At 45.1% G+C, this 64,913-nt stretch overlaps 1 protein-coding gene across 1 annotated transcript; it reads left to right on the top strand.

The window, feature by feature from the left end:
• The first annotated feature begins 14,962 nt into the window (after positions 1–14,962).
• On the top strand, positions 14,963–64,701 carry zeb1b (zinc finger E-box binding homeobox 1b). The gene is made up of 8 exons (XM_006804501.2): positions 14,963–15,119; positions 49,481–49,636; positions 55,017–55,178; positions 56,085–56,287; positions 56,545–56,650; positions 57,120–58,822; positions 60,096–60,276; positions 60,954–64,701. The coding sequence occupies exons 1-8, from the start codon at positions 15,062–15,064 to the stop codon at positions 61,691–61,693; spliced, it is 3,309 nt and encodes a 1,102-aa protein (XP_006804564.2). The 5' UTR covers positions 14,963–15,061; the 3' UTR covers positions 61,694–64,701.
• Positions 64,702–64,913: the final 212 nt, after the last annotated feature.

Raw genomic sequence — 64,913 nt, 5'->3', positions numbered from 1 at the left:
TGGATAGACCACAACATAATGTCCCACAGATGTTCCATTGGATTTAGGTCAGGCAAGCATGGGAGCCAGTCAATGGTGTCAATTCCTTTATCCTCCAGGAACTGCCTGCATACTCTCACCATATGAGGTGTTCCACCATTGTCATGCACCAGGAGAAACCCAGGACTACTTGCACAAGCGCACGGTCTCACAATGGGTCCAAGAATCTCATCCTGATACTTAATGGCAGTCAGGGTGCCATTGCCTAGCCTGTAGAGGTCTGCATGTGCCTCCATTCCTGACCCACCACCAATCTGGTCGAGCTGAACAATGTTAGATGCAGCATAACATTCTCTACAACTTCTCCAGACCCTTCTACATCTGTCACATGTGCTCAGGGTGAACCTGCTCTCATCTGTGAAAAGCACAGGGCACCAGTGGTGGAAATGCCAATTCTGGTATTCTATGGAAAATGTCTGTTGGGCTCCATGGTGCCAGGGAGTGAGCACAAGGCCCAATAAAGGACGTTGGGCCTCAGGTCACCCTCATGAAGTCTGTTTCTAGTTGTTTGGTCAGAGATTGATACTCTGATACTGGTCCTGCTGATGGGTTAAGGACCCTCTCCAGCTCAGTGAATAACTGTCCATCTCCTAGAATCTCCTCCATGTTCTTGAGAGTGTGGGAGACACAGCAAACCTCACGGCAATGACACATATTGATGTACCATCCTGGTTGAGTTGGACTACCTGTGTAACCTCTGTAGGGTGCAGGTTTCCTGCATGCTACCAGTAGTGACACTGACCCTCGCTGAGCATAAAACTAGTAAAAACACAGTCATAAGGAGTGGCCTCCACCTTAAAACCCTTCCTGTGTTGGGGTAAGCTTATTGCTGCTTCTCTAATGCAGCTGTTGTTAATTTCATTATAACACCAAAGCAGCTGAAACTGATCAACAACCCCCTCCGCTACTTAACTGATCACATCAATATCCCACAAGTTTAACTTACTTGATGCTGTCCTCTGATTAAAACGTCTTCCTTTAATTATTATTATTATTTGAATAGTGTAGATAGACTCAGTTCTTAGTGTAGTGTTCTCTATATAAATGTATTTGATCCTTCAATAATAGAGGATGGGATAACAAGTACACTCAGAGCAGTTAGTCTTAATGATAGCAATACTTCTGCATTATCTAGTTCGTGTTTGTTGATGCTTCGGGCTCCTTTAAGAATTCTAATGAAGTCCATATTAATTGCTGCATTACATTACTGGATGAGTCAGTTATGACACTTATGCATAACCAAAAACATACACATTCAGACATACATGTAAATTGATGCGCACACGGACACACACACACACACACACTGCCTTTCTGCTGGTGTTTCACACTGCATTCTTGGTGCAATGAAGCATGCTGTTGTTAGTTTTGCAATTTGAGTCACCTGGGGCTACACATGTCCCATTCTGTTAACCGCTGTCAAAGGCCGCAGTGTATAGTCTGTGGCAGGTGGCGATGCTGTCTGCTTGTGCATGCTTGTGTGTGTGGATGACAGACAGAAAAAGAAGCATTCGGTTACATGTTACTTCAGATTTCTCCATCTTTTTTTCTTTCTTTTTTGTGTGTCTCTGTTCTTCTCCTGCACACACATGCATGCTCAGACACACACAGCTTTGAGAACAAAGGCATGTAATCAGGAACTTCAGTACAGGTGTTGTCACTGCTGCTTTTACTGAAAGCCTCTGTTTCATGCTGATAGTGCTCGGCGAGTGATATCAATATTTCTCATCTCCCAAAACAGGATATGAAAGAGAGCTGCCTTTTTCGATGAAACACAAAGGTACCACTCTCGAGCATTTGTGTCTCATAACTGTAACGCTTGATGAAATCATCAGGTATCACTGTGAAACGTATGATTAAACATCCAAAATTACATTCTGTGGCTACATCTTTCCCTCTTGGCTGTGCATAGGAGTTGCTGAAGCTTTTATTTTTAACAACACATAGAGGTCTTAACTATGGAAAAAAGTAGTTGTGGCATCCCTACTTTGTGATCAATACAAGGATCTTTAGCTGAGGGCCAAATAGAATTAAGAATTGCTTTAGGATAATGACAGTATCGACCAGCGCTCAGCAAAGCGTTTCAAGTCATGGCAGGTTAATTCCCTTCTATGAAGGTGTATGGGGAGCCAGTCAGAGGCAGGTTTGGTGGTCAAAGTAATCCTCTCTAGCGTGGTGCTGCTTCTATAGGTCTATGTGCAGCCACTACCCGCGCTAAAAACCACTGCAAAATGATTTATGACATATTCTTTGGAAGCTGAGACCTTTCAGAACCTCTGTGCCATCACAAAAGTGAAGAAATTCTGGCAAACTCTGACATAGACCGCACTAGTAAAATTTAACCACTGCAAGGTTATGGAATAATTTATCCTCTTCTTTGGCATGCGCGCACATACCTGCGAAACCAAAAGTCCTGAGGCGACTCATGGATGACATGTCATGAATTACAGGTCAGAGTGAGTTATAGCCAGATCCGCCTACAAAACATTAAGGCTGACATTGTAATATAACATAATAACACAATTGCAGATGAGAAAAATGGTTCAGCAACATTCGTAGGAAAGAATGAGCTCTTTACTTGAGCTTAAAGAACTGAGTACAAGAACTCAAACTAAGAAAAAAGAGCAGTAGAAGGCCCCCACCTCCTTTTCCAGCTGATATATTTTTCAGCGAGGTACTCTGAGCATTCCTTGTTGCATATTCCCTCTATGGATAAAAGTATTTTACCTTGCTCATTATGTGAGACGTTGAGGTGTTTTGATGTTTGGAGATGAAAATGCTTTGAGATGAAATATTCATTTTTTTTTTTAGTTGGCTTAATTATGTATGTGTCCACTGTCAAGTTGGAAACTGCTGCTCCTATGAGGGATGTTTCAAGCGTACCTTTTTGCCATTGGCACAGAATACATTACCTCCTTATTACAGGGACTGCCTGGCATACACTCATATGCAACCTTATGGAAATATTAAATGAAGAGGCTGCACACCTCAATGGACACACTGAATAAGCATGAGCATCTCTCGGTCGTGACTCATAATGCGAAGATTGGGCTGATTGTTGCTTTTGGCTCACCCATTGCGTCATCCATTGTTTTACCAAGGCTTACAGTGAAAAAGTAAACCTGAGCTCCTTGGTCCTTTATTTCAATTAACCCTTTCCGTTCAATAAATAATGGCTTCTGTTTTAACTCATAAACCAGTGGTGGTGGTGGTGCCTTAGGTGCAATATGGCTGCATTGAAGTCACATCCAATTGCGTGTGGCCAAGCTAGGGGGAATTTCCCAAGAAGCCACATCAAAAGGAACAAGCCAGCTTTTGAGGAAATGCTCAAAATGGAAAGTAGATGAGAAGATCAATACCACACTTATGTCAGTACAGTGAAGCTATATTTAGTAGCCTCTTAGCTTAGCACAAACATTTGAAAAAGGCGAAACCATCTAAAGCCATAACCCATACAAATATAAGAATGTACAGTTGGCAGAGTTTATCAGACAAGTCTTCAGTTATTGAGATGCAGATGTGCTGATGGGCAGATTTTGTTTCCCTGGAGATAGCATCGCTGTTTTCCTGTAATGTTATGCTAAACCCCATGCTAGTGCTAAACCCTAGCTTATGTTAGCTGCACTATCACGGCATTTAGCTATTGAACAAGGAATATTATAACAAAGATTACTATTTTCAGCTCTTCATTTTTGTTCTGGGAGTCATGTATAGTAGTTTTGCATGAGCTGTTGTTAAAAAAAAAAGTAAATATCTTAAGTTGACCCTTTCGCAGCCTCCTAACCCTAGAATGCTAACATCAGGTGATTTTCACCCATGCAATTGTAGTCACAAACACGTTTCCAGTTCTATCATTTTTTATTAGAAACTTTAGAACTATTAGAAACGTTTTCACTAATTTTAGAACCTTTTCATGATACCTTTTTTTTGTGTTATTAAAATAAACAAACAGAAAACTTCAATTTGCCATGTAGTGTTGCACTTAAATATATTTTGATGGAAAGTATGTTTTATCTTATATTAAATATATTACGTTGACTAAAATAAACCCAAGATTAAGGATAGTGTTAGAAAAATGCACATTAGTAGCCTATACTGTGTTGCAGACACAGACAACTGGAGACATCATGGCATAAGCATTCCTGTTAGGCTTCTTAGGAGTTGGCTAATAGACTGTTACTCAAATGATTTGTATGTTTCTGTAATCTTTCATCCAGCAATATGTGCAAACAAATATTTTTTTGATTAAATGTATCACACAGATACATTTGCTGTAATGGTTCAGTGTTATGCTCCATTGATTTCTTTACATTTTAGAGAAATCCAATGTGCCAGCTCAGATTTGGGATAATATCACAAATTTAGTTTAGTGGACTTAGTAACTTTTAATTTTAAACAGAGTTTGTTTTTTGTTTTTTGTTTGTTTGTTTTTTTTACCAGTGGCATAATTTGGTGATGGTGACTGTCAGTGATGAAGCTATGCCCATCTCTCCAAATCCTCTCCAACCTTCATCCAGAGTCTGCTGTGATCAAGTGGACTCTGGAACAAAAATATGTACTTTTACTTGCTGTTAAAACTCACTGGTTGGCCGTGAAGTTACTAATTCATATAGTACCTTTTACACAGTGGCAAGTTATACCTAATTTACAGGTCTCCTGTATTTGGCAGCTTGGTATTCAACATTCTTTATCCAGTATGTCCAAACCATTTCAGCCTTACCTCTACAATTTTGTCTCCAAACTGCTCAACCTGATCTTCTGATATGCTCACTTCTTCCATCAACTCCATCCTGAATTCTTTGCATTTAATCCATTTAATCCTGGCCTCTGCCTTCACTTGCTTCTTCATATTCTTGATTTCCAAAGCCAGACTAGAGACAAACATCTAATGCACCATGATGGACTAGTTTGAATCTACCTCAGATGCTCCTGGCCTCACCTCCCTTCCACATGATCACCTACATACACAATAAATCTACCTTCCTTCTCTCCAACATATCAGCCAGATTGCTCCATTTGCCAGTCACAGTCCCTCCATTTTTTGTCCCTAATTTCACCTCCACATTCCCTTCCTTTCTTTCTCCTTCACTGTCTCCTCACTCCTTCCCTGTCTCCTGCTCCCTTGTCTTCAACCAAAGTAGCACAGTTGCCACTGTTGTTAAACCAGGCCCGACCGCTCCTCTGTGGAAATCTCATTCTTTACGATCCACATGCATGATTTTATGCCAGATGCACTTCCTTCCAGGCTTGGGACCAAAACTGGGAGTACAGACGCTTGCCCCCCCCCCCCCCCCCCCCCCCATGGCTGGTTTGTGGGTGTCCTTGCATTTGTGGCTATTTAAAGTTTCCAACAGCCTAACTTCTGCCTGGCTTTGTTGCTCCTCTCCCTTCCAAAGCACTGAAGTCAAGACTCTTTGGCTCCTTTCAAAGCTGTAAACCATGAAAATGAAACACTAGTCTATCTGACTTTCAGTTTTGTCCAGATGTCGCTTTGAGTACAGATGTGTAATGTTCTCCACGTGTTTCTAATATGGAGTTTCACTGCACACTTGGCTTACACCTTCGGGGTGAATACTCAAGAGGTGATTGAGGTGAAGAGATTGGTTCAACTACATGAATCTACTGTATATAAATTACCACTCTTGTCAGTACACCTTAAAGGACCAGTAAGCTAAATTAGGGATTTGGTATTAAGTTCTACACGTGGTATCGTCATATAATCTTCCCCAGCAAAAAACACACAGTTTATTTAGGCCAACAAAATGAGCATTACACTATATTCTAAACAGTATACTGTCTTTTCAAGTACTGCCAGCAAAGGCTTAGAATAAATCAGTGTTTAACCAAATCTTGCAATGCGTCATTGATAATTTCCATAACTATAAGAATCCTACTGTATTTCTTAAAATCTTTCCCCATCAAAAACAGCACCCACTGGTGAGTGAGTTTCCTCGTCCTCAACACCCCATTACGACACGAAACGCGCTCTATCTCTGTACATGTTTATTTCCAAAGCCTCGCTGGTTGTTATGTTATTATTACAGTCATTTCCTGTGCTGGAATTTCATTTTGGGGCTCCCCTTTTGCTCTTAAAACTTACTAGCAGCCCGTCACCCTTTCAGCACCTCTGGCTGGCTCTTGTAAAGGTGTGGGTGGCCGTGCTTGGACCCTGAAGTGGTCGCACGGACGCTGAGCTGTGAAATTACATTAAGCCGCCAGGCTAAGGCCCATGGCAATCCTCCCTTAATGAAAACTGTTTCGCAGCGCAGGCTGCTCGGAGCACCGGAGACAATCTGTTTGACAAGCGGGGTTTAATATGGAGAGGTTGAGTAAAGGGACACCATAGTAATTGCTGGCATTTTGGATGTTCATTTATAGTGCTCCGCCGCTATTCATGTGCACAGAAAAATGTTCTGATGTTCTGTGAGTGTGTGTGGGAAAGGAGTAGGTGTGCGGTATTCATATTCATCCAGTGAAAACATCAGTGGCCTATCACAGATTGAAACATAAGCACATACACAAACATAAACCACCCACACGCTATTTACTCATAGAGCCTCACCATTGTACCTGTAACTGCATACTCGCAGATGTGTTTCCTTGTAATGGAACTGTGACATATAGATTCATATCATCAGTTGGGGGAATGACGTGTAGAAGTGGGTATTAAAAGGTCACACAATCAGCGAAAAGTACACCGTTATATTATGGGAGCCACCGCATTTAATTTTAGTAACATGAAGAGGAAACTCAGGAGAAAATGTTCTAAATAAAAACATTTGCTAAAAGAGATGTTCGCCTTTTTGCTAACAGAAGTGGTTGAAATGAAAAGCTTTTGACATGCCGTACAATTTGCACCTAATTTTAAACTACCAAACAATGCAGAGTGGAGCAGCATTACTTCTTTTGTGTGTAGATTACCAAAAAGATAAAGGTAAACAAACTTCAGGGACAGCAGCATGAAGGAGATGAGACTCGGAGCCAAATGACTCATTTGCAACTTTCACTTCAGCTCAGACGTTGAGAGGACACTAAACTAAGTTTAACGATAAGTTATAAGTTATCCTATTAGTTTTTACATTTTACAGCTGTTTTTTTTTCTACAGCGGGACATCCCCCCAAAACAACTGCAGAGTCATAATGATCATTTTAAACATTATATCATACACCGATCAGGCGTAACATTATGAGCCCTGACAGATGAAGTCAGTAACACTGATTTTCCCTTTATCATGGCACCTGTTAGTGGGTGGGATTGATTATGTAGCATTTTGTCCTCAGAACAAGAAATAGAGTTTGACACAGGCCAAATTGTGATGGTTAGATGACTGGATCACAGCATCTCTGAAACTGCATCTTTGTGGGTTGTTAGAATAAACGTGTTAGAATAAAATGAACATCAGTTTATTATGTATCGGGCTGGAAAGCTGCAAATCAGTCAGGGTCCACTGGTCACTAGCAGTGGACATGTCAGCATCAGAACTGGACCACGGAGCAATTCAATTCAATTCAGTTATATTTATACAGCGCTAAATCACAACAATAGTCGCCTCAAGACGATTTATATTGTAAGGTAGACCCTACAATAATACATACAGAAAAAAACCCAACAATGATATGACCCCTATGAGCAAGCACTTTGGCGAAAGTGGGAAGGAAAAACTCCCCTTTAACAGGAAGAAACGTCCGACAGAACCAGGCTCAGGGAGGGGCGGGGCCATCTGCTGCGACTGGTTGGGGTGAGAGAAGGAAGACAGAATGAAAGACATGCTGTGGAAGAGAGCCAGAGATTAATAGTGGCTGTGGAAGAAGGTGGGCTGGTCTGATGAATCGCATTTTCTTTTACATTACCTGGATGCTGTGAAAGGATGTACTATGGGAAGATAACCAGCCAGCGGCAGCAGTGTGATGCTTTTGGGCAATGTTCTCCTGGGAAGCCCTGGGTCCTGCCATCAATGTGGATGCTCTTTTGACACCTACCTAAGCATTGTTGCAGACCATGTACACCGTTTCATGGAAACAGTACTCCCTGATGGCTGTGGCCTGTTTCAGCAGGATAATTCATCTTGACACAAATCAAAAATGGTTTGGGAATAGTTGAAGGAGCACAAAAGAACGAGCTTGAGATGTTGGCTTGGCCCCCGAATTCGCCAGATAGGCAGGTGTTCATATTGTTACGCCAGATTATTGCAGGTCTGCAAAGCGCTGTGGGGCACCTGTGGTTCACTTTGGAGGTGCAAACATAGAGAGACTGAGTAGAAAGAAGTTCCAGTGTAATAAAATTCCATAATGTCTCCAGCTTTCAGTTACCTCTACTCTAACAGACATGTTCTGAAAGCTTGGCCACATAAAATAGAAGTTACCACCAGTGATAGATCAAGTAGACATGAATGGAAAAAATTAGAAAAACTGGCAAACCAAATTTATCTTTGCCGTATCACCCAGTTAATAACATCTTCTTTTCACTGCAGTGCACCTCATTTCACATTTGTTCCTGCACCACAGATTGCCTTTGAACTGTGAGAGAAGATGCCTTCAAAAAATAACACCTTGATGGACCAAGTTTGACGTCTTCCCAGAGAACTCAAACGCCGTTCCAGCCGCAAGGACAAATGAACAGTAAAATGCAACAGGAGTTCCAATAAATACAGTATAAATTTAAACTGGGCTTTCCACAGTGTGGCTGTCTCCTCTTGACAGTCACAGGAGGAGGGGGAAGACTGAAGCAAGCATGTCTGGAGCAAGGAGGTGTGCGTTCATGTGTGTGCACGTGCACGTGCGGGGATAAGTTCACACACACATCTTCCTAGCCAAAACAAGTATATTTCTTGGCCTGGTGTCTAGACAGGCAGCGTTACTTTTACCCACGGGTCAAAAGCTCTCTGCCCCGTGGCCACCCACCCCTGTGTAATCATGGGAGCAAAGGGAGTTTGTGTCTGTGAGGGGTCTTAACTCCTGCTGCATGCTAATCCTGCGTGAGTTATTATCTAATGGTGATACTTGAGAAAGAAAGAAAATACAATAAAGGGACTTTTTATTGCTCACACTTCCCTCCAGTTGTGTCTCAGGTAAGAAAGGTACACGTATTAATTTAACGAGAAACAAAAACCTGCTTATTTGCCATGATGAGAGCTACTCGACCTCTGAAAACACGTGTATGATGTTATTTGTGGCTCTGAAAGGAAAGTTGAGATGTGTCTCACATGAACTCTGGAGAGTATCAGGAGTTGTCCGCTCTCACATGTAGCAGGCAACGGGAGAAGACTTCCAAACGCTGGAAATATATGTGCTATTCACACACGGATGGAATCGGACAATATGCAGACTTTGTATGGCATCAAGGGTCAGGACGATTTTTAGCACAGGGAGGAATGCAAAGAAATGGAAATAAAGTAGCTGCGACCAGAAGCTATGAAGCAACACTAATGGGTTAGCAAGCTACATTGTGTCAGACCTAGCACTCTCTTTTAGCCTGCCTAATATCGTAGTATTAGTCAGTATGCCTGATAAGCATGATCAGATTATAATTCTAAGGTTCTAATTCTTTTTTATTTAGAAAATCCTGTAGGTGCATAAATGCAACTTTTGACGCCTTCCCTTACTAATAACGCTGAACAAAGCTCAGCTGTAAAGTCACATGGTCACCGGAGTTTGGAAATGCCATATCTAGAGATACAATGGTTCAGGAATGGTTCTAGGAGCATAACAATGAGTTTGAGGTGTTGACTTGGCATCCAAAATTCTCCAGATCAGACCAACACAGCAGAATACACAGACCCATCATCGGAGGACCGAGCAGTGAGTGTGATAATATGAGGCTACATAAGAGGAAAAGTTGTTGGGCACATGACATTTATAGATGGCTTGTAGTTATACCAAAATACAGGCTGACAAGCTGCTTTCCAGTCTCCTGAAGTCTGGCAGAAAATTAACATTTCAGTGTGATAATGGTCCAAACCAACACTGCCAAAATCACACAAGTCTTTTTAGAGATGATAAAAACTAGGACCAAGTCACTTGGCTTAAATCCAAGAAGAAAACCTTCAGGGTAGCAGAGTAGAGCAACACAACCCTTTCAGCAAAGAACAGCAGAGAAATGGCTTTCTAAAGATGGAGTCTGACATCAGAAATAAAGGTGACACACAACTCGTATGACATTTAGGTGACATTGCACTCCAGTGTACTGACATTTATTTTACACAGATTAAACAGCCTTTTGTAGTCTGTCAGAGCTGCTTTTAGCCACTATATACACTGGTGTGTTCAAACTTTATCAGTTCACCACTATTAACTGCCTGCTATTTACAGTTGTAGTGTGTAGTTTATGTCACAGCAGATGAATGCATTTAGTTTGGCATCTAGGATCAAACTCATCATTCAGGTGGATGCTGGGCTGGTGGATCTTCTGCAGCTCCTTAAAGAGGTGTGTTTGGTATATGCTGTGATGAGTGTTTGGCAAAAAATCCTCTTTATCAAAGTACATTTTCAGACTGGAGCTGTACATCAGTATTCACAGGGTAAGCACCATGACAGTAGAAAGTAGGTGGAGAAAGTGTAATCATATTCTTTGGGGGGGTCTGACAGCTGTTCTTGCTCCGTCCTCCTCACCTTTCTCTCAACTCAAACATCTGAGGCGTGGCTCACTCCAGCAAGCATGTCAGCTACTTCCTGTCTTGAGGGGGGAACAAAATAAAAAAAAATCCATGGAAGGAGACGGAAGCGAGCTGAGAATACTGTGCCCGAGATTGACATCTAGCCCTCAAAACACTGCATTGTTGTCTCTGAGAGCCTGACAGCTTGCATTGAGCCGCCGCTGAATACTTCAGCCCATATTTGTTTTAGGAGTTTCCCCACGGGGGCCGACTTGACCTCAGAAGAGAGACATGAGAAAATTCTCAGGCTCTGTTGATTCACGACGAGCCAGATTGTTAAAAGCAGCAGCTTTTATAAATCAACAAACTCTGCTCACTCGTGCAGTGCTTACTCACGAGGATGTGTGGCACTGAAATGGATCTGTTCTCATCTCCACAGTATCGCTTTGCACTGAAGGCTCAACCTCAGGACTTAAACTGTGTGCATATGTGTGCGTGTCTGTCAGCCCTGGCTGTAGCTGAGCAGAATGGCTGTGATAGTGTTTTGTTGCGGGGGGGGGGGGGGGGGGGTCTGAGAGGGGGAGGGGGGACCTCACATTTAGGCTGGCGTCTCTTGGGAGAGATTAAGCAGTTTAGTCTCTGCTGCGTCTCTCTCTATCACTGCCTCCAGCCTGTCCCCTGTATTCGGAGCGAGGCAGGCTGCGCATTTTCTGTCGTCCTTTTGTTTTGTTTTTGTTTGTGGCAGTTTCTGTTCCTCTCTTTCGCTCTCATTTCCTCTGCTCCTTCTCTTGCTTGTTCTCCTTCCCTCTATTCTGCCTGCTCGTGACGCTCTTTCGCTTTCCTTCAGACTCTTTCTCTATTTTATAACCTCCCCCCCTCCCCTTTTATGTTTTTCACCCTTTCGACCTCTGGACATCCAGCTGATACTCTTAGCTGACAGCCCAGATGGCACACACACACACACCAAACCACCCCCAAAACACAAACTGAATACTGTCAGCCCCTCACTCACCGATAGGCTGCTTCAGCTGGGCCATCCTGCTGAGCTGATCCCCCTTGTCCTGTGTGGAGTACTGTGGAGTTCAACCACTACTCACATTAATCTCCTAAACGATCCTGGACCTAAGAGGATCAATACTCATTTTCAGGGAGCAGCATGATCCCTTAATGTAGTGGAGGATGGCTGCTTATCCCTCCCGCCCCCCCTTCATTCACCCCCTCCCCTCCTCTATTTTAATTCCCCATTGGATGAGCAAGAGTCAGCCTTTCATTTCATTTCATGGGCCACTTTATTCAAGGCAAGATCGTGCTTTTATTGCTGTTGTCATTTCTCAGGTGACTGGCACCTGTATGTCCTGGTCATAGAGGGGATAAAAACGGCCTCCATCTTCATTAGGGTTTCACTCTGAGGAGCTTGTTTTTATGACATTCGATCTGTCTCTTGTAATAGACTCTCTTCCCTCCCCAACATTCATCCCAATCACGGTGGGGTCACACAGGGTGCCTACGTATAACTGAGAGCGTGCGTTTCCCATTTGCAGTGCAAACTTTTCAGAGGTTTGCAAGAGCAAATAAATCGCTCTGGTTTTACTCCACTTACTTTGAAACACATCAGAAGCGTCTTCGGTCTATTTCGTATTAGCGGTCCTCGTGTAATTGTTATTCTTTGTTTTCCACAGACGTTGAGAAAAAGAAAAAAATGACTTCATGCTATAATAGCGGCGTGATCCAAGGAAAATGGGAAAGATCTGACTTTCCACTGGATAACAAGCATCCTATTTTTCCAGACTGTGTGCAGCTCCGACCGCATGCTTAGCTTAGTGTCTCATCATTGATCTTTGCTGATGCAGACTGTTTCTGGGGCCTTTTTCATCAGGAGAGGTAGCCACAGTGCAATGAAAGGCAGGCTGCCTATTGGTGGAAGAGGCCACCTAGAGCAAGTTTGTAGGTGTTGTTTATGCTAAAGCTATTACTCTGCGTCTGGGCAGCCTGCCCCGAGAGCTGGACCGCTCTGCTGCTACTGAATTATTCACCTCAGAGGTCTGCCATCCCGTGTATACAAGCTGTCACATGTAGCTGAGTGATAAGCTGATTGTCCTGCAATGTGGGGTTTGTTACTCTGTGTGTGTAAATACTGTATGGGCAGATTTATATGTTGAAATGTTGTGTGTGGTTAAATGATGATATCTGCAAAGTCTAATTCAAATATATCTCTGAGACTTCTGCTTGCTTCTTGAAGCACTAGCAGCTCAAAATTGTTGCATCCTCCTTAAAACAGTCTGCCTTGACAATGCGGGATACCCCAAACTGATGCAAAACCGGGGTTATGCAGTCAGTATGGACTGAAAGATGATAACATCTCAGATACAAGAAGTCCAGGCGTGAGAAGCCAATTACAGCCCACTTTGATCCTGAGTGGCCCCGACCACTAAAATTATTGCCGAAAAATGTGTTTTTATTTTTAAATCCCTTCTTGTTTTTGCTGTTAACATGTTAATGTACATTGCACTTAATCATGTTTTATAAAACAACTATCTAGAACTTAAAAGCTTACTAGGAGAAACCCTTGAAGCTGTTTTCTGAACTGCCATATTTCAGGGCTGCTGAGGTGTCAAAGCTCATCAATAAGGGTGAAGGGGAGGTCATCAAATGTCATCTTTATGGGGAAAAGAGTTAAGAAAAGCGCTAGAAAGACTGTTAAGCTGATGATTAGGATATCCAGCTCTGTTGATATCTCTCTCAAGATGTGATCCATTCTCTCTGCTGAAAAATCAAGTGAAAAAAAAGTATGCCATCTTATTTTTTGCAATTTTTACTCTGCAAAGCTGTTGACTTGTTCTGGCCCCTGGGCCCTACATTTGACACTTCTGGCTTGTAGTCATCTGCTTCAAGAATAGCCACGACTAACACACTGCTGCAAGTCATGGGACCGCGAGCATCATATAAACTTCATCTTTCCCCATCACTACAAGCATCCAGAGGAATTCACCTCAAACATGTGATCCTGGATATTTCTCTTCTGTTTACACAGTGTGGTTCGCCCTGTGTGTGTGTGTGTGCATGTGTGGTTGAGTGTGTGTGTGTGTGTGTGTGTGCCCGTATGTGTGTGAAGGTTTTAGGTCTGATTGGATACAGTCTGAACCTGCTGATTGTGCTGGCATGTCTGTGTCCTCTTCATCACCGCCGTAGAGGGTTCGGCTCAGGAGAACAGCAGGGTCTTTCTTTAGGTGGAGGATTGAATCAGTGATGACAGTCTCATGACTGCTTCCTCTTTCTGACACACAAACACACACAAGCCCTGTCTGCTGTTTTTTGCAACCCTACTGTGCTCACACACAGGAAAACATACATTCAAACAGAAGAGGTCAGGCTCAGGTATGAAAAAAAATGAAAATGATTAAAGATAGCAAACTTCCTTTAAAAATGCACCTGAGGAGTCTCCTGTGGAAGCCATGCTTCTTTTAAATCTTCATTAAAGTTTGCAGTCTCCTCTATCCGTGGCTACTTACCTAATTTACAAAACCCATCAGTGGGAGGGTAAGGGGGGTGGGGGCTGATCATCCTAAAATCTGGTTGGAAGGAGATTTGGGAATGGCAGTGACTGAGCAGTAGTGCTGGGAAGCCATAAAAAGGGAGCACAACTTGTGCCAAACGTGGCCTTTTTCATTTCAAGTGTTCACCTTCATTTTTCAGGGCCAAATTCTCTGAAAGGTTCCAAGAACAAAGATCCAGCATGTGACAGATACAAACCGGCTCCAGGCTGTTTTGCATTCTTCCTTGTAGTGCACTAATCTGCTTACCTACTGGAGTTCAGTCTTCATATGTACACTCATACCTGTACAATCACACACACTCCCAAACTTATCCAAAACGGATTAAATAACTACTCATTTTTTTATTATTTACATCTCTGTCATGTATTTTTTTATTTGTTCGTTTTGTTTTTGTTTTTGACATCTGTTCCATGTGCTTTAAAAGTCAACAAAACATTCAAATAATAATAATAATAATAATAATAATAATAATAATAATAATAATAATAATAATAATAATAATTTGGAGAAAAAATATATTAGAACTAACTTCCAATTTGCGTTGTGGTCATAAAAATAAAATGTGGTGGAAATACCTTTCAGTATCATCAAAGAAAAATACACAGAAAAATATTTATGCTGTTTAAAAACACGCCACATTCGTGACAGCGGAGCAGGTACGGACTCCACGCAGCTTTCGCTCTCACTCCCAGCACTCCGCGTGAAGGATACTGGCAGCGTGGGTCGATGAGGTGCGGGAAGGTGATGCCGTAAAGAGTGTCGTAAACCAGGTGCGGAGAAGGGGAGGTGAAGGGAAGCCAGGAGGAGGAGGGGGGGAGAGAGGGGGGTGAGAGAGGAGGTGACTCTCCGGCAGCATTTAGACACAACGAAAGGATCATGGCGGATGGCCCCAGGTGTAAGCGCAGAAAGCAGCCGAACCCGAAAAGGACCAACGGTGAGTAAAACTACTTCCGACTCGGAGCTTTGCTTTCAGAGATACGGTGTGAACGCCGTCCTGTCTCCCAGTAATTTTGCCGAAAAGTTTCGTGGCCCAGAAGTCCGGTTTTTACTCACCGAAAGTGCTGGGAAGTAGCAAGTGAGCGCTGTATTACAGCCCTATGTGGTGTACCGTTATACCTGGGTCGCGGCTCTCCCACCGCCTAGCGGCTCTCTGCGCCGGAGACCGTTATACGCACCTCAGTCCGTTATGAGTGGAAAAGCTTTTGTTTCCACTTTAAACTGCTTTATTTGTTTAAACACACTTTGTCCGTCTCTACAGGCTGACAATCCATTGATTTAGTCCCATTCTGTCGAGTTATTGAGCCCACCACTAAACTCGGACCTGTTTCTGAGGGGAAGCGGTCTACCTGATTCCTGTTGCGGACCTCGACGGACACATTGTGTTTTTACATATGGATAAAAGAAATCATTAAGCAGAACTGTGTTTTGGTTTGGTTTGTTTTTCCTCGACAATGTTGATAATTATCTGTATTATCTGTGCGCGTGTGAAGCAGAGGGGACACAACTGTTTGTTCTTTCTTTCGCGCACAGGCAGCAGGTAGCGACAGGACACTGTTGCTGCCCTACGAGGGCTGACAAAACGAATTTTCCCCCATTTAACCCGACCTGTCCTGTTATCCAGACACTTAAGTGTGAATGTAAACACAGTTTTCAAGCTTTAAAGCCGAGAAGCGCTGAAACTGTATCGGTGTATTGGAGCTCGCTTTGAACACTTGCCTTTCCTCTAACTTAACTGTTTCGTTTCGATGCCGCACACGCCGTGAACATTAAATATGACTTGTCAGAGGGGGTTTGACAGTGAAGCAGTGGCAGAAAGCTTGGGAGAAACATGGATGGGGTAGCCGGAGGTTCCGGAGAACGAGGAGTATCTCACGCGCTGTTTGTGTGAGCAGGGCGAGCGCAGCCCATATAAGGACAGCGGATCCTCTCCTGTCGCGCATTGGGAATCCTGATTGTTGTAGGACGGTGGTCGCGAGCGAACCTCTTTACTTTTCTGTCTTTACTCACTTCATTACAGCTTGTAGCCCGCAGCAACATTTGAAATGGTTACATTGTTTAATGTTTTAACATGCCGACGTGCGAAGCAAGACGGTTTTTTTTGTTATTTAAGGGTGGTGTGAAAATACTGGTGAACCGTTACAAAGTCGCATGTGCAGCTCTACTTTGTTCAAATATCTGTCTCCTCGTTGTGTGACGTGCATAAATGGACTTTTGCGAGTATATAACGTCTGTTTTTTCCTGCTTCGCTCTTTCTATTTACGTGCTGGACTGTGGTGAAATCGTCGTTTCCGGTGCTCGGACTACTTTTTTTTCTTCTTTTTTGATTGAGAAAACAAGTTGTTCCGTCGTGGATCTGACAGCGTGTGGCGTCCATATCAAGTAGTCTCGGTCCTGCGTTAGCCTGTGTACCACCCAGTGTAGCTCACGGGAACTGAGGTGATACGCGAATATCGCTTTTATTTTTGCTTAGTAAGATGCGATGGCTCCTGCGCTGCTGAAAACGAGTTAGTGGGTGGGAAAATGCAAGCAAATTGTGCCGTGTGGATTTTCTGTTGATGTCTGATCAATTTAGGAGAAGAGTATAAAACAAAAAGAGAAACAAAAACTTTGAGCCGGTGCTATTTATGTTCTCCATTGTGATTTTGTTCTCTTTTCATAAGGGTGTGTTTGCATTTCATTCCTGGAGCAGTGTCCAACGTGCGGACACACCTCAGATAACGGTCCTGCTGTCAAAGTGTGGGTATTTCTATTACCCCTGGGAGGAAGGGAGCTTTTAAATGACTTCTCATGTGCTTTCCTTTGTTGCTCTTTCTCCTTTCTTTAAGTTAACGGGCCTGTATTAATCATTTCTCACTGATGACACGGCCCTATTGATATTTAAAGTCAAACAGATGTGCTCCTTGTTTCCTTGCCTCATTTGCATTTCCTTCAAAGGGGATGTTGAGGCCTGTGTTTTTAAAGCCCTTGCTTCCTACCACCACCTGACAAGGCAGGTGATCTGTCACATAAATGCACCTCTCAGCTGAAGGGGATTCCTCAGAGAAGTTAGATGAAGCTTCTTCTTTTTTTTGGTTTGTTTTTGTTATGCTCATTTGATGTCTCTCCCTAATTATAAGACCCTGTTGCTTTTTTAATGAATGAAGCCCTTGAGTTTTGCCCGGCTTGTTATAGTCCGAGACTTTGCCAGCAGAGAGGGAGCCGAGATCAAGGTGAGCCCCATTCCCTGTTGTAAACAGAGAGGTGTTAACAGCCTGCAGGACAACAGGTGTTTGCAATCGGCGGGATACTACAGCTTCCTTTGTCGCTTCTCCCCCCCTGCCCCCCCTCAGGAATAGCGGCGGTAATTTAAAACAGCAATTTGGGAATAGAGGAATGCGGACGGTATTAACATTCTTTGCAAAAATAAACAGGGTCGTTGTGGGGGGCGGGGGGGCGGGGGGTGCTGTGAAGGAGCTTGTGCACAGGTAGCTTAGATTTCTGTTTATTCGATGATATGACGCAGACCTTTTTCCTCATCTCCTCGCGTGTCTCCCGCCCTGCATCACTCCCTCTTTTGCTCCCTCTCCGTCATCCTTTTTCTCTCTTTCACACACACACACTTGCACCACCTTGATGAATCATCCGTCAAATAAGGCAAATGAGGTTGCGGGCTCGGCACTTGGCAACAGCTCATGTAATGTTGAAGAGTATGTTTATTGGCCTGGTAAAACTATACTTAAACTATACTTGGTGCCCTGGACTCGCTCGCCCTGTCTAGAGACCACTGAATACAACCACATGCTGTAAGTTTGTGGAAGAACAATAAAAAAAAAGAGAAAGAAACATAACAAAACAATAGTTTAGCTGCAGCTTGTGCTGTTTGTGTGAAACAAGTGATGTTTGGGCCCGTAGCGGAGGCTTCGGGAGGAGGTGGGGATTGGCTGCCACTTGTGCATCTTAAAAGCCATCTGTTTACATTTAAAAGGTCCACCCCTGTTGTGGGAAGAGTTTAGCAGAGGAGGAAATTTTTCATTTATCTCGCTGCTTTTCACCAACTTCCCCGGCAGCTTCATTTGAAAGTGCCAAGTAAGAAGAAACCCCCCCAATCCCCCCAAAACCCCTCAGCTCCTCCTCCTCCTCCCTTCTCTCTCCGCTCTCAGTCTGTCCCCTCTCACTCCTTGTTCCAGATCTAGAGCTCGTCCTTTATTTCACATTTGGGCAGGGAAGTTTTGGGGGATTGGACAGGGGGGCGGGTTAGGACACAGTAGCCAGGGGTGCTGTTGATTGCCCCCTGACCTAGGCACCCATGCGTGCTTAGAGTATGACTTCACTTTCCCCCCTCTGTGCCATTGTGAAGCTTCCAGCATGTCCAATTGTGTTTGTGTTTAAGTCTGTTCAATGACAGGGGGAAGAGGGGGAGAAGGAGGATGGTGGGGATGGTGAGGGGTCCTAGAGCACTTTTTTTTTCTCTGCTCCTCCTTTCTCTCCCCCCATAACCCCCCCCCCCCCCCCCATTCCTCTCTGACCCCCTCTAAATTGCAAGCTCCGTGTTCCCAGTGGAGTCGAAAGGGGATGGGAGGTGGAGCAGCGAAAGATTTATACAACAGGTGACAAGTGAGGGAACGATGCTGGCAAGATATAAAGAATGATGCATAGGCAGCCAGCTCCCAGACCTCTGAAGTTGTTGCACAACTTGTTTTAAACATCAGCAAAAAAAATTAAAAATAACACAATGCAGGTAGAAATCGCCTACATAAAAACTTTTTGCTTTTTAGCTAAACTTCACATTCTTCGTGTTGGAAATAAGCTTGAGATCATCTGACCGTTCGGTGGAATTAAAACGATGTGATGTACGACCACACTCCCACCTCTGTTAAGGCGGCTTAATGATTAGCTACTCCCATGGAGGCTGAGAGCATTAGCCTATAAAAAGGTGCTCTCCCTTCATAAAGAAGGAGTTTTAAACCCAGAGTCAGTTTCAGTAACCCCCTTAACTGTGCTTGGATGTGCTTTATTGGGGGGGTTTGTGTGGCTGAATGCTTAACTGAACCATTGTGTGTCACGGCTTTAGTGAGAAAGCCTGAGGAGAAAGAGCCTGGTTACCTTTGGAGTTTGCCTGCTCTACCTCATACACTTTCAGTGGCAGAAGAAAAGGGCCATTCAGCAGGCCCCGGGATGGGGAGGGAGAGCCCTTTTCACACTGGGCTTGTGGGAAACTTCTCCTCCATACTGTGCATGCCATTTGCATATGACCCATTCTTTTCCCAAAGGTCCCTGTGAGGGAGGAATCCGTGGAACGTTTGCAGAATTCATCAAATCCCTCTCTCACGTGGCCCTCAGGGCCCCTCGAGAGGCTGGCATCGAAGCGCTCTGTTTGACATTTTTTGTCTCGGAAATGTAGCTTGTGGCTGCGTCACGCTCACTCGCCTTAATGCTAACAGCAACGCATCCCCGTGGCATTTCTGTGCCATGTATGTTTTAAAGTGTGCTCGCCCATTCTGCTGATTTGAATGTCAGGGTGAATTGAAGGCTTAATTTGGCACAGCAGGCAGGAGTTTCCCCAAATCCCCAGCATGGGCCATGATGTGCATGACAGCCTCCGAGGCTCCCTAACTGTTGATGATGCAGCCGTATGCACAACGGCAGTCGTTGCCACTCGAAGGACAAAAATATCCTGGAGTTGCTGACTTAGGGTGTTTGGGGCGGGGGGTCCGGATAATGGGGGTAAGCGGTGGGAGCTTGTAGCGACGCGTCAGCTCGGTGAACTGGACAAAACCACAACTGCCGCGCCCCTCCCGCCCATCCAGAATCATCCTGGGTTACTTCACTCCAGGTCATGTTGGTAGTGTAGTAACAGCATCCACGCTTCTCTTGTTGTTGAGCAAGGTGTGTGTCTCTGATTGCCTTGACCCTAGCCACAGATACTGCTACAGAAAGCGGTGTAGGCTGGTATTTGATGCAGTGCAGGGAGGAGAGCTCACTTAAGTGTATCATGTAAGCTAACTGAGCAGAAAAGCCTCCTTTGCCCTCCTCTCCTGACTCCAAAGCAGTGAGTCATGGGCAGAAAGGTGTACTTGCAACCTTTTGAACTCTCCCAGTCTTTCTTCTTTCCCTCGCTCCTTCCACACAGGTGTGGGTGTGATGGACAGTGATCCTGAGTAGTGTGTATACTTGTGGGAGAGATTACCTCTAAATTGCCATCCTGCCGGAGGTAAACGTTGCGTACACCCTGTCCGTTGCTGTCTGTTGATGTGTGTTTTTAATCATGTTTTTGGGTCTGTCTACAGACCCCTCCTCACATCATCACCGCCGCTACCTCCTTCTCTCCCATCCCACCCATCCCCCCCTCCCTCCCTGGGGTCCTCAGTGGAGCGGTTAATGAAAAAGACTGGACTGACACAATAGGCAGAAGGCGCACCCGGTGAGGGGCTTTTACACCAGCTTGTGTTTGCGGCAAAAGCTCATCAGGGCGAACCTCTGCTGACCACCTTTCTGTCGTGTTTTTGAGACATAGATGTTGGACATCTTATCCTTTTTTATTGTGCCCGACCTTGTTACGGTCCCAGAGCGTCTCTGTCTAGAGGGATGAAATTAGATGACATCAGTTGAAAAGTAATCCACTGCCATGTGTTGTGCTCTGAACACAACCCAGCGGCTGGCTTTTTGCCAGCCCCTTATGATGACCATATTGATTTTCCTCTCCATAGCACACAGAACTGATAATGGCACTCCTGAGGGGGGGTACACATTCATATTCACATTTGATTCCAGTTGCCCAGTCTGGTTGCGATGTCCCGAGGGACACGGTGGCTAACAAATCGACTGCTCCTGTGCCTTCCCAAGCCTGTGCAACAAGGTAGCTAAAGCAGGGCTAGCCTTGCAATTGCTTCAGCGAGAAACGACAAAAAAAAATCTTAGTCACCCTGTTTGTTAGTCAGAGAAGAGAAGGCCGGCCGCTATGCTGAATGTCAACATGGATAAACATCCTCACAGGATTAATGAGAGAAGAATGGGCAGTCTGAAAACAGAGGGAGGGCAGAATAGCGGAGGCATGGAGATTCCTCATTGCCCCATTTAACCCTTGAGCGTTTTGTTGAGGTCCTCACTGTCCAACAACTGCGAGCTGACTTACCGTTACAAGAAGGAAGCTACAGTATCGGACAAAGAATCAAGTGATAGTTTGTCTGTGCAACAGCAAACGCATTACAACAAAGACACATAAAAGTACTTTCTGTTAGTGTTTTCTGCAAGTCTTATAAGACAGGAGGCTCAAAATCTGTTTCGCTGAGAGCCATATCATAGTCATGCACTATATTATATATGTATAATATGTTGACATGCTTTCATTTAATCAGTAATTAATGTCTCATATAGAATTTTCACATAGAGTTTGCACAACGCTTCAACAAGCCCATGATGAAAAGTTTAGTCTCCTTTACAGGGTTTAGTCAAGCAGCCAACTCACAGCAATCTGTTTCACGAGCCTGAATCTCACAGCTGCTGGCAGTGTGGAGCATTTAATAAAACCAAATACATCCTGATGTAAAAGCACAGTAAGGACTCTGTAATTTTGTTTTTGCACAGAAATCTGCAAGTCTCACCTCACAGGCCTAAAAAAAATCAGTTTTACTTCTAACATATTGCTTAGCCGTGAAACTGGCTACATGTAAGCATGAACCTTACCTTTACAGCTCCAGCACTTTGAGACCATCCTCAGTTATGGTGAGCTGTGGCTGGATGTCTTTATTTAGTGACTCTGCTGCTGCTCGGTGGATGCAAACATAATAACGATAATGCAAATGAAATGAAAAACTTGTTGTAGGTGGATTTACACTCACTCTGTGTTCGCCAGTCACTCAGAATTATCACCTTTTGTTTTTGTTTCATTCTCTGTGAGCTAGCTTGTTAGCGCACAGGTGCTGTAGAGGGGGGGCGCCACGTCCACAAAACCGATTAGGAACTTCATAAACTCTTTATATGACATATCTTCTTCTAAAGAAAAGGACAAAGTGTTTTTTGGGTCTCTTACTAGAAATGGAACAAAGCCAGTGACCTTTGACCTATCTCAGCCCACCTGTGCTGACTCAGCTCACTGCTGCCAGCATTCAGGTGTTTACAGTGAAAACATACTTTGACCTCCCTGTGTGCGTTTCATGTATATGTGTGTGGCTCTAATGGATAATGAAAGGAGTGAATACCTCTGGATATCCACAGCCAGCCTGTCTGTGTTCCTCCTCGTTGCTGACGGCGCCCTCCCCTCTGTCATTACAGCGGCACCAAAAGTCAGTGAAGCATGGCCTTTAATTGATCCCGTTTGGAGCTGTAAAACATTATTAATTAGTGCTTGTTCATCACTCGTTGGTGTGTTCCTACAGCTCATCGTTAGCTGTCGGTGCTCTTAAACGTCAACAAACTTTCTGTAACTCCCCGCGTCCTCCTCTATGTATTCTTTTCGTTTCTGTCTCTCATTCCTCTCTAGCAGCTGCCTTGGCTCAGACTCTCCAGCACCAGCAGGTGCTGTAGGCATACAGCACTCATAAATAACACCTGACAAAAGTATGAGAGAGCCAGAGCCACGGGCAAAGCGAGGGAGGGAGACTGAGATTGAAAGTTTCCTCTGGCAGGAGGAAAGAGGGTGTGGCTCACGGTCAAACGCTGGCCTCCTCAAGAAGGACATGATCAGAATAGAGAGAGAAAATGTGGGAGAGGCAGAAAAAAGAACTGGAACGGAAGCTTTTTTTTTCCTCTGTGTGGATATGTGAATGTGTTGCCTATTCTTCTGAAGTTTGCACTCCTGCTCAATGCCAACTTTTCAATAAACCCCTTTCATGCAAATTTCTAGTAAATGGACCCTTTTAAACACAAGGCCAGCTCTAAAGTGACTGGTTAAGGGACTTGAATTTGAAGGAAGGCAGCGTTGTCTTTTCTGTAATTGGGTTGTAAGAGCTTGGAACAATGTTAATTGTGCTCTAAAAGCAAATGAAGAGGTCAGAAAAGAAATTATATGCACACTTTTATAATCATCATCAGTAATGAACCAGCACTCGGAATAAATGAACCCATAAATCAGCCGTGATCAAGGGCCATTAATGAACACCGCTCAGAGTCAAATCTGAGCTGTCTCTTTGTCGTTTTACGCTCTTCAAATTCAACATTACACGCATCCTGTCTCGTCAGAAGCTATCGATCAGCTTTTCGGGGCGAAGGTTAGTTTGTCATTTTTCTCTGGACTCACCGCGAACAAAACCAGGAAGTGTGCGAGAGATTACGGCCCAGGATGCAACCTGAAAGCCCTTTATCTCTGGGAAAACAAGAGGCTTCCTGCAGACCTGCTCCCATCCAGGCCACCTCCCCCTCCTTCACCTCGGCGCACCCCCGGCACCTGTGGCAGCCTATTTAAGGATCCTCATCAGGGGTTGTGGAGGCCTCAAACCGGGGCAGAAAACATGAAAGGCTGGAAAAGGAACCGGCACTACAGCTGACACGCTAGCTTGGAGTGCATAGAGGGCAAAGAGAAAGAGCACTTCTTTTCATTAGAAATATATGGCTTTTCTACCACACATTTACTGGTTGCACTGGCTCCTTTTATTTATTTGTCTGTTTTGTTGTTTTTGCAGAGGCTCTTGCTTCGCTCACCTCCAGTGTTCCAAACACTCGTAATGACACGGTGCCTGTCATGTAACTGTTTCTAACACTTTTCGTTGCCAGTGTTTGAAGTTAGGGTTGTTTTTTGCTGTATTTCTTCTTCCTAATGTTACCAAATGCTTACACGGGCAAATTATAAGCCACGTCATGAAGCAAGGTTAGCCAAATTCAGAGTGAGATCATCCTTATTTTTAAACTGCATCCTAATATTATCTTAGTAAGGATCCATAAATAAATATAGATGTTAGGGAAATCAGTGTATGTTTCATGTGTTTGAAAGAAAAGAGCAGAGTTAGCCACGTTACCCAAACTCACAGGTAACTTTATTGCTATTTTCAAATGGCTAATGTGGCAAACTGCTCATCGTCAGTCTTATTTAGTGTCGCTACAGTCTTAGAGTAGACGTCACAGACCATATATACATTAGTTAGTGAAGTCTGTGAAGCCTTGAGCTGTTTTCACAAACTTTACTTTCTACTGTAATAGTAAAATCTGGGCGGTTAGCTAGCTAGCTGTAGCCAAACTGAGATGTGCCTGGCATCAAGCAGCAGAGTACTGATTGCAGTTCAGTGTCATTATACATTGTAATCTGTAGCTGTAGTGAAACAGTGGCCTGGTCTTCTGAAGGGTCTTTTTTACGTGTTAGAAATGGCACGTCAATGCTGGTTGGGTCACCTGATGTTGTGTCGGTAGCCCAGAAAAACCTTGAAAACACTCCCTTTGCTCCTTTAAGTTACTGCCACAGCTGGCAAGAGTGGTTTGTCTCGACAGTAGCCTGCGCTGAATTTCAATGACCCTGCCACCCCCACCCGTCTTATTATGCCATCGCTGCTAACTGGCTCCCATTCACTGCAGTGTCCTGACTTCCCAGAGGGACCTAGATAAACAAGGGCTATTCAGTGAGTGAAAGGCCCACCCCCTGCCAGCTTTGGCCTCTCCTTGTTTAGCTGCCAGGCTGCAGCGCGCCTCGCTCACCAGTGCAACACCGACGCCGGCAGCAGCAGCGGGCGAGGTGCCACCGACTCTTCGGCCACACCGCACACTTTCTTAGGGATTAAAAGTAACTGTGAAGACTTTGCAAATCTTGTGTTTCTGTGCGAGTGCGAGTGTTGCTGTCAGCAGTTATCTGTAGGTGTGGTGTGATGTTGCAGGCCGGGCTGACTTCCTGTTGTTACAGTCCATAAACGGGGGGAGCTCAGGGGTGGGGGATGCTCCCATGAGATTACCCCGTGACAGTCACATGGTCTAGCTGCACTGCATTCGAAGGCTGTGTGTTTTCTGTGTTTTGTGTGTGTGTTAGGTTTCTGAGTGCATTCCTAACCTCCACCTGAATCCTGACCTGAGTATGACCCATCTCTGAGGCTTTTTCAGGGTTTTTTCTGTTTCATGTTCTTCCCATTCGGCCATCTTTCCTGTTAATCAACACATCTCAGAGGAAAACCACACATCTCCCCAGGGTGTCTCGCTTGCTCTGTCTGTCTCTCCTCACCAGATGTTTAAAAGCTGTTTGTTTGTTTACTCTATGGAAGTCACTTTGATTGATGCCTACCATAAACTGGGGCTGGAAGCTGATGCCACATATCTCTGTAAAATATTTTAAAGAACCATTCGTACAAATTACATCAGCAGCCTTTGCAGCTCAACTGATTACAGACATTGGGGGTGATGGCTGGCAGCTGCATAGCATTGGTAAGCATGAGAGACAGTGTCCCCTGTGCTGTAATGGCCCTCCTGTCCAGCCCACCTCCATCACTCCCCAACTCAGCAGCTAATTTAAAGCAGTGCCCTTGTAATCTAATGGCTGTCTGAAAAATCTATTGAATCAGGACAGATGTCCAGAGGGGTGTGGCAGTGACACAGTGTCTAGACGGGCTGGAAGGTGAGCGGACGACTCCAACGTGATTCAGATCCAAAGGAATCTCACCTCTCCGGCTCTCCTCTACTCTGCTGCTCGAGGGTCCTAACTTGGGTTATCACGGACACACGTAGTGACACGAGAGCAGACCCTCAGAAATAACTCGATAGTTGAACGAAGCATGCATTATGGTAACAAGCTCATATTTGGGTTAGGCTTTATCTATCCCTGTTCTTGGGAGGCCTCAGGGTTGAATTTCAACTAATAATTGTATTGGCCCTTGACAGATAGCGTTGATGTAAAGCTGTTTATTGTTGATGATGAGTCTATTGAGCCTATGCTCTTTCACTTGTCCTTGGGGAGCTTATCCCTGAGGCAGGCCTGCCTGTGTTTTATTAAAACCTCGGTTTAAATGGTCTGGCCCTCTGATCAACAAGCAGATTACACAACTAATAAAACGTACATCACAACATATAGAGAGGCCCTCGCGGAGGCCGTTCCTATTAATATACAAATATAGAGGATTACTGTCTTCTTGTCTCCACGGCTGGGGGAGAGGGGATTAGGGTCCTGGTCCAGACAGATTGGATTTAATGTGTGTGTAAGACTAAATGATTGCAGTGCTACAAAGCCCTCATGCGAGTGCGGGCTGATCTCTGCTCTGTGCTGCAGACGTCCTAACATGCCATTGTGTTTGTAGATACATTTGTGGTTCACGTTAAATTAGAAAAAACTTACTAATCTTGCCCTAGTTTGGAGCAATTTCAACCGGTTAGTCATTTACACCTCTACATCTTCATGCTTCAGACACTCTACAAACCTGTTTAATGTATTACACAATAATTGTTTGCTTGACTGGCAACATTTGATGGCCTCCTTTCGATATTAGCGTACTCATAATTAGCTTGTTTTAATGACTCAACAGCATCGTTTTCTCTATTTGGCAGATCAAAATGCAAAATAGTAAATGTAGTAGTATAGAATTAGATATAACATGTAAAATGAGGATTTCAGATTCCTAATTTCACCGCATGAAAGTGTTATTTTAGGGCGTCATTCAGTAAATAGTACAACATTACTTCTTTGCACAGAACAGGACTATTAACTGTTTGCTTTTATTATAATGCTATGTGTCCATCTTGTTAATAGTTTATTACTGTCAAATATATTACAGTATGTATTAGGGGTGCAATGATACTCGTATCGATATTGAACCGTTCGATACAGTGCTTTCGGTTCGGTACGCATATGTATCGAACAATACAAATTTTTAAATTTATTTTATCAACTTTCCTTCTGACGGTGCGGTCAGTGTTGAGCGCTCAGTGGATCTGCGCTCGACAGTGCAGCCTAGGCGGAGTAGTCGAACGCAGATTCACTGAGCGCAGGGCAAGCTAGCGAGACAGAAGTTAAGCTCTCCTTGCAACATGGCAAATTGAACCTCCCCCACCCTCATTCAGATCTGGCGTTTGGAACTATTTTGGTCTTCATGTGACGTATGACCCTGAAGATAAGCCTGTCATGGACAAAAGTAAAACAGTATGTTGGATGTGCCAGCAATGCTCAATTACATTGGTGGGAACTAGTGCGTTAGCACAGTTTGCTCGTTAACATGTTGGCCGTCCAGCCCCACACACGGGGCGATCCGCGGTAGCTCGTTAACGGAGATTTGCCGTGTTGTGGTGTTAACGTCATTTCAGATTAACGCTGACAGCACTAGTGGGAACACAACGAATATGACTGCACATTTACACCGACATCATCCTAGTGCAAAGACAAGTGGAAGCAGACAAAAACAACAAGCACACATGCTACAAACTTTACCTGAGTCATTTAGACAGCCGTTAGCACATGATTCTCCTTATGGGGACCTGATATGTTTAATATGCTGCTGAGAATATAGCCCAGAAGAAGCGTATAGTACAGCTTTTATTTTGGAAAGAGACATTTCTCTGTAATAAACTCTCTTTTCCAAAGATGAGTGATTTCTCGATCAGATAGATTTTTTTATTACTTTGTTGTTTCAGCAACATTGAATTTAAAAACTGTACTTTTGAGTTAAAATATATATTTATAATTTTAATGAATGATAAATTAAAAAGGCATGAACATTTTTTTTTGTATCGAAAAAATATCGAACCGTGACACCAAAGTATCGAACCGAACCGTGAATTTTGTGTATCGTTGCACCCCTAGTATATACTGTCTGCTGAACAGAGTGTGAAGCTCAGTCAGCTGAAGAGCAGCGTTGGTCAAATGTGATCAGCTGCTGCAGGAGTCTTGGTTGCTGTGGTCTCTTGCTAGCTAATGTTAACCCTTTACTTAGTTTTAAACCACAACACGTATCCGCAGCATTCACAGAGAATGGTTGCTTACTGTGCGAAGTATCCTGTATCTTTACATGAGCTTTGCACAGTGTACTTATATGTCCTTGTTCTGTTTGGGAGTTGGCGTGTTGACTGTTTATGGCGGTCTCAGTAATGTTTTAGTGTCAAACACAATGCAAGCCAACACGCTCACACACAAAGCACAGCCGAACAAATGCAAGGCACATCACTCTTTTAACTTTGGATCAATAATTTCATAGTCTGGAGCAAGTCTGACGCTGAGAAATTAGTCGCAGTCTGATGCACTGGTGAACTGACAAATGACCACAAAATGCAGCTTTTTCAAAAGATTTGACAGACATAATATTTACTTTTATTCTCAAGCAATTCCTCAATCTGTGAGAATTAGTCGAGAAACTCAAGAGTCTCGAAAGTCAAGGAAAAACATTGGAGAGACTCATTCCAAGTCCTCTCCACGAGTGTCAGCTCCTTAAGCATTAAAGTGGAGCCTTTAGGGAATCCACATAACGAGGGAAGAAGGGTTAGCGCACATTCGTATGTAAATTCTCTGTGGAAAAAGTGGAAACATGTATTTTCCTATCCCACAGATGTCCTAGAGATAGCACTGGGAGTGTGGGTGTCCTTTAGCAGTTTTAACATGCAGCCCACACAAAAGCACACACGCACACACACACACACACACACACAGGGCTGTTTATCCCCAAGGGCGCCAAGCTAAAGGAGAGAGAGCCCCTTAATCATGTCCCTGTCCCACATCCTCGTTATCAGCCACGATTAATGAGCTCTCCATTAATGAAAAAAAAAAAACTAGAGGTGCCAAAGAGAGAGGGCCTGAGAGTAAACGCTCCCCAGGTGCACTGACATCATCGTCCAAGGTAGACGTGATAGCTGTCACATCTCACTTTTGTTAGGGATGACGGGGCGTGTGCGTTTGTTCAAAGTGTTTGGTGGGTGCATGTGGCCTCGCTCTCAGCACCACGAGTTCACAAAGTTGATTGTTCCGACCCGTCGTCTGTTTTGCCTTTGTACGACCACCTTCCCCTTTTGTCTATGGCGGCTATATGTTGCGAGCACGGAGAGATGGAGACGAGGGATAAGGGGCGCCTGATGAGACAGTGACAGAGGCGGGTGGAGGAGGAGGGGAGGCGGGGCTGAAGGAGAGGGCGGCAGGTGCAACGGACACCCAGCACAATCACCGGCGCTCTGCAAAAACGACGACAGGAAATCAAGGTTGTCTTGGCAACCTGGCGCTATCGATTAAGCACGGCCATCTCATAGCACACATCAGAGACCCGGTGGGAATGGGGCTGTGTTGGGTTTCAGCAGAGGAGGAAGATGAGGAGGAGCGGGAGGAGTAAATGGTGGTTTAAGAGCAGGAAAAAAGACGATGCAGGTGATTGCATCTGAGTCAGCCCAACACTTTCCTCTCTCTTAGTCTTTAGCTGGACATCCGCCTCGGCTCTTCCTGATTTATGAATGCAGAATAGTTCTCATCTCTTAAGTCATATCCAGGGTTGAGGCCTTCTCAGAGCCCTGCAAACATTTAACATGCCTCCCCCCTGCCTCCTTTGTACTCTCTCCCTGCCTCTGGCCCTATATATGGGTTTATGCGAGCACAGTTCTCTCAGTGTTTCCAGGTCTTTTGTTCACATTGTGCAGTTTGATTTAAGGACCCCATGGCACACATGAACAGTTTACTTTTCCATCTCTACGGGGCAAGCAGGTTGCTGTGCAAACCCCCCTGCTTGTGCACAGTGATTACACCATAATTGTATACTGAGGTGGTGATGTTGCATAAGCCCTGAGTAGAACTAATCAATACATGGCATTGACTTGTTAGGAGGAGTATTTTTGGCTGATACTGCACTTGGTTGGTGTATTTCAGACAGGCCGTGCCTCTTTCACACTCACTCTCACTGTTATTCTGTCTTCTGACAGAAGGTGAAATCAGCCGGTCCCAAATCCCTCGCAGATGTGTCCTCTCCCTCCTTCACTCTGTCGGATGACTTACAAACATTGGGGAAAATTCAATCAGCGATCCTCCTTTTTGATCCGTCAGTCATCAAAATGAAACTTATTTTCCCACCTACTGTATGAACTGAACACTTGTTAGACATGGCCACCGTGCTCAAGGGGGAGCTTTACTTCATTTTGGAAGGACAGCAGTACAAAAACTCCCCCTGTCTCCCTCCCCATCTCCTCCTACCTCCCATGGTCAGTTAAACACAGAGCAGTCCTCTGTCCTGCCATCATGTGGGTTTTGCAGCCTAGTTAACCCATAGCTATCAGCTGAGCCACACAGTGTTTTCATTTACTGAGCTTTGTGTTAGGCAATTAAAGGGCTAGTTCTGGGAAATATGCAGATCTGCTTCTTCCATTTATTTGTCAGCACTGAACACGAAGACTGGAAAAGAGGGGGAAACCCTTAAATTAAAAAAAAAAACACCTCAAAAGCGCACTGATTTAGCACGCTAGATCGCGTTTAACAACATATAAAAACGTAAGTGTTAAAGCAAGTCAGTGGGACGCAGCATGGAAACTGTCCTGTATTGGAGTTGGGTTTTTCCACCGCATCATGAGACAACAGATAACACTAAAGCCTGTCAGAGAGGAAAAAATTAAATTGTCATGGTGGAAATTTCCTATGTGATCAACGTTAACTTTTCACTTAATTGTTTCAAATTGTTCCTGGGGGGGGGTTTTCTAACAGAGATCATTTAAAAAAAACTCACTGACATTTGAATGAATCTTCTTCAAACTCATAAATGATATAATTGATGATATAATTTAATCTTAGTGACTAGTTTATGTATTAGCTAAATTTATTAGCTTGGCACAGTCGTCTAGAGCTCCAGAAAACATTAACAAGAGGCAATGGCGAGGTCGTCTACAGCCACAGCGGCTTTTCTGCAGTGTTTCCATGCTGCATTTATAATATTCCTAATGCATTTGACTTGTAAAAATAAAACAAACCGTTGATATAACGGTATAAGTGGTATAAACATATTTTCGAAACTGTTGTCGCTACTGCTAATTCCATTAGCTGGAGCACTAATTTCTGTGCACATTTCATCATGTTGTGTAGCCATAGCAGCGGGGAAACTTCACATGTCTGCAGGCACCACCCAGTGCATGTCGGGTACTGGATTATGTCGAGTTTGTTGAGTTAAGTCAAACGCATTATAGACAGTTGACCTACAGTTTGTAGGTCTTTCATGGATGCCTGTTAGCACAATAACTTGGAGCGCTGGCCCAGTTTTTCCTTACTTTGAAGCTGTAACAATGCCACAAAGGCTGGATGCGGTGAGCCAACCACTGCGGTTCTTACGGCATTGAGTTTATGATAAAGACGAATCCAATAGCACATATCGCGTGCGGTCGAGAGTAATGTCTTACAGGACTGCAGGGGCGCCAAACATCCCTGCTCCCTTCTCATCTCTCTTTATTTGGGGCTATTCTGGGCTGGGCTAATGTGGCGGCACTGCTGCGTGCTGAGTGAGTCAGCGGTCATTAGGGCGTGCAGACAGCACTCTGCCGGAGGCCACAGGAGCCAGTCAGTCTAATGATGAGGGCAGGGAAGTGCTGGGGACCTGAGCACTCAGGACGTCCTATAACTCCATCCAATTAGCCTCCCCATATCGTGGCCACGCCCATCCTAATAATGGAAGAAAAAAAAGGCACTTATCTTTGCCGTGTAGGACTGACGGATTTACTTCACACGTCTGTATACAAATATTCTTTTGTTTGCCAGAGCCAACAAAGAGTGTTGACTGTGTGCTCATGTGTGTCAGCCACGGGTATCTGTAGTAACCATCATGTACTATGTGAGCGAGAGAGGCTCAGCTACAGTTCAGATCCAGTCATCCTCCCCTGGGAGGGGCTGACTGAGCAGGAATGTAAACATGGCAGCTAAATAAACTGCTGCGTGGGGTACACACACACACACACACACACAGGAGAAGCTGAGAGAACAGGATGGTGGTTCAGATGTCATGATCACTGAAGAAAGGAGCAGACGATTACAGGCTGGGCCTCTGCAGTTTGAAGTGGAATATATGTTCACTGTGAACTGGATTCGGACGAATGCAACAGAGGAGATGTTCTTTGAGCACTCGCTGCTTCTAATCAAACATTTTAACATCCAGCATGAGTCGCGGCTTACAAGGACAGCTCAGCATTCCTTTCCCTCCCCTCCTTTTAACACCTTATCTCAACCTCTCACTCTAAAATAAGATGCACTCACACCATGTCACATGGCACCAGCCGTCAGCCCACAGCTCCTCAAATGCTTCCCCCGGACTTTAAAAGCTTGAAAGCGTGTTCACACTGTTCTGCGTTGTTTTGTGGCAGATGAGCAGTTTAATTGGCATCCCTAAGCCTCGGCGAACGCTTATTGACACTTTTTAGGAAATGAGGGGCAGCTCTGCAGTCACACCCTGAATTATTTGCTCTTAAATAGAGTTATTGAAATGGTTTAACCTCCACCCAGCCTACAGTCCTCGTTCCAATGATCCCGGTTGACGAAGGGGAAAACATCTTGAAAAGCTCTATTTGTTGGTTCTTCAGATGCCCTTGAGCTCCACCCTCCGCCCCCCCAGGCAGTGCTATAACCCTCCAGGCTTGTTTTGATGTGGTGATCTGACTGTTGAACACAGGTGCTGCCGGCTGCTGCCATCAGCTCTCTCTGTAAGCTGCCATAACTCGGGACAGGTGGCAGCTATTATGACGGCATCAGAGGTAGCAGACTGGCACCATCGTCAGCCCAGCGCCTGTTCTGCCTGTTCCCAGTCCGCCACCAATGACCGATTACGCCGACCCGCTTCGGCACCGTGTTCACCTTAAACCCAAGATCGCTTTCTCAAAGGCGTTGCTTTGGATCCTTCTTCCCAGGTCCCCGTTCTTCCCGTGTTTTTCTTTTTTCTTCTTCCACTTTTCCAGCGCCTTTCATTTTCTCCAAGGCGGATCAAAGAGAGGAGTTCTGTGGAGGCGTATGGAACCAGACTCAGTGTCAACAAGTAGCTTTCTCTCCTTCACTGCTGTTTAGTGTGCTGTTCAGAAAGACCCCTGTACTTCTGCTAAATGCTACAGTCAGAGTACTCTCGAGGAACCAGTGCACCTCCTTAAATCTATTGATGTTGATGTTCTTTCTAATGTCTCCTTCTAATTCCTCTCTTTGTCCGCCTTTCCACCATCTGTCCCATCTTTCTAACACTGGGCGCTGGGCCAGAGGTGCTAAACCGCGTCTTAACCTGTTGTCTGAGCATCGACTCATCCTTTATTCATCCCCATTAAAGTAGCATGAGAGTTGTTCTCCGCCTGTAGCCACTGCTTCACTCTCCATCAGAGAGACAAACGACCATAGCGTGAGTGTACCTACCTATAAATGATGGCTAGGCATGAATGAAACATGCACGCCGGGTCTCTCCTGATACCTGTGAGCCCAGTTTGTGACACGACAGAATATGGTGATGCTATAGGATGGCACACATGTCTGATTTCTGAAATCTTTTATTTATCCTAATTTTTTTCTTAGCTTTGTGGGGAGCAGAGAGAATTTAAAGCACTCTGCTTTCAGTCCAGATCCATTTCCTGATTGGTCTGATTGTTGTCTTGTTTATTAAATTTGGCTATTTTAAATTGGCATAAAATCCAGTAAAGACCTTAAAATCTTCATGTGAGGAAGCTTGAAGTCATCTTGAAATATTTATACCTGCAAAACAGCAGCACAAAAGGTGCACGTACATAGCGGTGCCACTAAGCTGGCACCATGCCTAACCCCCACCTATACAGGCCCCAAGGTTCTCTTATATATTGTTTCATGTAGAGCGCACACAATATCAGCATCTCCCACCTTTAGAGAAGTGTGGTTTAGGGAGAAAAAAACAAGAATAAAGGCAGAGATAAAGTGAGGCGATGGGAGGAGAGGAGGGAGATAAAGGTTACGAATGAAGATGAAAATGGAGAAAAGTGCTGGGCCAGCGACTCCAACGGGGAGACAGACAGGAGGGAGCATTTCTGCCCTGCTGGTGAAATTTTAAGGGTGCGGGAATGTTTGTGTGTGTGTGTGTGTTGGAGATAAACTGAACATCAGCATATCCTGTTGACTGTCATCCTACGACCTGCACTTTCCTTTTTTAATGCTTGCCAGATCGTACAGGCTGCATCTCAATTATACACCTAATTCCCACAGTTTAGTTGGATTCCACCTGTCCTGAGGTCACGCCAGTGAGGTATGTTCAGCATAGGTAGGCGGGAGGGAGGAGGCGGGCAAGCACCTGGGCGCGTAATCCAGCCAGTTAGGTTTTCAAGGAGCCATTTAAAGTGAGCGCAGGTATTAAAGAGAGTCGGATGAAGAGGTCAGGATTTTCCTTTAATCCTCACACTGCTGCTGGCAAAGGAGAACGATGAGGGCAGAGAGGCAGCAAACTGCACAGCTGTAACTGAGTGATGTGAGAGGGGCGAGGCTGGCACTGGGCCACGGCTACACTGGAATAACAGTGGATGCTGGTGCTATAGAGTATGAGTACATACATATGTAAACCCGACTGGTGGGTGTAGTAAAAACAGGCTAACATCAGAGGGTTTCACCAGCATCCCATTGTTTTATGGAGACCTCTCTCATTCTTATTAATGAAAAGCTATTGTGTATACAAGTCCAGATCCGACCCCTGGACACACACACCGACACACGCACTTCCTGTCTTAATCACCAGCACCGTGGATAAGGGGCATTACAGTAAAGTAGCAGGTGCCTGTCCGTCTCAGCAGTGCACGGGCTGATTTGATGGTAATCTATAATCTGTAAGGCTTTGATGCCACCGCCATCCTTATCAGCCAGGTTTTGTTTGGCCAGGCTAGAAGCTCCAGCTTTAACAGGATGACAGTGCTGTACGCTTAACCTCTGGTGGTTTGCAGTGCAGCTCTTTTTTTTTAGTTTTTGTTTATGCATGAATGGATTGATGGTTTTTATGGGGTCTGTATCTGAGCACAGGCACTTCATTACACAAGTGTATGTGATACAAAAATGCAGCCTTCTAAACTTAAACTATGCATGAGGTTAAACTACATGATGTGAGCCCAGAGCTCTAAACACTTCTTTTTCTTGTAGCTCTGACGGTCAGTAAGGGAGGATATCTCTGATATACAGGGATATACGGTGCTGTGAAAAGGGCACTGTTCTATTTAAGTGATGTCTTGATTCAGCAGGTCTGGCAGTAATCAGACCTGGATGTGGCTGGTGAAACTGAAATGTGATTAATCACAGCTAATTCATGATTTAACAAGAGGAGACAGTTACCATTTCACATAGGGTCAGGTAGGTTTGGATGCGTTTTTTCCCTGAATAAATCCAGTTGAATCCAGTTACCTCAGAATTAAAAATTGTTTGATGATCTGAAACATTTAAGTGTGAAAAATGTGCAAAACAGTAAATGATCAGGAATGGGGCAAACATCACATCTCTGTGATACTCTCTTCGTTTGTGATGAGCAACTAATCAGAAGAAAGTTGGCGCAGCTTGTTTTAGATGAAGGGCTTCAGCAAGGCCAGTTGTATGGTTTCAAACCATGAATGATCCAGAGTAGAGCAGGGCGATATGACCAAAAATATTTATCACGATATACATTTGAAAATTTGCGATAACGATATAACTGACGATAAAATTGACACTAGACAAAATACTTTACAACTACACAACTTTATTAGTGCCAAAAAAAAAAACATCAATGTATTTTCACTTAAACAAGCAGCTGTTTTTTCTGTGCATTAAAGTTATATAAAAATGTAACAGTGCAAATTCCTTGCTGACAGTTTAACCAAAAGGCATTTCCAGTGGAAACTGGCCGACATATCCTCAGCATAACCATGTATAATATCCACAAAACTTAAAAAGAGGTTATACACACACAGTACGGTAATATTATGTTGACGCACAGTACGTATCACTCTGCGAGGCGCCTGCCTACGATAGCCGTAATGCTCCGACAATCCATCAAGCGGTGCGGCTTCGTAGCTTAGCAAAGTCGCACTAAAACATTTGACAGATTTTCCAGCGCCGTGTACGACATAAAATCGTTTCGAGGTCAGTAAACACAACCAGAATTCGTACATAAGGCACACGGGTTTATAAGGGACACTGTCGACTTTCAGAAAAATCAAAGGATTGATTTTAAGTGCGCCGTATTTTCCAAACAACACGGTAATAACGACGGCCCACTGGCATGCTCTACCAAAAATAGTGCTTTGTTGTGTATCTGATGGACGAAAGCTAAACTAGTTCCACATCACTGAAGTTGCAGCATTTTTACAAACCAATTCTGGTTCATCTGTTTCATTCAACGATCCGCTTTCGCTCTTCTCATTCTGCGTCGCCGCCATGTGCGTATGTAAACAAAGGCACTGCGCATGCGCGTTTTACCCATATTCTATCACGATATTTCATTTTCCTATCGTTGCCCAAAATTACACCGGTATTACCGTGAACGGTATAATATAGCCCAGCCCTAATCCAGAGCTACTCTAACAGAGTCTAATAAAAGTCGGAAAAGAGTAGAATAAGTTCCCCTCCAGACTACACAAGGTTTTTTTTCTCTGCGTCACTCTGAACTCATCTGTTCGAGACATTTTTGATATATTTATCCATATTTGTTGTTAGATTCTCGTTGTTACTATGTGCAGCAACCAGCGGAAAATGCAGCAGACAGTGGAGCTGCTGGCGGTGACATGTACGGCTCACATGGCGCCAACTACTTTTATTGGACAATAATGGGAGGCTGCCATGGATGACTTAGAGGGACGCACCCGCAGCCTTCCATACGGAGGTTTTCTTTTCTTTATTTAAACACCAGCAGTGCAGAAATGTGGAAGGTGTTTTGCTGTGTGATGCCTGATGTATTTGGCCTCTGAGACTTTATGCAGTGACAACTGTGCCTGGCTGCGGCTGTTGAAATGATGAAGTGTGTTTGCGCCCGATGGTGGAAGATCCTTAAAATGTGCATTAGAGGGGAAACACTGGAGCACGCGCAGTGTTCGTACAGCATCACGCACTGTGCTTTTGCTTACTTTCCGTGTTGTTGTTAGAACGGTGGATCCCCTTGTTAAACATGATAGAAGTTTCAGCATATGTTTAAGCAATCCCTGTGAGCAGAGAGGTTTAATGAAGGAGGAGATGGGGTGCTTGAGGAATACTAAATAGAAATTTACAGGGCTCCCTGATGGCAGAGGTGATGGTTCTCCCACCTCTACTGCTGAAGAGCAAATCTGAAGTTCTTGCACTGTAGCAGTGATTTAGCATTTGTGTGGTGCCCTCGTGGGTCAAGTAGAGGAGATCTTGCTGGAATAAAGCTGTCGTGACTTATTTATGCGCAGAGTTTTTTCTTGCTTTGTTTTTTTAAACCAGCTTTGGTCATTCAACACATGCAGTCGTTTTGTCCCTGTGACCACTGAAATTACAGTTTTGACCCTCTCTTTAGATAGGGCCCAAAGTACAGAGCCAAAAGGCTCATGCTTCAGATTGCTCTAAATGCTCAGTTTCCAGCTGTTGTTTTCCTGCTCTCTGGTCTGTATAAAAGGAATGGATATTCCTAATATGGTCATCTCAGTAGTTAGCTTTAAATGGAGATTGCTTTAAAAGTGGAGAAGCTAATCAGACGGCGTTGCTGCATCTCACTGCAGTGGCAAATGAAAAGATAGAACTGATCAGAGTTAAATGAGCTCACCCTAATAACAAGCTTCTGCTGTATGAGGGTTCAGACTTTTGGTTTATGCATTCCTTTTGTACGATAAGGCTCCTGCTGAAGAAGTCGCCTGATTACATGGACTTTGATAGAGTAAGCCCTCTAATGGACTGTTAGGTTATCAGATTAACCTAAGCACACATGACCACAACATAACTGCACATTTTCACCGTACCTGTGTTACCTTATCTTTTACACCAAGGCTAATTTATTCATCCATTAACTTTCAGTGCTGTGAATGTGATGCAAACTGCAGGCCATGTTACCACACGGGCTAAACTGGGCTAATTAGTCAGTCTCACCTGCTATTTGTGCGAGTCACACGCTGTCTGGTGTAATTCACAGCCAGACTAGTTTCCTCTGAAAGTGTAGTCACCATCCTGTCTCCTCTGGCAGGTACTGGAAGTGTCGTGTCAGCTCTGTGTTAGCTTCAGCTTCCTCCTACTCCTTAGATAAAACTTCCCGTTTGCATGCCGGGTCTCAGCAGGAGGGAAAACTGTGGAAACACAAGACAATTTGTCTGCAGCAGAGGTGTTAGAATGTGTGTATGGTTAGTTATGTAGTGATAAATGGAAATTTGGGGTACTTATGAACAGAAAGACACCAATACTTCTCTTCCAGGAGTGTTTTTTTCTCTCTCTCTATCTGCGCTCTTCTACTTTCACCCTCCCTCTCTTTGTCGATGTCCAGTTGGAGCACCTGGGAGGAAGCAGCTGTAGGTGGTGATTACAGTTCAGAGACTCCAAAATAACCTCTCCTCCTCCCTGCCTGCTCTCTCTCTCTCCATTCTCTCCTTCTCAGCCGCCTTCTCCCGGCCTCCTTGCTCTGAATCAGCCCATCGTGCAGATAACAAAGGGAAGTACTGCAAAAAATTGAGAAAGACAAAAGAAAAAGAGCACGAATGCTCTAAATTGCCTCCATTCAATGCTATTTGTGTGTGTTTAAATAAAGTGACTAATACACAGCACTTGGCTCATCAGTATGGGGAGCAGTGTGCTCAGCTTACATGGATGAATAATGTTAGGTGAACATTGCTGCGTATGACCACCCCTCTCTCCACCCATCTCCTGTGTGTGTGTGTGTGTGTGTGTGCGTTTGCATGTGTTTACTGTGCTAAAGCTCCCATCAATCACACGCCCAGGACCTTTCAGCAAGCCGCACATGCACACACACTAAGACACCAACACACACACGGCACTGCTGCAGAGTTTATTAAAAGCAAGAGTGTTATCACTGATCTGGCAACACCTGTACACACACACACACACATTATATTTATATACACACGAAAGGGTGACAAAATAAAGAAAATAACACTAAATACCTTTCTAATATGCTGGCAACACATTTCAGAACAGCTTCAGTGAGAGCTGCCTAATGATGTGCAGAGACCAAACGTTAAGTTTTGCCTCGCATATCTCATGCAAATACAGCAACTGACATGTTTTTAGACTATTTGGCAACCCAGAAATCCTGACGCCTAACAGCCAACGAGAGCAGAGTTTACCACGAAATCCGTTGGTCTTGCTCCAAACTGTGAAGCTGAATCATACGCCTCCATCAGGAGCCTTGCAGAATCTCTGCATCGAGTGAATTTTTCAGCTTGTGTGGAACTAGTTTGTGTCTTGTATTGCTTAGCATTTGGTATGAACATGTTCAAAATCTCCAGACTGAGATCTGTTGACTGCAGAGACAGTAACAGATGACTCAGATGACTTGAGTTCAGCCCAGAAACCACTAGATCCCCATAGTATTGCTCAAATGGTCACCTTACTGTTTTAATTATTTCACAACCAACAGGACAAGGAACAGTCATGCTGGTGTGGTGACAAGAAGAGCTCGTGCTTGGACAGAGCCGTCTTTCTTTCCTCTTCCTCTCGGCGACAAAGTCAAATCACAGCGGTCAAACAGGAAGGCTGGTGTTCAGGGTCACACACTGCCCGATGGAATTCCCCCTGACCGGCAGGGAGAAACGTGGCTCTGTTTGACCCTGTTCAGTCACCGTGCTGTCAGAGACACAAAAAGCAGGATCCTCTTCTTGCTCTTTGGTGTTTTTCTCCCAGTATCACCTCAGCTCTCGCAGAATCCAACTCAAGTGTAGGCCGGGATGACTTGTTTAATAAAAACAGGTCAGGAAATGTGTCAGCAGCCAGTTGCTGTAAGTAATGCTGCTGGTTAGCTATAGGGTTAGTTTGGGGAAAGTTGGCTCGAAAAGGGGACTTAACAACATCATCTTTCCTGATGCAGGTTTTCCCCCCTTAGGACCATCAGATAGTGTCTCTCAAGTGCTTCTACTTGAGAGTACTTAACAAGAAAAAGAAAAGAGAGAACATTTCCCTGGCTGTTTCCCTGCTAAATTACTTCACATTATAGGTGACTTCACATGGAATAGTCCCGAGAGTCCAGTCCAATGATTGCAGTGTACTTGGGTAATCGGGGTCCCACCCTGTTGGCTGCAGCATGCAAAGAAACCCTGGTCTGGCCTCACGGAGCAGAAACGAGCATCTGAACAGAGCAGGAAAGAACATGACTAAGCTGAATGAAGGACAAGACAGCTGCATGTGACTCGCGCAGAGTGACTGCATTGTTTGGTTGGCAGTCGCATTAGTCGCACTTTTCGACTTCATTCCACACGTGTTCCCCTTCCTCAAAAGCAACGGTTCATTTTTCTCCTGTTTACAAAGCTGGAGGAAACAAAGCGGGGCGTAATGGCAGGAGTACACAGAAGCTGTGTTTGACTCGCTGGAGGCCCGTTAGCATAGATGGCAGAGAGGAGTGAGAGATTTGCCCATATCGATTACCCCAGCCGCGCTGTCGATACTCCCCTCCAAATTCTGACACGGGGAACTAATGGTCTCCCCGGGCCGGTGGCACCCAGACACACGCCCATGCGCCTGTGAACGTAATGGACAAAAGAGGACCCGTCGATACATCACTGCATGATGAACCTGCGCTTGCCTGCTGCCTCAGCCATTTCACTATAGAGCGCCACATCCAGAGGGTGCATTAACAGTGACGCTGCACACTCGGCCTGCCATTTTTCATCTGTCCGCCCCTGTTCTACTCATCATAGCTTATGTATTAGTTACACAAAGTACAGCTGAAGGGAGTGAGTGTTGAGCAGCCCTGTGGAATAATGTGACCCCACTCCACATACACAGTTTAGTTGAGGTCTTGCGTCATGTATACGCACATGTACACGTTCCTTCTCGCCTGGTTTAACAAGACAGATTTTTGTAGCTGTCCATCCAACAGGACGTCTGTAGTCCACCCTTGTGTTCATCTAACAGCAGGGTAATGGTGTGAGTGCTACTGCTTGACTGCTCTTCAGCTCTGTTCGCCCCAGGGGCTGGTGTTGTCGGGGGGGGGCTAACCCTTCCTGACCACAGAGGGAAAGGCCATTTTGCCTGGGGAGAAAGGAAAGGACAGTGGTGAAGGGAGTGGGGGTTGTTAGCGGAGGAGTGAGGTGACAAAAGAGCGTTTGTGGATGCACGTTTATGGCGTTAACCCCTTTCTCTCTGCGCTTCACGCGAATAAGAAGAAACCACTGTGACAACTGCGTGGCGGCCTCGGGCGATGTGTTTGATTGCGCGCCGTGTGTGTCGGGGGTTGTGCAGGACGTTTGGCCTCTGGAGTCTTGTGACAGAGATGACATTTTGGAAACAGGAGAGTAGTTAGCTGCTGTCGAAATGCTACGCAGAGGAGAGTTTTCATAAAAAAGGAAGAGCTCGCACAGCGCTTCTGAGTGTTAGTGTCGCTATTAGTGAAGCCACAGTAGGTTGTCAACACGGATCTGCACCGAGTCCTCGCTGAGGTGTGTCGACCTGCTGATCGCTATAAATGGGGAACTTGCAAGTGTTGTAAAACTAGATGCAACCAATGAGCAAAAGGGAACTTCTGGGTTATTTCTGCACTTCCACCTGTCTGTGAATGTGTGTACAAATGTGTGCAAATGTGTCTGTGTGTGTTGCCTATTGCCCTGCAGCCCGTCCCCTCGATGAGACATCTGTCAGGCAGAGCCGCAGCGTCAACACCTGACCTTTACCGAGGCACTTGTGCACCAACCAAATGTTGTCCCTTGCCCTCGCTCTTTTGGATTAACCCTCTTTCGTACTGCCACTCCCTGGTTGTCTTGATTTCATTTTTTAATTAATATTATTATTCACATAATTTTCCTCCTTCATGCCTTCTTCTTGCAGCCCTCTGTTTCCTCTCTCTGTTTTTCATGCCAGTTTGTCAGACAGTTTGTGTCACTCCCTCCCCGGGGCAGCCATCAGTTCAGTTGAGCATCATATGTGACAGCCCAGCTTTGTCTTTTTAAGCCATTAGCAGTTCCTGTCCTCCCACTTTGCCACCATTCCCCTCTGTTTACCTCTTCTGCCCTCTTTCTGTTGCACATCTCTTGCTGCCGACTGGCCTTCTCAGTATTAATCTACATTGTAAACGCATTCTCGGCCACAGTGAAGAATTGAACAGTGTAAACGTGACAGCGCTGATGGCTGAATGTTCATTCGTGTTTAATGAACTGAAGTTAGCAGTGATGAGGCTGTGCAGTAAGGTACGCTTACAGGTAAGCAAGATTTAATGAGGTTTTTTCACATGGAGACTTGTTTGACCACACTCCTCCCTCTTTCCCTCCCTCCATTCTTCCCTCCCTCTTCAGAGGCCAGTGTAATTCTCCGTGCTCTGCACTCCCCCACAGTAAACTGTCAAGCCTAATACAGGCAGGAATGTCCAGTCACCTGCTCCTAAAATGCAACAGCCCTGTGCTACACTAACCTAATATAGGCCTGCACTACACAACCAGGTTGGATAACATCATCCCTGCTCATTGCATATATTTAAACACACACCTCAGTGTGCTTCAGCCAAGCTGTTAGGCCACAGTCTCCCCCCTCCCCTCCAAAAAGGAGGTTTTGGCGTTCTCCCAAAGGGAAATAAGAAGTTTGTAGGAAAAATTCACTCAAATATAAATTCTATTTTTGCTTAGATGGAAAGAAATATTCAGAAAGTGCAAATAGCAAGTAAGATAATATATGCCTAATAATGGTAATAAAAATACCTTGCACACCCAATGGCTCAGCTGATACACGTCTACAGATCCAGCTGGCTATACTCACATGGCGTGTTCACAATTGTTTTATCTCTGCAAGCTGCATTGCAACCCATCTCTACCCCAGTGTGCTATCTGTTTTTACTGATGCCTGCTCTCTTTAAGACTGGGGGTCTTGCTTCTCTCTTCCCCATCCAAATTTCCATATTCAAACATGTTCAGTCTTTACGTTTTTAAGTAAGAACAGTTGAGTTTCTAGCATTTAGATGTAATTCTCCCACTTGTTGATGACAGATAAATAGTCCAGTTTGCACACATCCCACTTTAATTTCACTTGTGTTTGCTCAAACGGCATTTGCTGACCCGGCCGCGCTACTGCCGTTAATGCTGAAGTGGCTGGAGAAAAAGGAAACAAGCCATGTAATGAAGTTTGATGCTCCTGATGTAGCTGACTACATTTAAACAGGCTGAATACCTTCAGGCAGCCGGTCTAATAATATCCTCACAGAGCCTCCACTCCAAATGTCAAGCCCAGACATACAAATTGGCAAAATGAAAGGAGAAGAACACCAATATAGTGCTGTGCAGCTTTCCAAACTCATCAGTCTGTACATGCAGCCTGAATGGAGTCTGACAGCAGAGGTGACGGGGACGTTTCATTCTGCCTGCGACGACCAAATGAGATTTGACGAAGGCTAACGCAACATTAGCCCAGGTTTGTGCTCAGTCGTCTGCCGCTTAAAGTTAGAGTGGCTGTTAACAGAAGGAAAACAACTGTTTACCCAGGTGTGCGCTAAAGGTTTTCTGTGCTGGCTAAATATTTGTGTTGCTCTTTTTGGTGCAGTGTTTTTTCATGTGTGTGTGTGTGTGGGGGGAGGGTGCCAGTGCAGTCAGAAGTGAGGAGTAATAAAATTGCATCACTCAGGTAAAATAGTTTTGTTGGCCTGGTGGTTGAAAAAGGGAGGAAGAAAGAAAAAACAATGACGGATCAACCGTGAAGAGGTAAAAGAGAACAGAAGGAAGGTGGTTGCTGGAAGCGTGACTGCAGGTTTTACCAGAATCTACAGCAGATGTTTCCTCTCCTCACCTCCGTGTTCCCCCCCCTGCACCACCTCACACTTACCCAACTCCTACATCACTGCCTCCCTGTCACCTGCCTGTGCTGTGGATGGCTGGACCGGTTGCGGGAGTTTGCATTTTCTCACCACAGACCTGCTGAGTGTTTGAGAACAGGCCTCTTCACTGATGGACAGAGGGAGGCTTTAGAGATACTGGAAGTGGGTAGCAAAGCAGGAGGTTTACTTCTCCTTTTTTTTTTAATAATTTAGGTTTTTTGGGGGGCGGGGGGCGTCTGTGTTATGTAAATGTATCAGTTACATTCTTTTCTCTCACAGTCACTCGTAATTATTAAAATCCTTCAATAAACAAGGCAGATTTCTTAACTGCTACATTCAGAACACACATTCTCTCAATTAGGTGTACAAGTGTTATTACCTTGGATGGGGCCTTCTCACCTCCAATATAAACATGAGCTGGAGGACTAGTGTAAACTTGGTGGCAGGGCATGCTGTGGATTGTGTGTGTGTGTGGTGTGAAGACACCCTCTGGTTCCTACCAGCCCACCTGGCCTTATTTAGAAGAGCTAAGAGGAGCCAGAAGCAGCAACTCACTGTGGACACCCAGTGCAGTGAATGTGTGTGGTTCGTCATTAGCCCTGCAGAGAAATACCATCACCGGCTGCTCTGGTTCGTACCCTTACCAGCCTCCGACTCAGTGCGCGTACACTTATCTGGGGAGTTATCAGGACTAACTCTGACTAATAATAAAAACATGTGACCTAACAAGCAAGGCCCCCTTTTTTTGCTTTACTTTACACTCATTAACACCCACCTTTACACCTCCAAGTATCATCATGCAGATTAAGAGAACAATAGCCTCCATTAGGTTTAGTGTTATCATGGAAAGTGCTCATCAGATGGGAGATGAGTGACCCGCAGAGGCTCATTAGCTCACGCGCTAAAACCTTGATCAGTGTCATTAGGAAGACAAAAGCCCATTGTCTTCCAGCTCACCTCTAAAGTGATTCCAGTGAAGCGCTCTGCTCCACAAGTTGTTGGAGTGCTTTGACAGATGCTGCAGTCTCATATGTGTTAATGAACGGGAATATTTTTCATTTCTAGCAGTCGTAACAAGTAAATACAGAGCTGCGTTAAAAGTGACTAATTCTCAGGACTGCTATTCTTAACTTTGGCCCGTACTAGTGCTTCTGTTTTTTTGGCCTTCCCAGCCTTGCTTGGAACGGTGAGTAAGAGTCATTTGGGGAGTTTTTGGAGCTGCATGTTGTGCTGCATCTGTGGAGGAACAAGCCAGTCGCAAACTTGCTGGGAAAAACAGTCTTCTGAGACTTAAACGTCCTCTACAGCTAACTAAATGGCGCGAAGGGATCCTGTTTTGTGTTATTCACAGTTATATCTCTCAAACCAAGCAGTTCAGGTCAGCCTCTGTCGACCTGAACTGTTTAGCAGGGCTGAAGCAGCAGCCTGTGAGCAAGCTTACCATAAAAATCCCCAATTCTTTTGTTTTGTTATCGCCACTTGAGTTGACCTTCCTGACTCTGTGGGAGGACGCTGTTGTTTTAACAAAACCAGCAGCGTTTACCTCAGCACTGAATGAGGCGCCTCACCTTGAGACGGCATACTTGAGGTTTTGAATGGCACGGCTTTGTTTTACTTTGGTTCGAGCTGGGGTTTTTTTGTAGTGGTTGCCTTCCCTGAGAAAATGGCATCGCAGAGCCACAAGGGCAGACTCAGTGACGGCAGAGCCTGTCCTCTTTGAGGATGCCTGTGGTAGCTTCACCGCTGCCTGCCTGGCCCTGAGCTCCAAATGAGATAAGTGGCGTACCTCAATGAGGGAGCCTGTACCAAAGCTAAATATAGAGATAGAAGAGAGGTAGAAGGGCAGACAAAGAGTTGCCGGTGCTCGCTGTGAGTCAATCTGTCTAATCGTGAGCAGAACTACAGCAGACCTCACAATATGTGTCAGTCAGTTGACTGAAATTAGCAGCAGCCAGAGAACACACCCTTTGATCTGTCTCTTTAAGAGACAAACTCTGAGAAAAGTGTTTTGGTTGGACATTCCAGACATAGCTCCTGCACATTCTAGTACACGAGGCTGTCAGTCAGCAACGATGAGTTATAGGTTCCTTACGGATGTCCTCGTAGTTAATGAATGTTTGTTCAAAGACTGTCTGTGTCACTGTGTCCAAATCCAAAGCTCACTTTTTAAGCCAGTCACTCACACCTTCAGGGCCCTAGAGCACAGAGATAGCAACCTCCCAGCAAGGCTGAGCTGAGATAGTGCCATTCCTTTCTGACACACCTCAGTGTGGCAGAGCATAAACTGCACCAAGCACTCCTCCCTCTTGTTCATCAATCGGGCCAGGTTTAAATAGCGAGAGCTTAGAATAAGAGTTGTGTTTACACAATTACAGGACACTAAGTACTCGTGCAGGACCAACAAAAGTGAACCTGCGTTCGGGGACACATGGCACTCAGTGTTCTGGGCCGCTGACAGATCAGTGACAACACGTCTGCCAAGGTGATCCAACGGAGTAACGCCGGACCTGTTTTGGGAGTAACCCACCCAGTCATCGGTTCTTTGCCAGTAATTGATACAGCCTGGCAGGTGTCATAACAAGACAGGCCCCTCTCTCTCTCCGGCAGGCTTATTTAAGTGTGGCTGACACAGACTGCCTGGCACTGTCTTTCAAAAGACTCTGGGAACTTTGCAAATGGGGAAGGAGGGTGGCGAGTGATGGCCAGGGTGGAGAAACCCGAGCAACTGTGGCTTTAGTCTTTTACTAAAGCATTCAACGACAGCATGCATCTGTAGCGTGTTAAGGAAAGCTTTTTGCAGGAGACGCGAGGTACCATGGAGTGCTGTGACGCGGAGGAGTTCTGGTGCATCTTCAGGCCTAAGCCACGCTTAAAGGCTGTTATTTTCTCAGGTGTTCCACACATTGAAACCTAGAATAAGCATAGTTGAAGAAGTAAAGCTCCTCACCTCCTCCACCTACCGGCACTTTTTCTCTCTCAGATGCGTAGGAGTCATCCTCCTGTTGTGTGCTAGCATGCTAGCGCTAATGAAGCCAGCTGTCCAAACGCTCAGCCTGGTCAGCCAGAAGGGACCGCAGCCTTTGTTGATGCTAGGTGTTACATCTCCTGTTGGAACACACACTTTTGTTTCAACAACCATTTGGCGCAGGAAGGGCCCTGTCTGTTCAACCCTTCTATCACACAGACAGACACGGGCACCCGCAATCCACTACTTCTATCCCCATATATACCCCATTTGCTGTACTTTGCTGCTTTTATTGTCCTGCTCGCTGCCACCTCCCCGTCTGCACATGCCAGCACATTGATTTTCTCTCTACAGCTTTATAGTTGATCATTTTCTTTTGACACTGCCTGGCAGAGCGCGTTGGCTTTGTAATCGCTGACCTCAGCTCCACACCTGAGTGGCTGTGGCCCCACAGCCACTCAGACTCATCCCAAAGCAGCTTCTGTTTCACAATGAAGTGCTGCACCCTGAGCGGACAATCCCCGGCTGGGTCGCTCTTACAGCAGAGAGAGAGTTTGGCATTGTTAGGCAGACAAGCAAGAAGAACCGATGCAGAGCGGTTCATACATAGCAACGCTACATCAGGCTAATTAATTATAGCTTTATTTGAATGGGATCCCAGCTTTGTGGCTTCAATTGTTCTTGCCTGTCAAGGTCTTTAAATAGATTGCAGGATGTATCCTGGATAGCGGAGCCAAAGGATGTGCAACACCCTGCTGAATGTATCTCTTGAGTGTGGCGCTCACATCACGATAAAGAAAAAGAGAACCTATTCTTTTTCTCAGCGAAAGAGGTTGTGAGTGAAATAGTTCTCCTGATGAACCCCGATTGGATTTCACAGCTGCGGCACAGCAGCGATGACCCCGTGCAACGACTCGCAGAATAACAGCGCCTCTCCCTCCTCAACCGCCTTTCATCCCTCGCCGCCCCCCTCGGCCTTTTGCACAGTTACTGAGTGAATACGAACCAGTTGTAAATGACCCGCACGACGCAAAAGACAGAAGGAGAGCGACCTCGCTGAAACAATTCTCATTGATTGAAACAGGCTCACGATTCTCCCAGATACGCCTCCTCCTGACAAATTTGCAGCCACTTCAGAAAGAGGTGGGCGAGTGGGGATGGGGAGAGTGAAGGGAAAAAACTGTTCAGGTGCTTTGTACTCAGTGCATATTCTGCGAGTGAATGCAGGTGGTGTGTGCGTGCGATAGAGCGCGTTGTGTGATGTGAGATAAAGTAGCCGGAGAGCTAGTTTGAGCGCCGCAGCCCGGGCCCTCTGCTGACGGGGCTGCTCTCGCTGGAGAATTGATTTGGCCTCCGAGAGGATCTGTAGCTCTCTCTGCGCAACAGAGGGATGGAGGAGGAGGGGGGGGAGGAATGGACGGAGAGTGGGTGGAAGTAGCACAGGTGGAATTGAGAGATGGTGGAAATGAAAAGAAGACACGGGAGCACACAGCCAGCGCTCGCACACATCCAGCGCTCGCACACACACACACAAATGTGAAACAGACAGTCGGTCAGGAAAATTTACTCCCCGTAATAACCCTCTCTGTAGGCTGGCTGTCTCCATGTCTCCTGGCTCCTTCAGCCCGAGCAGGTCACACCGACTCCCACACAGCACACACACCACTTCAGCAGGAAATCTAATGATCTCACACACTGCTTTAGTGTGCCTGTGCGTGTGTGTGCAAGTGTAAATGTTCTCCGTTCCTCTGCTGCCTGTTGTTCAGAAGTTTGTCTTCACCGTTGGATTCAGATCGCTCACATTTTACTGCACCGAGCATCAAAAACGTCTCCGGCATTATTTTTAACGGCCCCGCGTTCACTCCGTGTGGTTTTATTCTCTCTGGCTTTAACAACACCCCCCCCTCCTCCACCCCCCGGTAGGGGTCATTTTAAGTTTCATCTAATCTATTTAGCCTGGGTTATTGGGTTGGGTTTATTTAACTGGTGCTCCCACTCCCTGCCCCCTCCTCCTCCTGCTCCTCCTTCAGCCATTCCCTTTAATAGTTTTGACATTTAAATGACATAGTACATATATTTAACCTCGCTGGCTCCTTGCACACTCAGCGCTCGTAAACACAACGCACATACAGCACACCTCTTATTACCTTAATCAAAAAAATACAAATGCCAAATGTGTGCAGCTTCTACGATTGTTGTGGATACATCTTTTTGTGGTCTTAGGAGTCAGTCAGCAGCACATAATGGAAGTTTTAAGACTGTGACAGCCACAACAAACTCACAATAAATCACAACAACCGAAGGTGTCTTCACATTCATCCTTTCACAGTGTAAACCGCTGCTCTCCGTCGCTTTTTGAAGCCTTGCTGCCGACTCACTCAGTGAACAGCGGGAGACGGAGCTGCTCAGCGTACAGTCCACAGATTAGTGTTTTAGGAAAAATCCGCCTATGACAAGTGATACTGCTGTGGGTTTGGATCCCAAAGTTACCCGTTCAATTACCAAACATTTATCTCCAATTATCTCCGTACCGCTCCAGCAGCTGCTCAAAAACATGCACCCCAGTCATTCTGATGTCTTCCCTTGTTTCTTCTTTTCCAGTGACCAACTACAACAATGTGGTGGAAGCCGGCTCAGACTCGGACGACGAGGACAAGCTGCACATCGTGGAGGAGGAAGGCAGCCTGGCGGACGGGGCCGACTGCGAAAGCACCCTGCCAGAAGATGAGCACCCCAGGGAGCACTGCTGGGACCGAGGTGAGGATGCGCAGTCGTTGTGAAGCAGGCCTACCAGCTATCTTGGCCTCTTTCTGAAACACAGTTGATGTTTTTGCACCAGGAAAAAGCTCCAAACGAGTGCTCGCTTAATCTGATTTTCTGCTTTGAGATTCAAACGTAACATGATTTGATATTTGCTACACCTGTCTGTAGACAAATGCTGGTTTGTTCAGTATCTGAAGATGAACAACTATCAGAACATTTATATTTTTATCATTTCTCCTCTGACTGGCGTTCATGCCACACTTATTTCTGAAAAAGCTTCTTGCTTTTTGGGGGTTGTTTATGCATTTGCTGTTGTTTTAACCTCAGCAAATGGACCGTAGGCTAAGTTAAGAAAGGCCTCGCTGACATCTGCACACAGTTAAGTACCAGGCTTTGTCTCATTGTGAAACAGAGTGTGAGGAAACAGGTACTACATCCAGCTATGGCAGGAAGCATGATATTAAACAAAGACAATGCCAACAGAGGGAGAGACCTTCAAGCAGAAAAAAAATAACCTTGTGGCCCACCGAGTCAGTGGAGTGCTTTATGGCACTGGTGGGCATTGGCGGGGCCTCCGTGAACTTCTTTTTACCTCAAAGCACGCGGAAGTGACATCAGAGGCAGCTCACCGCCACAGGAAGGGGCTGACGTCACAGCACTCCCCCCTCCTACCCACACTGAACAACAATTGCAGGTGCTGAAGGACGTCGGTGTTTCAACCTGGGCTCAAGGCCTCTGCGCTGCTGACCTCACACTGAATGCGCACATAAATCTGTATTCGCACTTGTGGCGCTGTGAGCTTCAGGCTTGTGCCAAGAACTGAAGGTAATGAGATATTCAGCATTTTAGCCTGTTGTGCTACTTGGTCGTTTTGGGCTGTGATGTGTGAAACAGAAAGGAGGCTTCAGTTTAGCCAGAGCTCAGGTTAGCAGAGTGAACATGTCCAGTAACATATCACTTTCAGTCTGTGCAGTGATTTTTTAATGTATTTTAATTCCTTTGCTGTGAGCAGCCTTCAGTTTTTGTTGCACGGTTTCGGTCACACAGGCAAATGCAGTCACACCACAGACCTGTGCACGCCGCAGCCGCCTATTCACCAGACGATGCTGTCATTCTCATCACTGCTCTCCAGCTGTAGCTCGTCGCATCAAGGGAAAGTTGGAGGAAGAATAATGTCATTGGTCTTGGCTCGGGCTTGTGAACATTAAACACTTCAAAAGCATGAGTTACACTGAAACAGCTCAGTGAGCTGGCCGCGCTCCACAGTTATGCCTGATCAGGCATATTTTCTTTTGCCTTCAGTCATGTACAAACACACACGCTCTGTCTAGCCCACATCTCATACATCAAGCAGCATCTTAGCTGTCGCCCTGGATCGCACTGATGAAACACGGGAAAGCCGCAGTCCTTTAAACAAACCCTTGCTCTCGTCCCTTCATCTCTCCTGCACTCCTGAGAACAGAGTATCTGGTGCAAGCCTTGAAAAAGTGACCACCACCCACTAGTCTCCTCAGCAGAGCCCGGTTTGCTTCAAATTAAAGCCTTGACACCCATTCTCCAGAGACTGCTGTGCTCCAAACTGGAAAAAAATGTTGTTTTTCTGCACCGTCCCTACTTTCCTTTTTTTACCTCCTCATCCATTCCCTCACCATTTCTGTCCTTGGGAATCATTCCTCTTGATTATACGGTATCATGGGTCGCCCTGCTCGCTGTCATTACTCATTCAACCTAAATGATTGTGGAGCAGCGCAGTATTGTTGCAGTAAACTGCAGTCTGCTGTCCTCTAAGGACAGGCTGACTAAGTCTTGAGGAGGGAAAGGTAAAGAGAGCGGTGACCTGGGAGGGCCTCTGCTTTACATTTAATGACTCGAGCAGTGTGATTACATCTCAGAGAATAGGTAGGGTGGAGCTGGAGAGCTTTGATATGGTGAGGCTGCAGTGAAAGGCTGGGGAAACACAGTCTTCCCTGTTTCCTCACTGTTAGTTTAATATGCAGAGACAATATTTGATGCTTGCTGAAAATCCATTTTGTAGTTCTCTGTGGCTTCATGGACGCACATCAACACCTACAGTGCGTTCCTGTGTGCCTCACATCATGTGATGTTAAAACTGAGCCACGGGAAAGGAAGAAACCCCCGAGGGTCGGAAGGATTGCTCAGTAGAGACTCAGAGCACAAATGTTTGATATCACTAAGCCAAGGATAAGCAAATCATTGTGGACTTGGAAATACCTCACATCCCTTCTCCTGCTGACAGGAGATAAAGTGGAACATCTTTTCTAACGAGTGCCTGTGTGAATCCCAATTGCTGATACGCATCGCCCAGCTGAGATAGGATCGGCAGACGGGTCTGGACGCACGACCACAGGAAGCAGCAGGGGCAAAGGTTGGCCAGGGCAGGAAATGCATCATGGGACAGCATTGTATCTTGTTGCAGAGATGTGGGCAGAGAAGGGAGCGAGGGAAAGAGAAGAGGAGAGAGTGGGTGGTCTGGTGATTTTGTTCTAAGATGTGCTGTAGTTGGGTTACACCGTGCAATAAATAGTTTTTTAGACAAGAGCTGCAACAGAACGTCCTGCTACAACCTCACGGGGGCCGAGTTTCTGCAGCTGTTTTGTAACTCGCTTGTGCAGCGGTGCATTCACATCCCTGTGTCAGCAACATAAATGGCCTATGTGTGATGTTTCATAGCAGGGGAGCAGCCTGATAACACGGAGCCGCCTCGGCAAAGCCCGCGAACCCTTCTGGCCGGGCTCTGTACCTAACAAAGAGCCGAGAGAAACACATCATACCTTTCCAACACGCACCCCCAACTGGGACTCTACCTTACACACACGCTTAACATTTTGGTAGCCTAAAGGTGTGTTTGGATGTTGCCCCTAAGCGTGAGATGGGAGCTAAACCCAGCTTGCTGTAGCAAAGTGCTGATCTGCTGTCGGATCATCAGTTTGCCACATGTGACACATGTTCTGCACGTCAGCATAACTTTAAAATATGAAGCTTTCACTTCCAACCGACTCTCGTGTCTCCAGTTAAACGCAGCTCACCAAGCAGCAGATGTCCATGGAAGCTGTTTTCTGGGCTAATTTTGCTCAGCCCGTCATGACCTTTATCGAGCCCTGAAATAGTGAAATGAATAAAATCTGCCCATCAGATCTGTTCCATATTTAACCAATGATGGGTTTAGATCATATTAGCTCCAGTAGAGAAATTAAAACATTACCACTCACCCAAAAAAAGTGTTGATGAGATAAGTTTAAAACATTGAAAAGCATGTCTAAAAATGAGCTTCCTTTTCTGTAACTTCACAGTGTGGAGTTAGATCACACCTACCATGAACATGTGTTGTTTTTTTAAAAACAGGCCTGTCTTCATATCTGGGTTGGCCAGTATGTATCGTGGGAGATAAAATAATTGATTGATCTTCCTGTAGCAAGACACGTCTTGCTCAGAATTGGATACTTGGCCACGTTTAAACCAGGCTGATTTCATACTGTGAATATATGACAAGTACAGTGTATGTACTTGAGGCGTGTCTGCTACTTACTCACAGTTGTTCCTGTGTTATTTATTCGTGCTGTGCTTTCTCTTGTCGGACTTTGTGGAAGTGTGAATGTGACTGCTGATGATTTGTGTGTCTCTCTGGGTTAGCTGTGTGATAAACTGGTCCACCTGGTTAGGATCAACTGCGGTGACGCTCACCGGATTAAGCAGTGAAGGATGGGATTCAACTCTGTGACTAAATTTAGATGGAAAAGGATCTCTTCTTCTCTCTGTCTTTTCACCTTTAACTTTTTCAACTAATCTGAACGTGGTTCAGATGTCTGGCAGAGTTGTCTTTTTAATGACTTTTTGCTGAGTGGGAGGTGGTTAATTCAGCTTACCTCTGCTACGGTTGTTTTTTTTTTAACTCATCAGAGCAAATGCTAGATATTGATTTTCTCATCTAACCCTTAGCCAGAAAGCCATTTCCCAAAATGCCAAATGATTTCTTCTGCTATGAAAAATGAGGTAAACATGTCTACGGGGTGTTACTGTTGCTGCTGAGGTCATGGGAGAAAAGCTGAGTGATATTCAGGGGGTTTTCAGCCCCCTAGTGTGGGCTGAGAATTCCTCGATTAGACTTTCTCAGCACCTGCTGCTGGCTTGTGCTTTCACACACACACACGTTCATCAACAGACCGCCTCGTTCTCCATATTATCTCCCACGGGCTCATTCCAGGATGGGAGGTTTTCTTCAAACGGTCTTTAATAACCATAGCAACAAATGAGCGCCCTCATATTGTTTCACAGCTTTGTTAAGGTGCACCAGAGGAAGCCGGAGTGAGGCTGTGCGTAAGAGCGCTGGTATTCACTGTGCGTCGGCGAGTCATGAAGTGCTACACCTGTTCCCGTCTCTGAGGAGAAAACAGCTGGCCCCGTCGTTCAGCACGCTCACAATTCACAAAACACAATCCTCAAATCTGCACTAAGCAGGGGGAGAGCTTAAATCGAGCCATAAAACATCTGCCTGGTAAACACCAGCGCAGTAGGCTAACTTTGCTTTTAGCTCATTGCTCACTATTCCAATTATTCTCTGTAATGACACACACAGGCACGCTAACATATCCATAATATCCATTGAGGAATAATGCTTGTGTTTAATAGCTGACATGCTATACCTGGTTCCGGCAGCCGCTCCAGGAAGCGCTGCGAGAGCAGAGATAGAAAGAAGGAAGGAAGCTTTCATGCATCCCCAAGTCTGTCCTCAGGTTACACTTCCTATAACCGCAGCTTGGTAATTAGTGCTCGTTACTAGCTAGTCGGGCTCACGTGATGTGGAGAAGGAAGGGACTCAACTTCCACATACAGCACCTCATTTGCTGGGATATTAAGCACAGTCTAAAGGCCAAGCCTCTTCAGAGAACACAGTGTTTGTGCGTCCATGTGTGTGTGTTTGTGTGTGCTGGGTCTCGTGAAATGTCTGTCTGCTGCAATGCATTAGGACAAGATTCATCACCTAATTAACAGTCCAGTCTCAACAAGTACCTTACCTAACATAGGGAACAGAGGCTGTCCATTCACTTCTAACAAAGAGCATGGTGTTCATACAGTAGCCTCTGGCCTTTGATGTTAATTAGTTTGTCATCCTATTGTGAAGTGTAGCATTCAGGATGTTGTGTTTTTCCCCCTCAACGCCGCACGCCTCGTTCCGGGGCTTGTGGGATTCAGTTCAGTCATGACACTCTTTTGGACACCATGCATCTCATATACAAAGGTTAAGGTTTCATGTGTGCAGCGTGCATCAATAGAAAAAAAGGTGTCAAAATAACGAGGTAATCAATAACATTTCTGCAGTTGAGGCTGTAATCACTCTATGTTTGTCCTCTCGCAGTGAAGGAGGATTGTGTTTCGGATGGCGAGGATGATGTGAGCACAGACGCCCTCGTAGAGGAGATGCTCCAGCAGGGAGACACAGCCGTCATCTACCCAGAAGCCCCGGACGACGAGCCTCAGCGCCAGGGCACTCCCGATACCGGCATCCACGACGAGAATGGTACAGGGCATTGCTCGCTCTAAAACACACTTTTCATCTTAGATCTCAAAGCCTCTGAGCTCTCAAAGCTACAGCAACCCACCCAGTAATTACTCGCCCCAGGGGGGGCGGGGGGGAAACAGCTCTACCTGCTCGCTGTATTACCTCAGGTGTTAACTCCACCCCATTAGCGCCACTTTCCGACATCATTACACACACTGCTATTTGTTAAGTGCAGCACACTGGGGCCTTTATGACTCCCGGGCTTTTGGCTTTTACCTGCTACCACTGAGAGGAAAAAAAGAAAAAGGGAGGTGAGAGGGAGGGAGGGAGGGATAGTGAGAGGAGGAGGAAAAAGCAACACCTGAGTAAATTTGTCACGTCTGTGCGAGCTCTGACTCACAGCTACCTGAGCGATAATGTGTGTGCATTCCCATCTCGAGGCCCTCACCTGTCCCGGAGGGGAAACTTAATACATCACCTGTTAACAAAGTAATGTTTTACCTGTGTGGGAGCTGGCCAACTGAGACCCTGTGTTAACCAGATCGGATCCAGACGGGAGGCTGTTGTTTACCAAGCTCACTTTTCTCCGCGTGCGTGGGCGTTTTTTGAAATGCTTCAAATGCGCAACAGGACATCGGATCATGAGATATGAAGGGAGTGAACGCTGCAAGTGCTTCTGAAATGCAAATGAAGTCTCAAAATGTAGTCGTATACATATGTTTTATTTACAAAGACAGGCAGGCATTTGGATAGATGATTAATCATCCATTTGGGTACCTGTGTCCTGTTTACCTGTGGGGGAGGATCCCTCAGGGATTGGTTAAATAGCACAGGAGTCGCACTGTGGCAGGCCACGTGTAACATCAGGAGTTTTTAACCCCTTCTTCTTTCCCCTGCTCACTCTCTGCCCTTCTTTTCCACTAGGAACTCCGGATTCATTCTCTCAGCTGCTCACCTGTCCGTACTGTGCACGGGGCTACAAGCGCTACAGCTCTCTGAAGGAGCACATCAAGTACAGGCACGAGAAGACGGAGGAAAGCTTCAGCTGCCCCGAGTGCAACTACAGCTTCGCCTACCGCGCCCAGCTGGAGAGGCACATGACGGTCCACAAGAGTGGACGAGATCAGGTAGAAACTGACTTCTGACACTTTCTTTTTCACAGAACGATTAGAGATGATCTGTTCCAGTAGCACACGTGCTTGCACAACGCTGTAGCGATTGTTCAAATCGACCCTGCTTATCTTAGCTCAGTTTCCTTAGCAGCTTCCAAACAGGATGAATAAACAAGAACTTTTGCCCTCCATTGATTAATGACATGAATTAGTCGCAGTTCAAAGGTTGCGTTTCCACTGTATAGCTCACTGCCTCACCCCTCTCCCGACAGAGACACATCACACAGTCGGGAGGCAATCGTAAATTCAAGTGCACTGAATGTGGCAAAGCATTTAAATACAAGCACCATCTGAAGGAGCACCTACGCATTCACAGCGGTGAGTGGACAACCCCTGTCTCCATGGCAGCGTATTGTGTATGCGTGTGTGTGCTTGTGGATGGGCGTGTGCTTGGACGTGAGCGGGGCGGGCGCACGCCTCGCGAGTCTCTGTTGGCCACAGATGTTTGAGTCTCCTCTGAAGCAATATTTATGTTTTATTTCTGTTTCAGCCAATTCCCCATATTTAGATATCCTTCATCATGTTTCAGTCCATTGTGTGCTCTTCCTTAATGTGCAATAATTGTGTTTCTTTTGGCATTATGGGACAGCAATTAGAGAAGGGCATTTCCCACTGGTGCTATTACATCAGCATTTAAGCATCATTGAAATGCATTAGAGCTTTTTCCTGTCGTGCTGCTCATAGCCTAGCTTGCTCATTTAGCTTCATTCACTAATGGAAATTTGTTTCTCCCGCCCCCAACCGCCCTTTTCTTTCTCTCCCTTGTACACATTGTGGTTTTATCCAGGAGAGAAACCCTATGAGTGCTCCAACTGCAAGAAGCGCTTCTCCCACTCGGGCTCATATAGCTCCCACATCAGCAGTAAGAAGTGCATCAGCGTCATCTCAGTTAACGGCAGATCGCGCCTAGGGAACGCCAAAACCCAGAGCCAGGGTCAGTCGCCAGGACTTTCAACACCACCCTCGGTCCTGCGCACTCAGATTAGGGAGAAGCTGGAGCACAGCAAGCCCCTGCAGGAGCAGCTGCCGCTAAACCAGATCAAGACAGAACCTGTAGACTACGAGTACAAGCCAACAGTGATATCGTCCCCGACTGTGACTGCCATGAATGGCGGCGTTTTCGGCGGAGGTGCTGCAGCTCCTCTGCAGGGCACAGTGCAAGCTGTGGTCCTACCCACTGTGGGGCTGGTATCGCCCATCAGCATCAACCTGGCAGACCTGCAGAATGCGCTCAAAGTGGCGGTGGATGGTAATGTCATCCGTCAGGTGCTAGAAAACAATGCCAAAGGCCAGGTGAACTCGGGGCTAACCACTGGAACGCTTCACACCCCACAACAGCAACTCATCTCAGCCATCAGTCTGCCAATAGTGGGTCAGGATGGAAATGCAAAAATCATTATCAACTACAATTTGGACCCCAACCAGGGTCAGCTAACAGCCCATAATCTAAAGAAAGAGCCAGAGCCTATGTCACCAGCTCAAACCACCACCAACACGTTCAAGTCCCAGAAACTCCCAGAAGATCTGACTATCAGAGGCAACAGGGCCAATGAGACAAAAGAAAAAGAGGAGAAGACCACTAAGACTTGTCTCCTGTGTGACAACTGTCCCGGTGGGCTGGATGCACTCCATGCCCTAAAGCACTGCAAGAAGGATTGTCTCAAACTGAATGGGGCAGGCCTGGATAGGTCCGATTCTACTGTTGCTGCCCTGCTGTCAGACGGAGGTCTCTGCAGCCAGCCCAAGAACCTCCTGTCACTGCTCAAGGCCTACTTTGCCTTAAACGCAGAGCCCACCAAGGACGAGCTGGCCAAGATCTCTGACTCGGTCAGCCTCCCGGTCTCTGTGGTAAAGAAGTGGTTTGAAAAAATGCAGGAGGGTCAGATATCTCTGGGTGCCCCAACACCTCCCTCAGAGGAAGAGGACACTTGTGAATCTAACAGCGTGGTGTCTCTGGTCCCAGGGAAGGACAAAGCCACTATAATTCCTCCTGTGACCCAGGACAGCCCAACAGAAGCTACCCCAGCAGAGATCAACGGCGCTCACAGCTCGCCGGCCTCCCCTTCGCCACTAAATCTGACAGCCGGAGGTCCTGGCCCAGCGAAGAAAACCCAGAGCACCGAGGGACCCCTAGACCTATCGCTGCCGAAGCCAGCCAGAGATGAAGCAGAGAGAGTGGCCAATAAAACCTGCCTTTACCCCTCCCCTTCCTCTGGCTCCGCCAACATGGACGAACCCCTAAACTTAACTTGCACAAAGAAAGAGGCATTGCCACTCTCAGCCATGGGCACCTGCCCCACCGCACTGTACGCCAGCCAGCCAAGTGCCAAATCTCTTGACATCGTCACCACAATGCAATGCCTAAGAGCACTAGCCACCAACAACAAACAGACTATCTTGATCCCCCAGCTGGCTTACACCTATACCACTACAGCAAACAGCCCCGCAGGGACCGAGACGCACGAAACCATCCACCTCAACGGAGTCAAGGTGTGCACCATTTATGTCCCCTCATTTTATTAGCAGCAGAGCTGATACAATGATGCTACTCGTATTTGCACACTAAATATGAAGCTAGCTAGCCATCAGCTAGCTTATGTAAATATGTAAAGCAAAGGTTCTGACTCATCGCTAATAGGACACACTAATTAACTGTTACCTTTAATTACGTGCCAAAGGAGACAGAAAGGGTTATGTTACCTTTTGATAGAGCCAGGCCAGCTGTCATGCCCCTTTCAAGGCTCTATGATACTCTAAGCTAGTGGTAGCTTCATATTTTCCCATCTCTTAATCGTTTAATTGCTAGCTTAAAAAGGTAAACTATTACACCCATTTCCAGCTCTTTGTTTTTATTCACAGAGCAGTTTTGCATGATTTACAGTTCAGAATAATCCCGGTGCCACCCCTTTATTCAGCAGAATAGCTCCCTATATATTTTTCATAATTAACACTTTAATTCTAATGCTTACAAAAGAGCTTAATTAGTTTCCTGTGTTATCAGAAAATATGTTTGCCTCCAATTATGTGAGTTATATAAAGGATTGAGGGTTTAATCCATGAACAACTTTGAGAATCAAGTGCATCGGAATCAAGTTGGCTTTTATCTTTTTCGGAGCAATCAGTCAAAGCATTCAATTCATGTACGGTCTTGTTGTTCAGAACCACCATCACATGATAGATAGTCTGAAACCATCCAAAATCAAATCAATAAGTCATATATAGAAATGTCAAAATTGGGCTCTTTGTAAAAATGATAGCCCTTAATAGTTCTTCATTGTGCAGACATCTAATGGGCCTCTAATGATGGATGTAGATGCCTGGGTGTGTGAGTGATCTTCCTGGGCTGTCACCCAGAGGACATGAGGCTGCACTTTACTGCAAAGCTTCTATTGATCTGTTGGAATCTGTTTAAGCGCCGCACCTCTGCCTGCCGCATTGATTTATCGCTGTTGTATTATACTTTTGTGTTAAGTGGATTGGCATAGACCTGTCTTGTAAAAAGGAGCCCTATGTATATATATTTGCTCCTTAGCCATGCCAAGCAGCCTGTTTGACTACAGCAGTGGATAGGTTGCTAGGTTCAGAGTGCGGTTGTTTCTAGGAAAAGGAAAAGATTGGTAAAAACCTATGATCAGGGGATGATTCAGTACCACTTCCCACAAAGTTTACTGGTATTCTGAGTCATCAATTGTCTTTTGCTGTCAAACAGATTGAGCATAACTTTGCATTCCTACAAGTGTGTCTAATTTCTCATATTCCCCAGGAGGACAGGCAAGACACGGGTTCAGAGGGTGTTTCCACAGTCGAGGAGCAGAACGACTCAGACTCGGGCCCTCCGAGGAAGAAGATGAAGAAGACGGATAGCGGCATGTACGCCTGCGACCTGTGCGACAAGATCTTCCAGAAGAGCAGCTCGCTCCTGAGGCACAAATACGAACACACAGGTAAACATTTGTGTTTCCCAGGGCCTTCACACAAACACAGCCAGAAAAACAGAACCGGAACTTGTCTCACCATCGCTCACTCTGTTGGATCCTGGGAAAGATGAGTCAGAGTGCGAGCAAAAGGGGGATTTTGAGCTACAGCATAAAGAAGGGTGGACACCTCCATTCCAGCAGGTATTACTCAACATGCACAGAAGAGGTCTGAGAATTTCTTTCCGCCAACTCCCCACCTCTGCGCTGCCAGCTTCTCATGTGAAGCAAGAGGCGAGCTCTGGTAGTGATTTGGATTGCTCCATGATGATGATTCTGTGGCCAAGCTCAGGTCAACACTCTCAGAGGCATTTTCGATGTTTTTTTATCTTTATTACTCTGATACCTGGCTCGGGACCACAGTTTTCGGCTCCAAATGATCTCATGCTAGGTGAAACTAGCTGCTCCCTGCCTGGATAAAGTTTTCTTGAAAGTTTTGAAGCACAATCGTTGTGATTTTGTTGTATTGTTTGGAAATGTTCTCCTTGGATACACTGATGATAGATACTGATTTCAGCTTTCCGGCACTGGCACCTTTCAGACAGCATGATGGGGGATTTGCTCCCTGAATGTTTAGTGTTAATATTTTCTCTTTGCAGAAATATGTTTGATGTGTTGACGTCTATTTGCTTTGTTATTCTCTGCAGGGAAGCGACCCCACGAGTGCGGCATCTGCAGCAAGGCCTTCAAACACAAACACCACTTGATCGAACATATGCGACTCCACTCGGGGGAGAAGCCGTACCAGTGCGACAAGTGTGGCAAGCGTTTCTCCCACTCGGGCTCCTACTCCCAGCACATGAACCACCGCTACTCCTACTGCAAGAAGGAGACGCAGAGCCAAGCGGGAGGGCGGGAGAGCCCGGAGGAGGATGGCGAGACCCAGATCGACATGGAGGTCCTGAGCGGGGCACAGAGACAGCTCCTGGCCCCGTCCCAGCTGGACTCAGATGAGCGAGGGAGCAGCACCAGAGAGGATGAGGAGAGCGAGGAGGAGGAGGAGGAGGAAGGCGTGGTGGACATGGATGATATCCAGGTGGTGCAGATAGGGGACGAAGGAGGGGAGGAGGAGGACGAGCCAGAGGAGCGGAATGAGGAGGAAATGAAGAGAGTAGCGGTGGGAGAGGGAGGAGAGGAGGAAAAAAGCGAGACAGGAGAAGAGGAGGCTGACACCGGACAGGAGGATGGGCTCGGGAGCGTTCAGGAAGAAACCAACGTGGAGGAAGAGAAGGCGATGGAAACTGAAGGAAGCTCCCCTGAAGCTGAAACTGAAGGTGGCCTGAGTGAAAGAGAAGGAGGAGAGGTCGCAGAGGAGAGTCGAAGCGAAACAAACAGGAACGAGGTTTGTGAAGATGAGAAGCAGACGCCACGGGAGAAAGGAGACTAAACGAGGAACCAGACTCCTCTACTAGACACAATCAGACTCCTCCTCGCTGTGTGCAGAGGAAGAACGCACGAGATGATGTCTGGTCACTCTGACAGTTCACTACTGTGTAGAAATCCAGGTGTGCCTGAAAAAATACTAGTGACTTTTCCACAGGAGAACGGTTTCTCGCTGTTAGAAAAATCCATTTGTAAAGAAAAAGACGAAGACGAACGTGAATTTTAACAAATGAAGGACATGCATTATACAGACTTTGGAAGCTAGAGCCGACACGTTTTAGATAATGTTTTATTACTAAAACACCTTGGGTCATTTCTTTTTATCAGTGTTACTAATTTTATCACTCATATTTTAACCTTTAAAACCTGTACAGTTCGGGAGATATTTCTATATCTTTTTATTGCCAATGAACAAAAAAAAGTCAGTATTTTGTTAGGTTGGAAGGAAAATAAGAAAAAATCCTGTGCACTACAAGTGGCTTGGTTTACCTTTTGATGGAGCAGTTGAGTTGTGTTGTCTACCCTTCAGTATTACCGCATTAGATATACAATGCCATCATGCTAGCAGATGCTAGCGTTACAATTCTTTCTTTTTTTATAGTTTTGATTGGATCATGAGCCTTAAGAAGAAAATATCATCAGCATTTAGTTCCTTTGAGACTTTGTTTTCTTCTTTTTTTTTAAAATCAGCATTTAACAAAAATTGTTTGACATGTTGGGCAAATATTTACTTTCTTGATACCAATTTGGTGTAAAGCTCAAAACCACTTAGCCATATTGGTAGCCTGGCAGTGTCTGAACAATTACTAGCACATTAGATCATTAATTTAATCCCCCAAAACTGCACACAGTCATGTTTACCCCTATGCAAATGCTTCACTGTGGCCTAAATGCAGTTCAATTGGCATTTCCCTCTCCTGGTTCTGCTGTCTTAAGATCAGTAGGGGGTTTTTTTTTCGTTATATAACCTTTCGTAGCTTCTATAAGATTAACATAAGACATGGTCACATTTTATTGTGCTATCGTAAACTATGTTAGAAAACGCTATTACATGTCCCAGAGCAGATGTTTGCGAACGAGTGGCTAAATGAGGCTACAGAAGTTTCTGGGAAATACTCAGCAGCTTAGTATTGGTGATGCCAAAGTCATGGCAAAGCCTAACTTTAGAACAATTTGTGGAGATGATTTTGCTTAACAAATCATGTTACGTATCATTCAAGTTTCCACAAGATTTTCCACGATAATCCAAAAGCCAGTGGAAAAATCTTACTGGCTTTTTATTGAAGGAATGCTAACTTCCAGGTTCACCTATAGAAAAGGCTGTTGTTCCATATAAAGATACAAAGTATATGTAGTATGTTGGAGTTATATTGAAAAGGGAAATTGTTTATGTTAAACTTTTCAAGAAAGTTTTTCACTAAATATCTATGAGATAGCCTGTTCATCTGTAATGCTGCTCTGCTACATATGCTGCAACAGCTAACAGCTATGTAATTTTTTTTCTGCAATTCTTAAAAACAAATCAAAAGTATCCCAATGTCTTCTACATTTAAGCTGATAAAGCAGCACTCAAATATCTGACGCCCTCCCCTTTAGACAGAGCCAGGCTACCTATTTCCCTTTGTTTCCATTAGCTTAGCATATTGCTAAGCTAAGCTAATTTTTAGTTACTAGCAAGAAAGCATAAAGCTCAAAATGTCAAACAAATTATTTAAACGTTCAGCGCGAGCAGAAAGCGGATGTAGAAAAACATCCTTCCTATAACCCCCCCCCAACTCAGAGCCTTATGCAAAAAAAATAACATTAAAATGATCAAACTAAACAAGAGAAGCGTGCATATCAAAAGTGCCACTGAATATTGCTGTTGGAGCTATGATCAGGTATTGCCGGGTCCAAGATCAACCGATAAGCCGGGATACTGTTAACTTTGGCTGGTCGCCGCACCAGAGAGAGTAGAGTTTAGCGTAAAATGTGTTCCTGTGTTATAGATTTTAAAGAATTTGCTTTCACCTAATCTGAGAAACGAACGACAAAAAAAATTGCAATGCACATTTTGTTTTTCAAATGGGTGATGATGAAATACACTTTCTTATTTTTGACTGTGTCCTGCCTTTCTGAAGCTTATTCAGTGCACTTGTTTAAACACACCATGAAATGCCCAGATGTCTCTTCAGGTAACAAAATGTAGGCAAATATGAATCCTAGGAGTTTAATCCAACATCGTTTTACCTGTCAGTATTATTTTTTATTTGATTTTTTTATTTGTTTTCATTTTTTTGCCTCTTACGTTGTTTTATGTTCCGTGTCCGTGTGCGTACTGTATGTTTTCAGCAATGGCAGTATTATCCCCACCCCCAGCGAGTTGGGTATGTCTCTTTAGTCATAGAGAACTTTTATATTTATGTGTCTTATTTTTTATATTTCTTTATGGTTATTTATTACACTATGTAGTGTACAATACTGTAGTTTGTATTAATACGATAATATATTTTAGTATGGGACAAAAAAAGAATCAATGGCAAATAACTACAAGCCTGGAAAAATCAGACTCTGGCATACTGAAGTATGTTTTTGGAACAAATGAAGTGATGTTTTTCTTAGGGAAAAAAAAAGAAACTCGCACCCTGCAAGCCTGAAAATTGGAACCTGTGACCTCTGCATCCATTCTCATGTTAGTTTAGTTTTCTTTCCCCTTTCTAATATGAAGCTACTGAACTTTTGAAAACTAATTGTATGTCTAATAGCATGAGTGTGTTCTGTTGTATTGAAGGATGATCCTTAATCCCACAAATTGTCCTTTTTGCCAAGCCAAAATAATATTTGACGTATGTTCTTATTTGTTTTTATTTGTGCCAATTTGTTACTTTATATGTCAGTGTCATGACCGCACCCAGTTTTATATGCCCCCCCTCTTTAACACCCTCATCTTTTTTTATAGTGATTGTTTTTGTTTTGTCTTTTTTGTTCATTTTTTATGACTCCCCATCTCACAATAAAATACATCAATTACAAGCTGTTCGGTTTGTCATGAGATTTTTCATTAAGAGTTTGGAAATTACAAAACGCTCTTTCATGCACTTCTGCTTTCATGTCTTTCTAAGCTTTTGCTTTCATAATCAGAATTTTGAAAAGAATTTTGAAAAGTTCATTTTAGAAAACACTGAATTAAATCTGGCTGTGGTGTAAAACATGAAGAAATGCAGTTCATGGTCACATTTTATATT

This window comes from Neolamprologus brichardi, chromosome 9, assembly GCF_056152115.1.
Source record: "Neolamprologus brichardi isolate AB-2024 chromosome 9, ASM5615211v1, whole genome shotgun sequence".
Lineage (NCBI taxonomy): Eukaryota > Metazoa > Chordata > Actinopteri > Cichliformes > Cichlidae > Neolamprologus > Neolamprologus brichardi.
Note: the sequence above shows the minus strand (reverse complement) of the source record. Positions and strands in the feature narration are given on the sequence as shown.

Coding starts and splice junctions, on each gene's coding strand:
- zeb1b (XM_006804501.2), top strand. CDS start 15,062: ATGGCGGATGGCCCCAGGTGTAAGCGCAGAAAGCAGCCGAACCCGAAA. Junction 49,637..55,016: donor GGAGCACTGCTGGGACCGAG/GTGAGGATGCGC, acceptor GTCCTCTCGCAG/TGAAGGAGGATTGTGTTTCG. Junction 55,179..56,084: donor CGGCATCCACGACGAGAATG/GTACAGGGCATT, acceptor CTTTTCCACTAG/GAACTCCGGATTCATTCTCT.